At 36.8% G+C, this 72,089-nt stretch overlaps 2 protein-coding genes across 3 annotated transcripts; both read right to left on the bottom strand.

Moving 5' to 3' along the window:
* Positions 1–38,674: 38,674 nt before the first annotated feature.
* Positions 38,675–42,032, bottom strand: gpr85 (G protein-coupled receptor 85). Of its 2 annotated transcripts, none has more exons than XM_053508711.1 (2): positions 41,940–42,032; positions 38,675–40,642 (listed from the first exon to the last, which is right to left on the bottom strand). In XM_053508711.1, the coding sequence occupies exon 2, from the start codon at positions 40,496–40,498 to the stop codon at positions 39,365–39,367; it is 1,134 nt and encodes a 377-aa protein (XP_053364686.1). In that variant the 5' UTR covers positions 40,499–40,642; positions 41,940–42,032; the 3' UTR covers positions 38,675–39,364. The 2 variants fall into 2 exon arrangements, with proteins under 2 accessions (XP_053364686.1, XP_053364687.1); XM_053508712.1 differs by lacking the exon at positions 41,940–42,032 and adding an exon at positions 41,744–41,800.
* Positions 42,033–44,020: 1,988 nt separating this feature from the next.
* On the bottom strand, positions 44,021–44,800 carry LOC128534393 (small integral membrane protein 30-like). The gene has a single exon (XM_053508813.1). It carries the CDS (start codon positions 44,748–44,750, stop codon positions 44,562–44,564), a length of 189 nt encoding a protein of 62 aa, XP_053364788.1. The 5' UTR covers positions 44,751–44,800; the 3' UTR covers positions 44,021–44,561.
* Between the last annotated feature and the right edge of the window lie 27,289 nt (positions 44,801–72,089).

The raw sequence follows: 72,089 nt of genomic DNA, 5'->3' as shown, positions 1-72,089 counted from the left end.
CTTTCTCCATATGGTTTTTTATACCCATAGTGTTTGGAGAGGTTCACCTTCTGCCTGTTTTTTTCCATTTACGAAAATATTCTATAGTCTCGGTTGACCGGTCATGAGCATTGAGGATGCTTGACATATTTTCCCTATATTTGATGTTGCCTCTTGTCAGAGCTAATTTTCTCTCACTTTTACACTGTTGCTTACTAAATAAACCAACCATGGCCTTTTCAGTCTCTAACATTTGCAAAAGTATGACGGTAAAAATACACACAGCTTCTGTATTTGCTGTCACTAAGAAAATTAAATATGGTATTTTCTTATACTCTTCTGAAGCTGTTGGGTAATCGTGGATGGACAGGTTGCAGATCAGCATTCCCCCCACAAAGGACAGCCAAGTACGTTCATTATATATTTATCCATACCTTGGGATTCAGATAGGGATTGTAGGCAGTTTCACAGCGGCATCGTGCCAGGCTGTAAATCCATGCTGCAATCCCAGGGGGAGTGAAGGGTAGATAGAAGCCACTGGTTTTTATTAAACATGTTCGTAATATTTTGGTTTTCTGTGGCCTATAAATTGTGCTATGGAGACACAGAGTTTGTTATTAAACACCATCAAAAGCAACATACTTTCATAGGGAGACTAAAGTCATCATTTGATTTCACTGTAATTTTGTTTTGGATTTCATTTTTTTGAATAAATCTTTTAAATAAATGTAACAAATGCAATGTGGTATCGCTTTATTTATAATTTTTTTTAATAATACAGTGATTTTAAACAGGAGCTTTGAATACATTGGGCATTAATTAGTATCAATGTGACATAGTGCTTGGAGGGTTTTCTCCTGGTACTACAGTACAGTAAAACCTCGGATTGCAAGTAACTTTGTAGTAGTTTGCGAGTGTTCCGCAAGACGAGCAAAGATTTTTAATAAATTTTAAAGCAAGTCTTGGTATACAAGTACAGAGTATAAGGAATCACCAATGTGAATCAGCCAATGTTTTTTCTCTCTCTTGCGCTGCGGAATTGTGGGTAATCGTCTCCCTTGCTGGGTCTTAGTGCGCGTCTCTTACTGGTATAATCAACATCTGTGCACGTGTGTACTGTTTACTATAACACTGTGTGTATGTAAATCATATTTTATTTTGTGTTTGTAAGCGCATGTATACAGCGCGCGTGTACTGTTTCTTATAGGACACGTGTGTGCGTGCGTGTAAAGCAAAAGGAAGTCTCATTAGAAGGTTAAAAATCCATTTTCTCCCTCAGCCCACACACACACACACAGGGCTAATTTACTTATTTCGTTTATGCCTGCACGCATAAACGGAAACACTAATCTGTCGGGATTTATTTTTACTTTATATTTTGTATTAATTATTTTTAGGTATTTATTTTTTTGTGCTGTGGAACAAATAATTGAGTTTCCATTATTTCTTATAGGAAAATTCAATTTGGTTTACGAGTTTTTGGAATACGAGCCCACTTCCGGAATGAATTACTTCTCGTAATCCAAGGTTCGACTGTATATTACTGCTTATGTACTGTATATTTCTAACAAACAGCCTGCACCTTTCAGACAAAGGCAAAGATCTACACCTTTAGAAGGTATATCAATAGATCATAGCTTAGTGTGCCCCAATTGCATGGGTCTGCTATATAAGATTGAACTGTTTATGTTAAATATATTCACACAGCTCTTGAAGGGATTGAAATGAGCCACTTCAAGACCCTTTCCCTTTCATTTTTTTTAGATTATCAGAAAGATCATCAAACAAGCCTAAAACGTTCAGTTAATGCATCTATGAGATGTTCTCAGATTGCTGATGCCATATTTTTCAGGAGCATTTTTTTTCTAGGCAAATTTCCCAAAGACAAGGGGCAAATGCTTTTCATCAGATTCATGTTTGTCTGATCAGAAAGGATATTGATTTTTTTTGTGTGTTATTTTAAAATATAGTCAGATGGCTAACAAAATACTAGAAGCCTTGGAAAGAAATTCTTACCAGTTTTCAGGCAGTCCATCAAACATTCCTTTTGAGGCCATATTAATGATTTCTTTGCTTGCATTCACTTCCCCTTAGGTTGGCACTTGAGGAAAGGCTGGCAGGTTCAACAAAGCTAGGATGCAGGCACAAGGATAACGTTGTGTGAGAAGCACTTTGTCATGTGCATTATAATTCCCTATGATGTCAATCCTGTTTCTAGGTATGCCAACCCCAAATTCACACGACTCGCAAACACAAACACATCAGTAAAAGCATACTTTACATTTGTCAAGACACCCAAAATAGAGAGTGAACACAAAGTCTTTCAAACGTACTGTACATTACATAAAACCTATGCTAAATACAATTTTATTGAAAATTTAAAATGATAGGATTTGTTCTGTGACTCCATGAATACATGTTTCTGATTACCTATCATACTGTAAGTTTAAGATATAACAGGGTCAACTGTAGTCACAAGCCAGTTCAATAAAATGTGAAAGCAGACAGTGGGACAGTGAATAAACAGTTTATTAGTCTTTTTATCCATGATTATCACTACCATACTTCTGTGCACGGTGTCTTAGAAGATTGTAATTGAAGTGAATTTCTATGGAGTTAAGTGCAGGTAAAAAATAAATGCATAGTATCTGCGATCATAAGTTTTACATGCATGTAATATGCCTCAGATGTAGCTAGTGTAAATGAAAATCGAAACATAATAGCTCCCATTCAGACAATGATATCACAATAATGCAATCATAAGTCGTAATTCTCTTGGTATACATTGTAGGATGCATTAATGACATCCTCAACACTCCACAGTCAAAGTGGTAGCATCAGTGGGGGATTTATCCATTCGATCCCACTTATATTAGTGGTAGGAGGTGATTAACAAATTCTGCTCAGTTAGTTTGATATTATCAGAGGGATTCGATCCATAATAAAATAGGTGTTATTTGGTGTGTCATCATCAAAGTAGTGAATGCTGACTTACGTAGATGGAAGTCCATTTAATGGACCACTACGCTTTGAATAAATTAATCAATATAAATGCAATTCTTTAATACGTTAGCATTTCACATGATTTTGGTAAGCTTATGCAACTTCACAACATTTATTTTAGTCCAGAGTCACATTGATTTCTCCCCAAGATCTTCTATTGATGATGGGAGACTCGGACCACTGCCTAAAGTCTTCTTCAGCACATCCCAAAGATTTTCAATGGGATTAAGGTTTTAATTCTGTGGTGGCTAATCCATGTGTGAAAATGATGTCTCATGCGCCCTTAACCACTCATCCAAAATTTTAGCCTGATGAATCCATGCTATCAGGATGAACTGATGGAAAGAGCCTGGTCATTCAGTATATTAAGGTAATTAGCTGACATTATTGGGCACATAACATTGCTGAACCTAGACCTGATCAGAAAATCAACAGGGTTAATCTCTTCTAATCAGACTATTTTTCCAATGCTTCACAGTCTACACTTTATGCTCACTAGCTAATTTAACCTTTTTTGTTTTTACGCTTTAAGCTCCACAACTGTTTAGTTCCAATCCCTTGAGTTGTCTTCACACTGTGTGCTGCACAGCTCATTAAACGTTCCCATTGTACTGTATGTTGGTCAGTCCAATGTGTGCTATCCCATGAATTCTTATGTTGGCGTAAAGAAGCTATAGTCAATCATCACTAACAGGGAGTTGAAATTACTTGGGCTTAGTTAATTAAAAGACATTTTAGGACGTTCAGCGTCACTGAATTAATAATGTAAGTAAGTGAATGTATTCTTTGTGACCCTTGAGTTTTGTCAACCAGATAGAAAATTCCTCTGTAATGTACAGTAAAGCCTTATTAATAAAGCTATTTGAATAAACAGTATATTAAGTTAAGCCATGTTTATATTATATTTGATTTGGAGGTGTGTAGGTGAAACTTGTCTGAGCCACTGTTTTCAAATTGCTATGACCTTAAATGCTTTATTACACTGGCCCATCATTTACTCCCACCATTAAACATGGTTCATGTAGTTCTGGCTCATATACCAAATACTGTATTAATGCTTGTGTTAAAATACACATCAACATGTTTGCCTAAATTACACCTAATAGGGCTCTAAAGGTACCACACAATGCTTTTACTTTGCACGTATTTACTCTCCCATAGCTGAACACTTCATGCCATTTTTTTTAGCCTTTTTTCTTGCCAAAAGAAAGTTTTGGCCCCTTGGCATAATGTCCTAGAAGGGGAATGGAATCAGTCCTGGACCACAATGATATAAAATGCCTGTCCTGTGAAGCTGTCCGGAAGGAAAATAATGCTAATTTCGGAAAATCCTCATTGTAGAATACATCATTGGAGTTTCGATTATTTCTTTTGTGAAAATTCGCTTTGAAACAAAATGGCTTCCTGGGATTCCTCTAGTGATTTAAAGGTGCATAGTCAACATTTCAATGTAAGATAAATTTCCTTAGGCACGGTTATGGTTTTTGTTCACATGATGGCATTGTTGAAAAAGGGGACAGATTTACCTAAGTGGATTGGTATGCTTTATATTGTATATTTGTGTCACAGGTGTGTAAGACGTCGGTCCGGACTTATAAACAAATCTGTCTTACGACGTGCTCCTGGAATGAAACTCATTCATAAGTAGGGGACAACCTGTACTGCTGATGCTGAATGCTAAGTGATTGGAACAAATGAGAGGGGAAATGAGGTTGCTTCTGAGGTTGTTATGTAAACAACCAATTTTTTGCAGCCAGAAACAGTAAAAGATTTGTACCTATTATTCAATTTCATCCACATAATTGAATAAATTTTATATAAACAAACGCTGGGTGGATCAAAGGTTTTTGCAAAATACTGTTGGAGTTTTTAGGAAAAAACAAAGGCTGCTGGAAAAATGGTGAAATAGCATCAAATTACATTGAACACAAAGACATCTATAGTATCTTTTTTTTTTGCCTTAGGCTAATCCATAAGAGCCTTCCACCATAGCTGTTCATCAACAGTGAGTACCTGAGTAAGCCATGGCTTTGGGTTCCAGAGTGTTATTTCATCAGCCTGGCACGATCAGATTGACCACCCACTTCACACCCACTGCCTCTCATTCATATACACAATTACCTGCTTCCTGCTCAAGCAGATCCATGCATTCATAGAAGGCAAAAGAGGCAAGGTTTGCTGTTTAATACGTGCTTATACATCTTAATACAAATATAATAAGAAATTTGAACTGTTAGTGGCTCTGTTATTTTGGATACTTGTATGTTATTTCATTTATTTTATTTATCAGCAAAAAAAAAAAAAAACTCTTTCAGGAATATGCTGTAAGACTACGTTATGCATTTGTATGAAAACACTCTTTCAAGAATACATTATGTAACGCTGCTGAATATAGGATATGTGGATGCCAAGGTTTGAAGTGCACCCTTATTTCAAGTTACTAGCAGAAGAACATTTTGTAATTCAGTTTCTGCTTCACCAAACCGTATTCTATGAACTAAGGCCTTGATTCATTAAAAGGTTGTGTTTGGTTAAATGTAAAAAATGTAATGATGCTAGAAAAACAAATATATAAGAGATAATCTTATGCACGTTAGCCTTAATAAGTATGACATTTAAGGCAGTTTTATCATAAAGTGTGAAATACAGTGAAATGGAAATATATTACCCTTGCACCTTCAGTAAGATTTACCAGGACATGAAAAGCACTTCAGTCATAACATTCAGGTGTGTGAATTGGTATGGATTTATGAATTAGAGATATATATTTAAGTTTAGGTTTTAGTTCAGCACTACTCAAAAGCCTTTTTTAAAATATTGTTTCTTCCCCTATACTTTATACAGTATGTGGCATCATTTGCTCAATTCTTCATTGTCACACGTAATAACCCTACTAACCGCACCTGGAAAAATAGCCTCTTTATATTGGTTCTTTCTAAATCAAAGCCCAAATGCAAAGTAACCATCAAGTTGGTAAAATAACTACCAGTCACTTACTGAACCTACTGTAAGAGAATAAACCTGCAGCTGTGTTTTTCAGGTAGTTACAGACAATACTGTCAAATACTTGTTTTTTCTTTTTTTCGTAAATGCATAATAGCAGGCATGATGATGAGAAGCAATGCATAAAAAATAGTGCTGTAGTGAAGTCTAAAGAAATCTACTCTTGAGCAGAGGAGACTTTTAAATGCACTCCTCTCCACACATTAGCCCTGAGGCACTGGACAGAGGAGTGTCAAATTCTCTTTCCCTGCTGCTATCTTCTGTCTTTTTCTCCTGGCCATCTCCTCCACATGACTGCATCTTTCAGTTGCAATAAGTATAATGGCTGCTCCCGGCTATGTATATATATTTTTTTGCTCTGCATAAGAAAAAAAAAGATTTTCTTATCCATAACGAGGTTAGCGTGTCTGCAATGTGGTCTAGTCCAGTCTACGGACCCATTCAGTGCGTCGCTTCAGTCGTTCAGATTTTTAAACAGGGAAAATCTCCCATTTATAGTAAAACAGAATGAAATAATAAAATACACATTCCCTGGCAAAGGACAACCTGTGCTCCTGCTTGTTTATGTAATTATCCAATCTGCTAAATCACAGAGCAGCTGGATGTGCTAAGCATTCTGAGATGCTTTTCTGCTTACCACGTTTATAAAAAGTATACATTTGATTTGCTGAACCGGTCACTATCGCTCTCTAAGATCTCACTTATACAAAATATTGAAATAATGTAATGGGCAAATTAATTGAAATCCCTTTAAGAACTTCGTACGTCCAGATGAGCACAGTCCTTAAGGGTCTAAGCCATATATTCCAAGCAATTAGAGAGAGAATTAAAGAAACTGACAACACCCAGAACATGCAAAAGCCATTACCATTGCACAACAGCAAAAGCAAGCATTCAAACACAACACAATAGGAACATGACAGTTTTTTCTTCCCCAATAAGGGCTGTAATGTATCTAAGACATTTAATGCCAAACCCTGTAACTAATATGATGAAGCTAAATCACCATGTCCCGCTCAGCTCTAAAGAGCATCAATAATGTCACATGTGTGAAATGCAGTTTCAGCGGCTTGTTCTCAAACAGCATCATTTGCATTCACAATCTTTGACCAAACCTGCTCATGAGGCAGAGATTACCCTCAGCAGGGGGCAAACGGTTCCCATGAACATGGCAGTTTAGCTCTGATTTCACTGCATTCAGCATGCAGACTGATAGTGCTGTATAAACTATGCCTGTAATTATGTGCTTACATAAGACACTGCAATGTTTTTTTTAAGCTACAGTAGGAGCGGGTCAGAAGCAGAAATAAAGCGTGACTACATGCATGTAATCACAGTTATACAGTAAGCTTCTTTATCAGCAGTGCTCATGGGAGATGTCAGCACCCACATTTTTTCATAAAGAAAGAATGGTCACGATTTGTCAGAAACGGCCTCACCGCAAGAATGGTGAATGTCTGAATGATTGGAGCAGCGAAACTCTCTCTGGCTGGTGAGCACAACACACATATGGATCCTGTGCTATTTACAGTGTACTGGGACAAACCCAAGGAAGCTCTGTGCCACTGTATGTAGGTTAAACTGTGATTAAATATGCCTGTGCTTGAAAACACAGGCCTCTCACTTCGGACATATGTGTTTGTGTCATACAGAAATATATAACATATGTCTAAGTGAGACCAGCAGGGATTGTGTTGTTTTAATTTAGTCCTTGGAAAGCAGCATTTCAAATAGATTTAAGTAGAGCCTTTAGAAGGCATGATGTGCTGAGTGTAATTCTCTAATAGCTTTCATTTCTATTTAGTATGGTTCAACTGGCAGAAATATATTCTAGCAGTGTATAGAATATAATTCAGAGAGTCTGGAATCTGGGCTTATTTCATTTTCCTCCAAAAATGTGTTCAGTCTTTTTTCGTTCAGAAATTTAGTTTATTATTTTCATTCATTTTGTAGTCCTGGCTTCCATATCAGGCTTACTCGGTCATGTAGAAGAAAGCATGGATGATTTATTCATGCACTTTCTCGCCATGCATTTGCGTGTAAATGTCTGTAATGATTGTTAGAATGATTTAAACTGGCCTTGCTGCTGTGTAGTACTATATTTGGTAATGTTTGTGGATAAAAATCACTAGTGCATAAAAAGCCATTTGGATATGTTAATATGAGGTATTGCAAGAAGAAGAATTTTTTTTCCCCACCAAGTGTAAAATGGCCTTAAATCTATTATAAGAACAGCAAGCCATCGCCTGTTATTTAAATATTTTAGAAAGCAAGATATCTGGTAGACTCATGTCTTTTTTTTTTCGAATAATATCTGCTGAGATGATCAAAATGCATTCCCCTTGTATTGTGTATAGGCATTTTTTTGGACTGCCTTCCTGTAAGATTAAAATAGTCCAGTGATTGTGAACTGCATGGGAAATGAGGGCACATCGCTGACGCTGGGCATTTGCACAAAGATAACTTTACTTATAGAATGCTCATAAAAACAAACTAAAATAGCAAATAAAATGCAACAATTAGCAGAAAAACAATGAAATGCTAAAGAATATTTTTTTCTTTACATGAGGGTCATCCACTGTCCCCTCTGAAAGTATTAGAACAGCAAGGCCAATTCTTTTGTCTTTACGAAACACTAAAAATATTTCGGTTTTAGATTAGGTGATCAATATGAGCTGGTAGATCAGAATTTACACTTACATCTTCTGGATCTCATTAAGATGTGTTAAACAGCTTAGAACGTGTGACCTATGACTCTCATGATTTCTGCCTGTTGTCATCTCAGGGAGTTTTTCCTTGGCACGGTCACCCCGGATTACTCATCAAGGACAAACTGATAGTTCTAGCTCATACTTTTTTCTTTTGCTTACATTTTTCTAATTCATATCCATAATTTTCTACTTTCTGCAAAGCTGCTTTTTTGTCCATTGTTAAAATGCTAAACAAATAAAATTGAATTTAATTAAATGTAATCACCAAACTGTTGAATTGTCTTTTTTCTCTTGTACAGCTGCTTTTTTAAGTTATTGTTTCTGTCTCTTCTTCAGAAGGTAAAATGCATGTACGATTGGGTTAAGTACTGGTGATTTATTTGTTTGTCTGTTTATAACCTTTTATTCTTTTCCCTGATGAAGTCTTTTGTTGTGTTAGCAGTGTGTTTTGAGTCATTGTCTTGCTGCATGATTAAGTTCTTCCCAATTAAATTTGGTTATTTTTCTGTATGACGTCTGGATTCTTTCATCTGATACCATCTGATTAGTTACATCATCAGTAAAGATTAGTGAGCTCATTCCAAGCCAGGACATTTCCTCCACCATGCAAGACTGATAGAGTGGTGTGCATCTTGTGTTATGGCATCTGTATTTATCCCCTTAAAGTCTCCTTTTAATGATGGATTGTGAGCCACTTTCACCCCTAGCCTGTGGAAGTTGTTTGTAATGTACCTGGCTGTTGGTCTTGGGTTTTTCATTACAATTTCTACAATGTTTATCATCAACATGTTTTTTTCCTTAGTTGGCCTGTTTAGTGTTTGAACATTGGTTGGCCGTTTTTCTCAGAATCGACAGGGTTTAATTTTCTCCCATAGACAACTCTGCGGTCGTCTGTGGTGCTCGTGTTGCCTTTTCTTTTAAACACAAATCCAATCTTCACAGGTTGAACTTAAAACTCAAACAGAGTAGACGTTCATAGCTATTAATTGTTTGAACAATCAGTCTGGGCAACACGAAACACTTGTTCCAATATTATCGATTTATTTAGTCACAAATGGGAAAAAGATATTTGTTTAACATAAGTTATTTAACACATGGATATAATTCTGAAATTCTAGTGTCATTGATCGACAGAAACACCTACTTGCAGAACGAGCAAACATGAGTATTCGAAGTCAAACAATAAACAGGCGATCAAACCACATTAACTGGGATAAGACAGAATCAGAGAACAAGCACAGAAGCTAAACTGGCCTATCAATACACAAATGAAAAGCTTGGTATAATGAACTGGCAGAAAGTACACAGAGTGTTTACCTCACAAGAGGGTGCCTGGAAAGAAGGTCCTTAAAGACCTTTGTGTGTGTGTGTGTGTGTGTGTGTGGGTGTGTGTGTGTGTGTGTGTGTGTGTGTGTGTGTGTGTGATATTTTTGTATTAAGTTCAGGGAACTAGAGTGTATGCGCGTGCTAGGAATTGGAGTTTTTGGCAGCCATGTTTGTAGACCACACAGATTTTGACCTGTCTATATTTATCTTTTGACCTCAACCCAAATATGTCTTTAATGTATAACAAAATAAATAAATGAAATAAAAATGTTCTGTTCTAATTGGTAATTGTTATTTGTCTGTTATAATTGTATATATTGTACTTACCACCCCTTTTACGTATCAACATGTAATTATGTAGTACAGCGAGTGCACCATAAAATAGATGAAATATTGAAATAAAAAAAAGGACAAACACTTAAAGATTGAATGAAAGGGAAGCTGGTAAATGTACTAAATATTTATAATATTTATATATTTATAACAGTGTTTTAATATTTAACAGCTAGAGAGGTTTGATGTAAATAATAGTGTCTTTTTCAAATTTATTATTCTGGTTTTTTTTTATATCATTTTTGGTATAAATATAGGAAACCTGACTAATGCTGTTATGGTTTGTCAAATAACGGCATTTACTACTTTATCATTGTCGTGTAATATGTGGCCAATAACTGTTTCGTTTCTGTGTTTGTTTATTTTCACACACAATATTGTCATAATCACAGCCTAGGAATTCAAGCCAGAGCATATTTGCCATTAACAAATTAAAAAAAAAGTTTTCATAGAGCAACCTGGGTAATAACATAGAAGATAAATGGTTTGTTTTTTGTGCCCCTCTTTTATATCTTTCCTTTGTGTATACTATTTAGTTCAGATGTCTCGTAAATTATACAATAATGAGATACAGTAATAATGGCCTAATAAACTAATGTGATTTGGATGCTAATATCGGTGTGGAGTGAATTTAACAGTGACAATAACAGTAATTTGAACCAAAGAAATATTCATCTCTATCACACAGATTAAAGTAGTTGGGTAATAGCGGAAGGCCTGGAAGACCATAGAACAAAACCTAAGTGGATAATTGCATAATTTTTTTATTTAAAAAAAAAAAAAAAAACACCTTCACAACATCGAACCAAGGCAGAAACACTTTGGAGGAGGTAGATCATAGACGGCTTCGTAAATGTAAATGCAGAGGTTTTTATATTTTTAGATGCAAGAACATAGAGTAGATCTCAAGAACATAGAGGCCAGATTAGTCACTTTGGATTGATTAATTTGTATCAGAATTCTGGGAAGAGAAGAGAATGAGAAGAAAAGGAAGGAATCATGATCTACAGCATAGTACATCATCTGTCACATAAGATGGAGCCAGTGTTAAAGTATAAGAACGTACGGTACGGCTATTATTTAACTGGGTCATTAGAGCTTGATGAGAGACTCCTGATATAAGTAGTAAAGATTTAATCAAAAGCTACAAAAACTAATACATGGCTTAACGGGGTCAGGGGTAGCTCAGTGGTTAAGGCATTGGACTACGGTTCGGAAGATCCCAGGTTCAAACCCCACAACCACCAAGTTGCCACTGTTGGGCCCTTGAGCAAGGCCCTTAACCCTCAACTGCTCAGATGTTTAATGAGAGAAAAGGGTAAGTCATTCTGGATAAGAGCGTCTGCCAAATATGTAAATGTAAAACATACTCCTAAAGGGCTGAATCAGTCACCTGGCATTTCAAAAGAGGCAACTTCATATGTTTTGATGTCAATGGATCCTAGACTTACAGGCAGTCATTGACTGCAAATGACCTAAATCCAACTTTTAAAAAATAATTCTGTATTTATAATTATATTTATTTGTCCAATTACTTTTGAGCATGTGAAAGGGGCAGGGTTTGGTAAAACATATGACTGTTCTCTCTAAACTGTTTCAGAATTAGAATTAAAGCTAAAATTCTACAGTACAATTCAATTTCATTTGCTTTACTTCAGTGACACTGTGGACCTGATCTGAGAGAGGCATTTTTTAAGTTACTGTCCAAATGTTTATGGATCCAACTGTATTTCACATTTGGCACAAAGTCAACGGTGTACCTGAGAAAGTTCTTCTTAAAAATTAAGTGTTTTCTCCCTGGAGGAGATAATATAAATTTTATTTGATGTTGAAAAAAAAAGCATAATGGTTAGCATATAACATTTTGTTTACAGGGTTATTGTAAAATGCATGGTTTTGGTAATATACCTTGTTTCAGATACAGCAATACAGGACCATCGACTCATGCAGGAAGATGCTTAAGAACTGCTTTTTTATTAAAGTCTATGAGCTTAATCAATCAGACCGACCCACTGGAACTGCATCTGCTGTAAATAACTCGAAACTTTAATTACACCTATTCATTGAACTTAAACACCAGTAAATATAAGTAAAGCCATAAACATGCGGGTACATCAATAATCTCTCATAATAAGATACTTGTCATATGGTACTGACAACTGGTATTAATATTAGTAGTAGGAGTATAGAATTATTGCATTTTTAACAACATTTATTATTTTTTTCATAATACAGATTAATTCCATGATTCTGCCTTCTGTGATAGAACCACATACAAGATACTTAATTTGTGCACCCGTGTGTAACTACGAATTAACATACAGTATTCTCCTACTTTACATGGCAGCAGTGGCTTGCTATCTCTCACTGTCAGTTAAAATGCTTCTCTTCTGCTTTTCGATTGTACTATTAAACCCCTGACTGTAATGTCACTAAATAAATTATTCATAACATCACTAGAGTGTGTATTTGAAATGGCAGTACAATAGCTGTTCATCGTTACAAAATGTGTGACATCACTATAGTGTTTGTAAAGTCACAAATCTTTTGTAATATTATTTGTGATAAAAGACAATACTAACAATGTTTGTAACAGTTGTAACAAACTGCTGTATTTGTACATCCACTAAAGTACTTATACTGTAAGATAACTATAGTATTTGTAACTTCACTTCAGTAAGGGTATTTGTAAGGTCCTGACATTATTGGTATTTATATACCAATTATTACAGTACAATATTCCTTTTTTTTTTAATTATGAACAGTATTCTGCTGTCATATAGCATAAGTATTCTCTGTTCGTATGACATCAGGCGATGCAATCCTAATTTCATGATGCGCTCACAAATGACAAAGTTATTCTAGAATATTATATTCTCTTCTATTCTTATGGATTTGAGGATAGGCATAACCTGATTCATACACAGAAATATTTCCCCTAGATTTGACAATATGTAATGTACTTTGTACCTTTTATCCTATGCCAAAAAACAAGTTGAGTTCCATTTCTTTAAAAGCATATAGCATCATTACCAGGTAAGAGCATGTTCAGCAGCAGGGGGTCACAAGAGACTTGTGGAAAGAGAGCTGTGTACTGCTCTAAGCCTTAATGTTCAGTGTGCAGTGCGTTAAGCAGATGGATAAGAGCCCTGTGAGGTACAATTAAGACCCCTCTGCTGACTGCCGGGGTTTGTCTACATTATTGAATTCACTTAAAGACAAGTATATGGATTACGTCTGTGCACCAGCCTTTTCCCTTCATACAGCTTAAGTGAGCTAAGCTTGTGAAAACAGGTATGTGATCACTGATGTCACAAGAGACCTGTGTGTGCATGTGTGTAGTGGGGGTGGTAAAAGTGCCACTGTGGGCACACAGAAAACCACATAGGGGTGAGAATAACTATTGGTATGATCCTTGAGCCGCAGGGTCAATAAAAAAAAAAATCAATTTAAGCTCCAGAGGGTTTGAATAAAAGTACAATTTTTTTTTTATCCAAGCCATGGGTATCAGGGTCGCTGAAGCAGCAAAGCCTCTATGACGGCTGCAGCTTGACATTTATATATCCATTAGTGCTTGGTCTTTCCCTTCCCCCCCCCCCCCCCTGTGTCCTGCTAAAGCCAGGGACACATCGAGTCTATTTTTAGTTTTATCTTGAAGTGAAGCCCAACACAAACGAGGTCCTTGAGGGCTTGCTATTGCAGATAAGCGAAACACAGCTGCGGTAATCCATGTGTACGGATTGGGTGGGAGTGACATTGTGTTATTCTCCGTCCAATCTGTTCTTCATGTTCCAATCAGCTCATAGCTTTATGCTAACCAAGCCCTTTCGTTATTTTGCCAAGCCCTTTTTTGCTGGAGAAACATATTTATTCAAACATAAAGACAAAATACAGTATTGCAGAGGAGCTAGCTACAAGCAGTGGCACTACGAGCTTTTATTGGCTTTCTAAATAATGTGTATTGGTTTTAGTAACTGACATTTTTTACCAGGTGGGTACAGTATAACATGGCAAAATGCTTCTTTGTCTAAAAAAAGGTTTCGTCTGTACATTGGTCAGCACTTGTGCTTTCAATGATATCTTTTATATATTAAGGGATGAATGTATTTTACTTTGTGACAGCACGCAAAACTGGCCGGACAGAATTTAAGAAACTTTGGCAGTACATAGGTCCCCACTATTAAAATGTTGAGTAAAACACAAAGTTATGAGCAGTTATTTGCCTGGTTTTTACACTTTTTTCCCCCCACTAATTTAGCGCTTTTGCCCTCAAGGGGTGCATAGCTAGGCGTGTCACTCAATAGAGCCAATCAACGCACTAGTTTACTATGAAAACTCAACCTTCAAATAAGTATGGACAGATCAAATGTACTGTATGTTTATTCTTCCTGTAGGACACAAAAAACTGGCTGGACATAATTTAATATCACTTTTGCAGTACTGTTTAGGGTTTAACCATATGTGAAATCAAAATGTTGAGTAAAAGCAATGTTATTGAAAGTTTTGTGACAGATTTCATAATCTACTTTAAAATAAGCTACTAATAAGTGACTTGCCCAATATAAACAAACACCTGCATCAAAAGATATTATTCAGAAAAGCTAAACTGAATATTTTTACTGGGATTAGGACAAAACTTAATCTTTATCCATTCTTCTTTTTTAAATTTATCATCTGTGATTCATTCTCAGATCACCGAACAAGTAGTGTATTTGGCTGATGACAAAAGAAGTACAACTTAGCATAAACAAGGTGTAAGATTTTTACTCAACTTTTTATTTAAAATGTTATTTCTTTGAAATTATAAGTTCTGCCATACAAAATGACAGGCAGACATGTTCTTAAAGTGGAACCTGAAATAAAAAATATCAATAACTATATTATATTATATTATATTATATTATATTATATTATATTATATTATATTATATTATATTATATTATATTATATTATATCAGGTCACTTTTAGCATTCTCCTTTAAACCATTCCTACAAACTTTTTCCCGGTCAATATACTTCTTCTAGTTAGTTTTTAAAAAAACATTTGGCTCCTGTGTGTTCATTAAATGTTATGAGTGTGAAAGCTTCATATTGCAAAGGCCACAACTGTTTGTCGCCAATGCAAACCAGAGAGTACTGTCAACATCCAACACATTAAAGCACCAATTTAAGGACACACATAAAGGGGGAGCTCATTACTTTTTATTGATGTTGTTGTTAATTTAGATGGTTAAATATATGTTTAGCATGATGACTGAACTGTAACAAGAATAGTGCAGTGAGCCGTTATGTGCCTCCTCACTGCATAGATTCAAGGTCCCTAGTCATTAGTTTCATGTGTTCTGCATGGGTTTGCTCCACAGTGAGCACAGGTAGGAGTTTGACCTTAAAGCCTTTATGGAGTCTTGAGTTTAAAAGTCTGCATGCCCACACAGTCTGCGTTCTCTGGTTTCCTCTAAAAAACAATGTGCTAGGTGCATAGCCTACTCTAATTTGATCCTACCTATATTGTAAATGGATGCATGAATGAGTGTGCATGGTACCCTGAAATGGACTGGTGTCTGATCCAGGGTATTTTCCTGCCTCATATGACAACCTGATGAGGTTAAAGTGGTTTTTTTTGCTTCTTATTAAAAAGAACTATAAGCATGAGTATGCCTATCATAACAGGCTATCATAACAGCAAAAAATGTAAAACTTAAAAGCCACTTCATATTAAAAGCCAGTAAAAGGTTACACTGATGAACAAGTGAAGTTCTTACCTTTTTTTCATGTTAAGAATAAATTCCAGACAGCATAAAAAGCAGTCAGTTCCCATTTATGTGCAATAACTTCATGATCGAGTCATTTCCAATTTTCGAGGAAGCTGCAAAATTATGAAGTAGACTAACGCGGCGGGAAATATCACAACAACCTCCAAGGAAAAAACCTGGATGAGAAATTTTCTGGGCTAGAAAGAAGCATCAAGTGTTCATTTGTCACCTTTGTGTCTTTTATGTTATCCTCCCATGAAATGATATATTATACAGAAGTCTAATGCATCAACACAATCCAATGCCTTATTTGTCTCTCTCATATTTTCCTGCACTGACAGCACATTGTGCCTGCATCCGAATCTCTCCGTATTTCGCATAAACTCGGATAACGAGAGACGGGGTATTTCGCCTGAGATAGGAGGGTCCATGATTAAACTAGACGTTTCATTTATCTGTGATCATCGTCTGCATCTTCAAGTCGGGTATTTCGAATTTCAGTGGATCTCTGAATGGAGAAGAAACACTGTAAGTAGTGCATTGTAGTAGGTTGGGGTGTGCTGTAGTAAAGAGAGTGTGATTTTTCGAGTGATGGCTGTTATGGAGCGTGTGTATTTTACCTCAGATGCCCTATTTATGCTTTTTCTCTCTTTCTCTTTGTGTGTGGCCATGAGCTGAGCAAAGCAGAACCTGAGCAGCATAATCAGCAATCAAGCTGTAACGCTGCACCATTGTTTGTTTTACCTCTTACATTACTCTCTGTTGACAGTGCCAGGGGGCTTGAACACCTATAAATAAAGGCTCGTGTGCTCTTACCCTTGGTCTACTGTACTCTCTGAGCAGCATGCTATTAAAATTGGTACACGGCTGTATGCATGGTTTTTGAAATACCAACATCCAAAAACTGAGCTTACTAGAGATTTGCGAGCATGCGTACAGTAGGTGATTTTTAAGACATTTAATACTGTACATTTCTGTTGCTCATTTCCATAACCTGCTTCCTGTCATGTACTCTTGTCTGTTGATTCCTCTATACTTTGTTCTCACTTATCTGTCCATTTCCGAGTTAAAATTATATACACTTTCTTTATTTCTTCTTGTGTTTGCATCATTTTGGATTTGAATTATAGAAATATTTTTCAAACAGTACTTAAACATATGAAAAATATGTTTAATTCTACATTGTGACAATATATTTATATATCGTACATGTCTGCCTGAATATATATCTCTTTGGTAATTTGGTGTACAGTTTTTTTTTGCATTGAACAACAGAGGAACATAATCCTAATGCTAATCCTAACCTAGACTCTTCATAAAATATATTCTTTTTCTTTTTCTCTTTCTCTTTTTCCACTCATTTTGTGCAGCTTCTCTTCCCTAACCATAGCTGAGCTTTGATGCATACATTCTTTATTTTTATCTGTGTCATTGAAGAAAGTGGACACGAGGTCAACTGATATTTAGATGCAAATGTTACCGGCTCTTGCAAGAATTATTTTTTAAGGAAAATAAAATTATTGTAAATAGAGGGATTTGACCATTACAAAATAAACAGATTAAAAAAAAACATAAGCATTTCAACTTTGTTTACAGTTTATTAGTTACAAATCAGATTGATATGGCATGGTGGCATAGTGGTTAGCACTGTCACCATTTACCTCCAGAGTCCCGGAGTCCCAGAGCTCCCAGAGCTTCGGGTCTGTGTGCATAGCGTTTGTATGTTTTTCCTGTGCTTGGTGCGTTTCTTCCGGGAACTCCGGTTTCATCCCACAGTTTAAAGACATGCAGATTTTGTTAATTGCCGTTTTCAAATTGCCAGTAGTGTGTGAATGAGTGTGTGTGTGTGTGTGTGTGTGTGTGCGCGCCCTACAATGGATTAGCATCCCATCCAGAGTGTAGTGTACGCCGCCTCCTAGGATAGTCTCCAGGCCCTCCGTTACCCTCTATATGAAGCGGTATATGTGATGAGTGAGTGAGTTAGCTAGCTGGCTAGTGAAGTCACTTAATTGAAACTAACTAGCTGGCATAATAATAGACAGCCAATGTTTACTGTAGCGCAAATGCACAGGAGCTGTTTATCATGTGACACCTAGGGATGCCCGGCATTGAACTGTAAGCAGTTTGCTAGTAAATTCTTTAATTACCTGATGGATTCACCCACCTTTCTGGGTTACTGAAAAAAAAAATCAAAGAACTACTGTATTGACTAAAGATTTTGTAGCATCGAAAAGGTAAAGTTTTTCTCTCGCTGAAAAAGACGCAGTGACTGTATATTCTGTATATTCAGGCATGTGGTACTATTGAAGAATGCAGACCATGGTAGACCATTAGGGTATAATTCAGTATCTAATTTAAATAATTCAGGATTAGTCAGAGATGTATGAATCCAGTACTAATTTAAACTTCTGTGTTTATGTCAGGTCCAAATTGATGTTTAAAAAATCCATCCTATTGATATATTTCATTCCACAAGCATGAGATGGGCAGCATGTTGGTGTAGCAGGTAGCCTTCATACCTGTAGGATACTTGACTCGATCTTGATTATATGGAGTCTCGCATGTCCTATCTATTCCTCTGTAGGTTTCATCCATGTTTTCCAGTTTCTTAAGCAAGCTACATTTCCCCAAGCTGTGAGCTATTGAGTGTGTGAATTGAGTTCCTATCCAATCCTGTATAAGATTACTGAAGACAATATGTCTTAAAGCATTCTGCTATTATAACTAGCCTAGCAAGGCATGGGAAAATGCATTAAGTCACTGTATAAAGGTTTACATTGACACATGGAACCATAATTCAGTTTCATCCTGCAATATTTTGAACCCCGTGGCTTACTATGTTCATAAAAAAGCAATGAGTCTGAGAGTGAGAATGTCAGTAAAAAAATTGAAAACGGATCCAGTGTATCATATTAATAACAAATGACTTGGCCAGAGATGCTCTGAACCTTGTCAAAGCCCTTCACCTAAGGCATAGTGATGTGTGTAGGAGTGTAATGCACTTTATTACATTATTTACGTAAATTGATGAGGGAGGCTAAAACCACCCTCTAGACAGGTTTTACTGCAATAATTGTAGGAAAGGCCAGTTGTTATCTCTTCGACTGAGGGTAGCTGTGGAGCGGAACAATGTGATCTCAGGGCCTATTAAATTTAAGACCTGGCAGGGTTTGTGTGTAAGAGAATGCAACAGCAGTTTGAAGCAGCTTTTCTGTCTAGAAGCCTGCAACATGGTAATAAACACTGGCAGAATGACAGCTCAAAAACTACCAGCAGGTATGCAATGTACTGTATCTGCACATACCTGCTTTTGTTTTGCATGGCCAGCATGAGTTAAAACCCAAAGGCTTCACGAAGAAGGCAACACCAGAACAAAGATGGCTATTTAGTTAATTTCATTCTCTTACCCTCCTACTTCTTGGTAAGTGTCGCCACTGATTATGTAAACCACCTCCACTGCATGAGACAGAGTTTATTTAGGTATAGAACTTTAAGTGCATTCAAAAGAACCATTAAACAATGATAGTGTATGTAACTACAAAGGCACTATGAGAATTTTATTCTCTTATAGGAAAAGCATTGATAGCTTGAATAGATATGCTTGACCCATTTTTGCATGCAAGGCCTGATGGGTCATGGTGCTACATTTATCTAGACCAGGTCTGGTTGCTTCCTCTAGGTTTGTGCATTATAGGCTTGTTTTTTCTAGAAAATTCACAATGCTGAGAATTTAATTTTATTCAAAATTAGTGGGAAACCTGGCCAATGTTATATTATGTTAGCACTTATTATACTGTATTGTATGTTGTATGCCAAAATGGCATGTCCTCACTTATTTATTGACTTGTTTATTTGTATGTGTGCATGAAGATTTTTGCTCTTGTTTTCTTTAATGCAAATTATGTTATGTTATGTTTTCTTTTGTCTAGTTTACTTTTTTCCTAGCAACTCCTAACTGTTAGGCCAGACATGAAGAAGAACTTAACATTAAGAAGGGTTTTGTTCATTAAATTTTTGCCAGTTATGATTCTCACGAATCATAATTGGCAAAAATTTCAACATAGGCTATCCTATGTTTTCATTCACTAAAATTGGTTGTTTTTGATAGTAATAATAATAATAATAATAATAATAATAATAATAAAACATTATTAAAAAAGCCAGATTGAAATAACAAAACGTTATTGCTCATTAAAAAAATAATTATTAAAATAAATTAAATTAAAGATCAAAATATATAATAGAGATGTACATATTTTGGATATAAAATGTAATAAAAATTTAATCATGATGTGTGAAATGGAATCTGATCCTGAGTCCGTCATCTTCATTCATTTTTTGGTAATAGAAAATGTTTGGAATGAAACTGGAACTGTTTGACTAATATATATCCTTTTTGCCAATAGTTCTTGGTATAATTCTATAAGTATCACTTACTCCATCAAGCCAATAGTGTATTTTTCCTGCTTATTTGTAAGCATTGTATGGTCTAGCTATACATGAATAAAATAATTCATAGCCCCTCTGATGCGGAGATGTTTGCTGGTTATTACAGCCAAACTGATATAAAATGAAATAATGTGTGTTCCTGTGTCATACTGCTGTTTTTAATTTTTTATTTACTACTTTAGAGATCATTAACAGCATTAAATAGACCATTTTGTACATCCAAAAAAATACTTTGGCTCTGAATTTCAGACTCATTTTGTTCATATTCTGCACAAGCAAAATAGTAGTGGCCATGGCAAAATAATACAATCAAGCATGTATATAAAGTATTACAATGCATTATTATTCATTGATTTCAACAAGAGGAATGCAACAAAAAAGTTAAACACAATAGTTAAAAAATACAGCTTTTATTTGTATTTTCTCCATTCTAGAAAAATTAAAGAAAAAAATATTTAATAATAAAAGCAATTGAAAAAGGCATTAAAATATTTTTTATTACCAGACTGATTCTAGTGCAATTTAAAGCCAAAACAATAAGCAGTCCTGTCTACTTAAATTCCAACTCATATCAAAGAACTCAGACCACGGCGCTTCTGAAATCTCCAATTTGATTGATTTTTTACAAGCGCAGTACTGAGAGTATTCCCAGCTGTAATTCAAATCACAGGTTTATTTTATGTGCACATTCTAATAGTTTATTGTTTCTGTATGAACAGTTAGTTCACAGGGACTTGTATGATAAAAGCGCCAAAAGATCTACAGTATAATACATGGTCTTATTATAAACTTATTACATTATTTGATATTTATAAATAGATTTATAGTACTAGTCAAAGGTTTGGACAAAACTTCTTATTCAGTGTTTTTTTTTTATGGTTTTCAACATTGTATATTAACACTGAATACTTTTTAAAAAAATATTTAAAATATTTAAATTAGCCACCTTTTGCATTGGTGACAGCTTTGCACACTCTTGGCATTCTCTCCGTCAGTCCCATGAGGTAGTCAATTTCCAGTCTTACTCATCCCAAACCATCTCAACTGGATTTAGAACGGGTGATTGCGGTGGCCAGGTCATCTGATGCAACAATCCATCACTCTCTCTCTCTCTGGGATAAACAGCTCTTACATAACCCAGAGGGTTTTTTTAGGGTCATTGCCCTGCTGGATAACAAATGATGGTCTCACTAAGTGCAAACCAGATGGGATGAAGTATCACTGCAAAATGCTGTGGTGCCCTCAATTCAAAAACAGTGTCACCAGCAAAGCACCCCCACACCATCCCCACAGTGGGAACCACAGGAACCTTCTGTTAATCCTCTCTGTGTCTGACAAAGATATTGTGCTTAAAACCAAAAATCTTAAATTTGGACGTATTAGACCAAAAGACACCTTTTCACTGATTAAATGTCCATTTGTTGTGTTTTTTGGCCAAAGCCACTTCTGCTTGTTGTTTGTCCAAATTATTATTGTTTTTTTTTTTTTGTTGTTGCCACAATTCAACATGAAGACATGACTTACATAGTTCCCTGTGTACACTGGATGTTGAAATATATCTGCCATTTAAATTCTGAGCATCATTTATGTGGGTTCTAATATGAGTTGCTTTAAATTGGCAGTTTCAAGGCTTTATCCTCTAAAGCAGAGGTAGCTCTTGTCTCCCTATTCTGGATGCTCCTCATGAGAGGAAGTTTCATTATGGTGTTTAAAGGTTTGGGGGACTGCTCTTGGGGATACATTTAGAATTATTGATATTTTTAGGATTGAATGATCTTAATTTCCTAAAGTAATGATAGAATGTCTTTTCTTTTTACCTAACTCAGCGTTTCTTGTTATAATATGGATTTGTCCAGTAGTTGTAATAGCTCTGATAGGGCTATTGACTCCGTACCCATGCTACCTTGGCATAACAACTGATGATCCAAAACACATTGAGAAGGCAAGAAATGTCACAGATTAATTATTGACAAGGCACATCTGTGAATAGAAAGCCATTCCAGGTGACTACATTGTGAATATGATAAGAGAATGCCATGAGTGTGCCAAGCTGGCATCATAGCTAAATGTAGGTCCTTTGAACAATTTCAATTATAAAACATCTTCTGGGTAAACTTTTTTGTTTACCACATAATTTCATTCATGTTCTTTCATTATTTAAATGTCTTTAATGTTACAGATGTTGTAATAAATGTTGTACAATGTTGAAAATAATTATAATAAAGAAAAACCACTGAAGGACAAAGTTTGTCCAAATATTGGACAAACAACTAGTATAGTGTACAAATAGTACAGACTAGTACAATTGACCAGTACTGTACATTGTGAAAATGTCTGTAAAGAGATATCTATTTATGCACATTTATAAAATGAGTGTCCGGTGTCAGTTTTTGTCCTCCAGCAGAGTTTGTCAGTTTGTCTGTGACATGGCAAGGAGGGTTTAATTTCTGTATTATATATTTTAAGAGAGAAAAAAAGAATCAAGTTGTCTAGGGATTGTCTCATAGATATTGCACAACATTAAATCTAATTATAAACAATTAAAAGAACACAAATTGTTTAGTTATTGAAATATATTGTCAAATGAGTGGTACAAAGATCAGTTTCTGAATCACATTACCGCAGCAGTGATTATTTTCTTATATCAGAATTTCATGAAATTTTAATTTCCTTACAAATTCACCATGACAGAAACTAATTCAGTGTTTCTGATGTCATCAGAGTAAGAATAGAAATCAATATTAACCAAATCCAAAGGTACCACCACTGCTACTGTTGTACACAATTAAATAAAATTTTATTTGTAAGGCATTTTTAACAAAGAAAACTAAATATAGTATTGTGCAAAAGTTTTAGGCAGTTGTGAAGAAATGCTGTAAAGTATGAATGCTTTCAAAAATATTATTTTTTATTTTATTATTAAAATGCAAAGTGAACAAAACAAAAAAAATCTAAATTAAATCAATATTTGGTGTGACTACGCTTTGGTTTCAAACCAGCCATTCTTATACTTTTACAAAGTCAAATGTTTTTAGAATAAAAACAAATTATTTCAAACAGGTGGTAATAATCATCAATTACATATGTGAGTTAAAATATAGTAATTATATTAGGCCTAAAGTGGGCGACGAACAGTCAAACTCTGCTACTAAGGTGAGGGTGTGGATGACAGTTTCATGTCACAGGTCATATACCATGGACTGAACAAGATACCAGGTAGTTATACAACATCAACAAGGTGTTTTCCAGGCAATGATTTCAAAGCAAACTGTTTAAGCTATTTTAAAGAAGCACAAAGAAACAGGCAATGTTGAGGACTGTAGATGCTGTGGTCAGCCTAGGAAACTTAATGCAGCTTATAAAAGACACATCATAATTACTTCCCCTTGACACCAGAAGGTGTCCAGCAGTGCTATCAGCAAAGAACTGGTGAAAACTAGTGGGAACCAGGTGCATCCTGGACAGAAATGATCTTTATGGAAGAATTGCAGCCCAAAAGTCATACCTCTGACATAGAAACATAGGAACTAGGGTGCAGAAAAATGGCAGCAGGTGCTCTGGACTGACAAAATATTTGGCTGTAGCAGGAGGCAGGTTGTATGCCGAAGGGCTGGAGAGCCGTACAGTAATGAGTATCTGCAGGCAACAGTAAAGCATGGTGGAGAAAGTTTGGGGCAACATTATTGGTCAGGATTAATGATCTGCTCAGTGCTGCGAAATACAAGCAGAAACATATCCATCATGCAATACCTTCAGGGAGGTGTCTGATTACTGCCAAATTTATTCTGTAGCAAGACAACAACCCCAAACTTACAGCCAATGCCATTAAGAACTGTCTTTAGTGTAGTGAAGAACAAGAAGTCCTGGAAATGATGGTTCGGCCCCTACAGAGCAACTTTCTTCAACTGTCGTCTGCTCCTGTCAAGGGGTCGCCACAGCGAACCATCTGATCTGCAACCGACTTTGGCACAGTTTTACACCGAATGCCCTTCCTAATGCAACACTCCCATTTTATCCGCACTTGGGACCAGCACTGTCTTACACCTGAGCCACCACTCCCCTATGTTTAGCCCCCACAGTGCCCTAGTCTCAATATCATATAGTCTGTCTGAGGTTACGTGAGGAGAGGATTGAAGGGAGACTACATTCACACAAGATCTATGGTTATTTCCCAAGAAAAATTAATTCATTACTACTAATTTCCTCTACTAAGCATTATTACTATTACTACTACTAACAATAATAATAATAATAATACTAACAATAATAATTGGTGTTGTAATATGTAAAATGTAGTGTTACAGTTAGTTCAAATATGTTCTGTGGCTCCAACACTTTGTCTTATCAAATTACAAACATCCTCATTAAGCAGGTTAGTATTGTACAGGAGCTGCTTAATTTGTTATGGCACACACTGAGGACATTTATGCAAAATAGAAACAATCAGGAATTTAAACATTATGACTTTATGACAATACCTCACTTATAATAATAAAATGATAATTGTGAAAGACAAGATTGTCAAATTTATTTATTGTTTTAGCAAAAACACAAAAGCAGATCATGGGTTGTTGGTTCATCATCTGTACAAGATGCCAGGGTTTAGTGCTAAAATGGTGCACATATAAACTGCTCTGTGGTAGCCTAGGAAACTGGTGACAAATCAAGCACAGGCAGCATGGCTCAGTCCCAAATGGCTCACTTTTCCCTATAGGCTATAAATGCTGTACATTAGAGTGTAAAATAATGTCTTCTGCACCCTGTGCAGTGCACCATACCTCTAGCATGGACCGATTTGGGATTCAGTGAATGGTGCAGGATGAGTCTAGCCAGGCTGATGTTAAATAGGCAGTAATGACTAAGCAAATTCCCAAACACAGGGGAATGGAAAAAGGGTAGTGCTCTAATTACAATAGGTTTATTACGGGATAAAGTGATAATGGCTTAATCTGCATAAGCTAAGCTATGCTGCTGCCACTGATCTATGATGGTGTGGAAAACATTGGCATTGTCATGCTCAGCTGATCATTTTTTGTTGTTGTTATTTAAATATTTAGTTCTTGACTTTTTAGTAACTATAAATCAATTTAACATTATGGTATAATATACTGGTATTATAACTGACTGAGACCTGACTGGTTAAAATATTCACACATACTTTAAACATTCAGAATCATGTATTTACTTTGAAAGGAATGCTATATACCTTGTTTTCTAATGCTGGGTCGGTGCTGTTAGTCCAAGTAAGCTGTTTGAGATTTATTAGAATATTTAATTTGGTTATGTGTCGTATAAATGACCATAAATGTCAAGATAAATGTAAACATACTTATACCGAATATGCTTAAAATGCAATAAAGGCTACTATGTATTTAAAATTAGTGGAATGAATTTAGATGAATTCAGACCATGGAACATTTTTAGGCTGGCCAGTTATTTCAGCCTGGTGTTTAAATAAAAATAAATAATCCAACCCATTCTGTTTTACAAAGTATGAAGAGCATTGGTAACAAATTGTTTCTTTTTGTATAATGGATTTTTTAAATAATGGAGCAATCTGGTGAGCTTTGGGATCTAAGAAAAAACTTTTTTTTTTTTTTTTCACAATCACAGATTTAACAAAATACAATAAGATCCCCAAAATTAAGTGTAAGTGCTTCACAAAGTTAAATAAGATCAATAATCTAACAAGTGGCCTAAAAATATTTTGAAGTAAAATCATAAAATTACGCTGGATATTTTCAATAATACTTGCATGAATATCATCATGTTAAATAAAACAGATTTTTTTTGTCTTTGATTTTGTTCTTTGATGAAAAATAAACTATTAACACTTTTTATTAACACTATAAACATTTTTACTTTGCAGAATTTTTTCACACCTGCCTTAATGTTTTTTTTTTAATATAAAATATATATAGTTTAAATTGTTTGAATTAAACTTTGTTTTAGAGACGAAGGGGGTTTGCCTCTTTAATTGTGGGAATTGAGGTGGAACAGATGCAAGTGCAGACTTTTTATTACAAAGTGCCAAGCAAACAAAAACAAGACTCGAAACAGGAACATGATGTGTGAAGATGAACTTGGAACACAAAGTAAGTGCTACCACTTGACAATAACAACGGATTTTACACAAGGACACGCTGCAAAATAAAACTTAGATAATAGTGCTTAACAAGATATAAGGACATACAGGTGAATGTGATCAGGAGCATGTGACGGGATGATAGGAGATGCAGTCCAGCGTCTCTCTGATGCTGCCATGACAAAGAATGGAGAGACATATAGTACAGTACATGAAAAGGCTTTCTTCAATCGCTGACTATTGCTGAGTGGCAGTGATAAAAGTGGAGGTAGACTTTACAAAAGATGGTAATCACAGAGGAAAGAGCGGGTTGTCAAAAAGCCTCCCACGTGAACAGGTATGCACAGAGGAAATTCTGCTGAAGGCATAAGAATCACAGGATGACTGCAACGTGAGCCAGCCTTGATCTGTAGCAGGCGCTCTTTGCATATGCACACTGAATAGGGCAGTGCTACTGTAAGCCTCCAACCAAATGTTTATAAACATTCACACAATATAAATTAAAAATGCACTTTGAATGTCTCCTGTTGTAACAATCCTCAAACGAGAGAGATCCCCTTTTAAGAAATGTTAACAGAACCACTTTCAAGAAAGTCAACCAATGAACCCTTTGATTTATTAAAACATTTTTAAAGTGCATTCCCATTTATTTCATATACTTTTTTAAAATTGAAAATCCTTAAGGGGTTTTTCAGTTGTCTCTACATAACGGTAATCTGTAGTACCCTACAACAACCTTTTCCTACCTGAAATAACAAGGAAGGAGGAGAAAGGACAACTGAAGAAATTATATATTTGTATTAAGAACATTTCAAGGGTTTTTTGGTTCTCCCTCTTTAAAGGATCTAGAACTTCACAACAGACACACTGACAGAAAGGGTTTTAAGTAGAACCTTCAATCCCCAAAATCTTTTTATTTTATTATTTTTTTTAATAAAATGATAAGATCAAATTTTCTCTTCCCGGTTGTGTTCCATGTAGACATAGACAATATAGTGGTTAAATACCTAAGCAGGTTCCAAACATATTTCAAATTAAGAAAATTTAAGAAAATTTTATAAAGTGTATAAAAAACATTTTACATTTTTGTTTATATGTGCTTTTCAAATTTTGGACTCTGAAGGATCTTCAATTGTCCTTCCTCAAAGCCTCTATATAGAACCCTAAAGCAGCCATGAATTGAAACAGTATTTCCCTACCAGAAAGGGTTTTAAATAGTAAGTAGAACTTTGAAGGAAGGATGCCTAAAGAATATCTTACATTTTTGGGTGTATTAAGTATTCACATTTATCAAAAAATGGTCCAACTCGAAACTTTTAGAAAGGACAACCAGAGAACCATTAGTAATTATCCAATGAACCATTAAAGATCACTTGTAGAGTCTTGCAACTTATTACATTTGTTGCTTTGTTCCTCTGTGGGACAACTTCAGGGTAATATGTAGAACAGTGAAACAAAGTACAGAGTCTCAAATAGCAAGGACGTTAAGGCTAAGAACTCAGAACTATACAAGGAAACAAAAAAAAATATTTTTATAAAATAGCTCATAGCATCACCTCCTTTAGCTAGCACCATGTCATATTAGTAAACACAAAAGTTCCATTATTAGTATTTGTGTCTTAGGTCCATAGCTCGCTCTGTTAGTGGAACTTTTTGACTATTATATACAATACTGTAAAACCAATTTTGACTTTAAGGCACAGATCCCTAACCCGTGTCCTGGAGTACTGTCCAACAAATATTAGTATTGTGCTGGTTCCCAACACACCTGATCAAATTAACCATCTAACTAACAGCCTTTCTTGAGTTGAAGTGTGTGTATGTGTGTTAGGGCAAGGAAAACACAAAGGCCTTGTTCAGACTGCCAGCCCAAATCAGATATTTTGATTTCAAACTGTCACCCACAATGCAACACAGAAGTTCAAGTCCACACAATCACATGGATCCACAGTTGAAAGATGAGCAGAGAGATGATGGGAGAAATGTAGATGGAAATAAATAAATAATTAGAATTTTGTAGAAAGTTAACTTTCTATGCTTTAGGAAGTCACACAGAGTCTTCTTCCCCCTTTACCACTAAGTATGTAGAATGTATTACTGCTAAGTCTTTTATTGATGTGTGGTTAAATGTGGCTAAATTAATCGTGTTTTCAGAAAGAGTGGCTACTTTAACTGCAGTATCAAAACGGAGAAAAAACATCCCTGAACAGAGGATTAAGTGAAAAGTCTGATAGCACTTTGGGGGAAGCATCAGTACAACCAAGACTAGAGAATGTACAGAAATATATGAGGAAGACATACTCCACTAGTGCAAGTAGGTTGACAACGTGTCAGATTTGAGCTAGAAGTCTGAACAGAGCCAAAATACGATCTGATCCCTTTCAAATAACAGCGTGGACACAGTCAGTCCTAAAAATCAGATTTGTGAAACAAATTGCATTTGCCTGAAGTCTGAACAAGGCCTAAAATATTCAGGACAGGGAGTTCTCCAGGACCAGGAATGTCTCATCTTAATCCCAAAGTTTCTTACACACAGCTCAGATCTTTTGCCAAAGAAGGAACAACCCAAATGTGTGCTCTGCCTAGCTAAATATTTCAGGCAGAGAAATGTTTGCAGTGCGTCCCATGGGCTAGTCTTCTCATGCCAGCTCCTCTAGCACTTTAGAACATTAGCTGCAAAATGAGGGCTGCCGCTATGAGTTAAAGCGCAGCTTGCAATTTGCAGCAACCTACAATCCCTGCTTCTCCATTCAATTTTCATGTGACCTGAATATTCCTTTTCATTTCTGATAACTGCCTGACTTCCACTTGTCTCCATTGCTTTTGCAGTTCATAGACAGGGTTTCACAGCACAATCTGCATACTCTCTCTCTCTCTCTCTCTCTCTCTATATATATATATATATATACACACAGAGGATTATATACTCTGAGGATCCTTAAAGCAGGGAAAGATTGCGCTGGTCTATGGGGAGGGATGGCTTGTGTTAATGGTGTGTGAAGAGATGCTCTCAAGTACAGTGTGAATTATTTTTCCCGCAGCATTAAAGAGGTACAGTATCACCATATCACAAGACTTCCATTCAGTAAACATGAAATGAATAATCCATGATGATAATTAAGTCGTCATCATCACTACATCCTGATATATGTTCAGGCACAATGCATGGTAAAGTTCTACAATGGCATTCAGAATAAACAGCTGAAAATCTTAGTGTGACTTACAAAAGCAAACACAATTATATGATGCATTAGAAGAGAACAAAAGCTGTGATGCGTCCTCACAGAATTATATGACAAATCCAACGTCTTATCAAGGGCTAGAGATCTATTAAAAAATAGATAGATAGATAGATAGATAGATAGATAGATAGATAGATAGATAGATAGATAGATAGATAGATAGATAGATAATTGATCTATCTATCTATCTATTTACTTTTTCCGTATTGGCTTCCTTTATATTCTGCTAGGGTGGTACATAAAATGACAGAATGACATATTAGCAATTAAAACACTATGACTATTATAATTTGCTACATTTTGCAGTTTGAAAAATTAACTCTTAAAAAAAACATGCAAGAATTTAATTCAACTAATATGAATAAAAACACCAAAGTCCAAAATATTTGTTCATACTAAAAAAAACACAGGATTCACAATAATTACCTGCCCTTTCTGTTATCTTTTAATAGTGATGTGTTACTGAATTTTACGTTTTTTTCCCAGTATTTTTGGTTTATTCATTTGTTTTGCACTTATTTGGTCATAATTGTGGCTTTGTGGTTGGTTTGAATGTAAAACCTGCTACAGATTAGATTGGACAGCCCTGTTATGGTGGCTGTCTCTGAGCTAGTGCTGACATTTAGGACAGTTCATGCAAATTATGCAGACACCCAGTAGCAGAGAAAGAACATGATGTGTATTCATGTGATGACTAGTCTCCCTAAGGAGGGAAAAAGCGGACAGAGTTCAAAGGACAGTTGGTAAGCCAGTCTGTCTAACCACGGGGCTGTACGTCTTAGTCATTGTGAAGGAGAACACTGGAAATCAGAGCTTTTTTTTTTTTTTTTTTAGCAAAGGTGCACTATTACCCCCAGATTGCTCAAGAGGTACAACATGTGCCATTTGATTCTCTTTTCTTTATAGTGATATACTCAATAAAGTCAAGCAAAAACTACAGGACTCGGGCATTCTACAGCATGTCCAGGACTTATCTTGTTAAGAATCATCAGCATTCAGCATGGATACTATCTTGAATATGTCTGTATTATTGTGTTTTTGTTCGTTTTTTACAGTCTCTAAAAGTTAGTTTCAGTAAAACTGAAAACCCTTTAAGCCAACATACAAAACATTATTAAATATGGAAGAGTTAAAAGAAAAGTCGACCTTATAAAATATTAAATGTGTTTACACTGAAATATTTGTGATATGCTTAGTCCTGCTGCTAATACCTCAGTTGGTGCGGTATTTTTGGTTTATCCATGAGAAGCCTGCAGCCGTGCGTCACACTGACATTACAGGGGGTATGTTACTGTAGTGCAGTTACAGTGGTGTTTAAAAGAAAACAAAAAAAAACAAACATTTTTTTTAAATAAATTAATAATTAAATAAATAAACTTAAATACATTTGATTGAATTGAAAAGGATTGAATTTAAAATCTCACTTTTTTATTATTAGCCAATGAATTTATGGGAAATACTGTACTGTAGAAGAGATTGTTGAGAAAACAATATACAGTATGTTGGTCTTAAAGATCCAAAAATTACATCATGACACAGTAGAGACTTGGCTCATAGTTAGCGGTCTAGGGGATAACAAGTATGATGCCATTTGTACCATTATTGGTTTGTATTAAAGTGGAAGCTCTGAAAGCGAGTCTGTTTAAGAAGAGTGTAAGACAAAGGGGATGAGAGAGATGGCCTAAAACACTTCTGCACTTGTCTCTTTAGGTAGTTTAAGCGTTAAATCTAGTATGGTCACCTCAATATTACATAATAATAATAATTTAAAAGCTTATAGCCCATTAGAGTGCAATTTATTAAAAATGTAGACTTTATTGTCAGTGACAATAAAACAAAATCGCACATTAATTACAAAGATTATATGCATGTGTCATTCAGGTTTTTTGCTTTACCCCTGTTTCCCCACTATTTAACCAATAGCTATTTCAGCATAACATAAACAGATAAAGAACAACAGTAATCTGTTGTAGCGAAAAATTCTTCAGCTCAAATAAAGTTTTAAAACCATCAGACTGATCATTTGTATTCTGTGATCAGATAAGTTTTTTTTTTTTTTTTTTTTTTTTTTTGCGGCAGACCTCAAGGGACCGCTGATCATCATCTTGTTTTTTTATTGGGCTTTAACTCAAGCATCCTTTTCTTCCTTCCTCTACACTCAGGCATGCATATCATACAGATAAAGCATATTCCAGCATAACCATACTGTCTCATACTGAGGAACAGAGAACGACAGATTGTCAACAAACATATTGGAAATCTGTTTATGAACTGCAGGCACAGCAACACAGCTGGACACGTGTTTTACCATCCCCTTATTCCTCATCCCATCACAACATTAGCTCGGATATTTCATCACCATTAAAGCATCCGACTGTAGATTGATTACAACTGTAGCACATACTGGACCCCGTTGGTGTAGTTAGCATTGATTCTGGTTTTATATCAACTGTTTTACTGTGCATATTTAAACAATGGTTGAAAAGATTTTTGCATTACTGTTCACTTTAGGTATCGATCTCCAGCTGTGCTTCAGCAATGGCAAGGTGCCCCCTGGCTACCCACAATAACCCCCTGCTGTTTCATTCCTGCCTCAACAACACCGTCCTGTTCCAGGAACATCGATAACTGTTAGCTGCCTTTGTGATATTTCACCTAGGAATGCTGAGGGAAGCATGGACATTGTGACCCCAATCCTGCTTTACTGCCCAGGCTAACAGTGTAGTAATGAATACCCCCACCACCACCACATACACACACACACACACACACATACTGTACCATCACCATCACCGCCTGAGTGAAACATGCTCTAATGCACAGACAAAGCAAAGACCTGCAAGATGCTGCTATATTGCATTTGCATACCAGACAGCACAATACAAAAGAGCACCTGGCCAAAAGAAGAAAAAAGAGAAAAGCCTGACTGTTCAAGCATGTTATGGACTTTTTTCTTTAGCTCGGATGTGTATTAGTGCCTAAGAAACCTGTCATTGTCAAATGAAAAAACGAGGAGGAACTTTCAATTCAAATAATAATAAAAAAAATAATAATAAAAGGAAACAAGAATGGTCCATAGACATGAATATATATGACTAAGTAACATTTGATTAACATTTTATTGAATTAAATTCTATTCAATTAAAACATGAAACGTGAAAAATGTTTTTTTATATATTTATATATATGTATATAAATACTGTATATATTTTCATCCACATTTATATAATTTTGAGGTGAAAGGAACCTGGTAAACTGCATTTATAAAAAAAAAAATTTAATGCAGTATCTCTACACATGGAATCTATACAGTGCACTGGTTTGTACAGTATTTTTTTATGTATTAGGCTTTTATACTGGATTATATGTCTATGCTTTTAAGCTATACTGTACACTGTATCACTGTGCTTATATCTTCCATTTTTTCTTATCTTGATATGCATATCTTGATTTTTCATAGCATCATGCACTGATATGATGCCGTCAGCCATAACATTATAACCAGATTCCAATAAAAAAACACTGACATGTGTTGGACACCATAAGGAGTTCACAAGATCTCTGAAGCTGTCCTGCACTTGTTTGTCCAACACACCCCACAGATGCTCAGATTGACTGAAATATGGGGAATCTTGTGGTTAAGATGCCTTTTTGTCTTTTTTCCCATAGTGCATTTTGTTGCCATCTCTTCCCCAGGTGGGTGTGTTTTGCGAGATGGCACCAATATGTCAAAAAAAAAAATTTGATTTATCAAATCAGGCCAACCTCTTGAATTACTTAATGGTCCAATTCTGATACCCATTTGCTAGGGCTCAGCATGGGCACTCTGCGAGGTGTTCAGCTATGTGCCCCCATACAGGGGCGGACAGGCCATCGGGAGCACCGGGACATTTCCCGGTGGCCTGACGGTCGTTCTGGCCTGCCGGCGGCCGCTGTGCAGACGATCAGCCTGGCATGTGATAGGCTGGTGTATAACTACGAATTAATTGACGGATCTCTCAATCTACGAATCAGGCAATGGAAAGGGAGGGGAAGATTAGAAGATCAGGAGGGAAAATTACACTCCCACATCACATGACCCAACGTCAGCGACGCACTGCCTAATATCTGGCTATATCCAGAGACAGGGTATATCTGACTAAATCGTTCAAAAAAATGGAGCGTAAACGCAAAGGAGGAGCAGAGAGTGAGCGTATAAAAAAAAAAAAAAAAGCCCTGGCCGCAGACGCAGCAAGCTGCTGCAAAATCCCAGCCATGTTCGCCAGTAAGGGAACAGGTCGGTCAAGATTACATCTACATTATATTTATAATAATTTGGCAGACGAACACTTTCATCCAAATCACTTAGATCATCACAATCGATAAAACTAAACCAACAAACGAGCAACAATATGTAAGTGCTGCTGTGCTGTGTCAAGTCTCGTTTCGTCTGAAAAGGTGACGAAGGAAGCAGCAGCAGTAGCACTAGTGCTGTAAATGCTCCTGCTGTTGAGCTAGAGGTGGTGGACAGTTCAGCGTTTGAGTCAGAGCAGGGACCTTCAGGTAAAGTTAAAGATAAGCAAAACTAAACATGCAGGCAGCAGGCTATACTTTTTAAACAACATGTGCTTTTTTATGATTTATAAGATCAGTAGAAGGACTGTGATTTTGGGGACATACAACTGATGGCTGCACAATTATAAGTACATATTGAACACGCTTATTTCATATTGCAGAGCAACTAGATGTGCAGAGTGAGAGAGAGAAGGATTCAGGGAAAGATTAAGGAGACAGTGAAAGCCTTGATATCTCTTTTGATTATGTCCACAGTCTAAGGATTTAGATTTTTTTTTAAGTATCACCCAATTCAAACGTCTACTGGTGTAGTGCTAATTACTTACTGTTTACTCTTACTGGTCTGTTCCACATAATGCCATAATTGAGTAAACATTGTTATCTGTTACTTACACTGTCATAGGTTTTGTTAAGTTTATTTGTGTTTGTGTTTCTGATGCATTTGATATACTAGAGTTGAGCACTGAAAATACATAAAATGTAAATATTTCTACATGTGAATGTGTCTCTTATTATCTCTTTTAAAAAGCCAATTTTCTATTTGTCATTGGTTTGGTAGTATAAATGGTGTATTCCTAGTGAGTTGTTTAGGGCTATTTTTTTATTCATTTATATTGCATCTGGTAGTCTACCTGTTACAATAATAGGGTTAGCCTACAAGTTTATCAGTCCAGTAGATTACATGAATAGGGTGGTGGTGACTGCAGCAGCAGAGGTGGCCTGGGAGTGGAGTCAAATTCCCGGCCTGAATTATTGTCCCAGTCCGCCACTGCCCCCATACACAGTGAGCAGTGATGCACTGTGTGTTCTGACACCTTTCTGTCAACACTTTTTAGCAAATTGTGTTACAGTAGCTTTTTTATGGGTCCGGACCAGATGAGTTAGCCTTCACTCTTGATCCACACCATTGAGCCTTGAGCCACCCGTGACTCTGCAGCTTGGTTAACTGCTTGTCTTTCCTTAGACCACTTTTGTCAGGTACTAACCACTGCTTACTGGCAACATCACACAGCATCTGCATGTTTTTGAAGCTTAATCCAGTCGTCTAGCAATCACTTTGTCACTTTGACAGACAAAAAGGGATTACTTAATTAGTCTAATATGTCACATTCATTTACAAGAGTCATTATAATGAAAGAATCAAATGTTATTCACCTGTCAGTAGTTTAAATGATTGGTGTCTATTACACATCTGTGGATAATCATCTTTGTCAATAACACGAACAAAGTATGTACCACATCTTTAGCAGAATATGAAGGAAGGATCTGTGTATCATGTTTCCATTTTAGGGACACTGGGCCAACTTGTGTCTCACTTCAGAGCCTGCCATGTTATATAAAAATGGACACAAAAATCAATACGCTCAATTCCATTGAGAGAAAGCACATGCTGCTAAAACCAGATGTGAAAGCACATAGCAAATACCCTAACCTTGAAACAAGTAGAACACGACAACTATGACTAACTTTTTTATATCTATTTCCGCTTTCAAAGAATTTAATTGAGAAATGTTTTGTACAGGTTGACATAAATGAGTGAAAAAATGGAGTAATATAATCATCAGCAAAATAAATGCATGCTTGTCATCAATCAACATTTTAAAATGGTGCATTATTAAAAGAAACAAAGCTGGAAATCTGACATCAGGAAGGTGAGGTTTTTGTGTACGGCAGGTCTTAACTGGCGTAGTGCCATAGACAAAGCATGTCTTAGGAATAAACTGATAAAGCTGTGAAGTTCTTAATCTATACATTTCTTTTAATTTTCTCAATTTTTATTTCTGTTGAGCTGCCTTGTGACAATCTCCATTGTTAAAAGCGCTATATAGATTGATCTTTATTCTGCTACTACTGTACTGTAAACTGCTACACTGTGCTACCTTCAAAAAAGTATTCTTTGTATGGGTAATATTTTAAATGTTTCTGAAAAAAGAATTTTTCCTTTGTAAAAGCTTAAACCTTCAAAATCAAAAGAGATAGTTCAGGTATTTATCTCGAAGAATACAGTACCATCCAGTGACTACAGCTGAACGAATAGAAAAGCAGTGGAGATATAAGAGAGTCAACAACCTTCTAATTAAATATGATATACAGTGTATATATGGTACTGTGTGAATGTCTTAATCACGAAAAAAATATATATTTTGTAAATCAACAAAGCAATTACAAATAATTAGAGGCGATTTTTCTACACTTTAAAATAGACAAATAAGAGCACTAAACTAAACCAAGTCAGTATTTGGCATTAGTTCTCCTTGGTACACTGTTTACTAAGAAATTTGGCTGGCAACTTTTTCAGGCTTCTGGAGAATTTGGCTGTTGTTTTAGCTTGTGTTTCTGCACATAATCTCAAAAAGCCTATGCTTTCGATCTAAAAAAAAATCTGGCCTATTGCTTATTATCATAGTTTATTTAATCTAATTTCTCTATAACAGTCTCTGTTTGAACAGTAGCAGTTTGAAAAGCAAAAACTGGCTAGTATCTATTGACATATTCATGCAGAAAGGTATAAAAAAAAATGCATTCAAAACCAAAAAAAAAAAAATAATAATAATTGAGGCCAAATACAGAACTCTTCTCTTATCTAGTTGGCTCTGTGGCGCAATGGAGAGTGCATTAGACTTCTAGACCCAGCTGTGGAGCTATTCAAAGGTTGTGGGCTTGAGTCCCACCAGAGTTGAATGCTTGTTTTCTTTTAAGTATTTCACTGCATATCAGACTATGTATGACTGTGTATGTGACAAATAAAATTTGAATTTAGATTCTTTATGGCTTTCCCTTTTCCCTAAAGAGTATTAGGCCTACTGATACGAGGTGCACAGCAGAATGGGCCACACTTCAATCAGATGGGAGTCTTTTAGGAAATGATGAATTTGTTGCATACAAAAATAAATAAAAAAATAAAAAAATAAACAATCCTCTGGTTAACCTAAAATGACCTTATAACTCAGCTGACACTGGCATTGCACGACATTTGTATATTTGGTGGAAAAAGGAAACGCATACAGGATGCACAGGAACATGAACCAGAACGTAGGCATCATGTAGAATAATTGGACCAACATAAAAAAGCAAAGAGAAAATAAAAGATGGCATGTGTTCAGAGAGCTGTAAACATTTTTCATTTCATATCCATGGAGACTTGGCAACGTTTCACTGAAAAGAAATTCAGTACATTAAAAAAAAAAAATCTGCATGTATAAAAAATAAAGATCATCAATTAAATTTTCCTTAAAAAAAAAAGAAATACAAAAAGGGAACTCAGTTGAACTAGATGATGTTCAATCAGAAGAAGGTTCGCATTTTGCAAAATGTAAAATTTTATTTTCAAAAATGTAAGCAACAGATTACACAGTTAACTTTCAGCAAATGCAATCCTAACTTAAACAGTACTCACATCCGGGACTCTAAAATGAAAGACTCACAAACTTACACACTATTTATCTATAATATACAAAAAAAAAAATACATAATAAATATTAAAATGGCCACAAGAGAAAAAAGTTAATCAAAACAATCAGTAAAGAGCAAATGTTGGGTATAAACAAGACGCTGTGCCTTAAATACAGGTTTTTTTCCATTACATTTTTTTTTTTTTTTTTTTTTTTACAAATTGTGCAAGATTTCATACTAAGGCTCTGGTCTTGACGTGACAGCAGTCCAGCTTACACACAAACACACACGCAAGCGCTTCTCTGCTTCCTGAACTCGCGCACTCAGTGGAGTGTAGGTGTACAGCAAAACTGCTTCAGGAGAAGAAATGGGGCGTCTGGTGCATTTCCAGTGTCGATGCTTATGAAAGTGGATATGCTTTTAAAATGAACATGCACTTTACTTCAATGCAACAATGCTCCTTGTGAGCCTAGAGGCATTTCAGAGGAGCACATTTGAAAAATCGGACCCAAAATAACAAATATTAGAACCATTAAGGCAAGAACATCTGGAGTGGTGTCAGCAATACTGTAACAATGTCAGTGACTGGGTAACATGGATATGAAACACTGAACTGGTTCTCCACGTTCATTTTAGCACAAGGTTCTCAAAAGCAACTTTTAAAACCCAAAAATTGGTTTAAGACTGTTAGAAACTGAGATAAGAAATGAAAAGAATACTGCCAGACAAGGACATACTGCAAGGATCATAAAACTACAGGAAATAAGTTAAAGTTGCAATTGGAAAACCACACATCGGTACCCCTTCAGTCCCGGAACCCCTTCCCACCCAACCCCGAAAAAACTGAAAAAGATATCACTTACATTTAAACAAATTTTATCCTCCTGTGAAGGTGTATTCCAACAGAGTTTGTCACCTCACGTTTTGTTTACTTACAGTAAATGAGTAGTCTGTTGCAAAAGAAAGCATTCATATGTCAGTTTTGGGGAAAAAAAGAGACATCCTTGCAATGCGGATCTGGAAAAAAAAAGCATTTTTTTTTTTTAGCTTAGTGCAACTTTAAAACGTAAAACCATTCCAGTGATTCTGTCATGTACAACGTGAGTCTTCAACTTATCCAAAGCAAAAGCGTAAGTCCTTTATGAAAATCACATTTTGATTCCATCGTTCCTTTTTTCATCCTTTTTTTATTTCTCTCTGTTGATTATTCTTTTTTCTTTTCCTTTTTTTTTTTTGCTTATCTGCTTTATAACGGCATTCCCGCAGCAGTTGTTTACTAGAACATAAACACAGGAGGGGCTCCTCCACTCCCTGATTATTTTATTCCCTTCAAGCTTCATATCCGACGCTGATTCACATCGAGAGGTCTGTTTGATTGACAGTTTGACACCAGGCCTACAGGGTGACGCCAGGGCTGTGTACAGGGGTTATACTGAAGAAGATGGAGAAAAGGAGATCTATACAACAAGGATGTACCCCTGACCACCAAGGGGAAGCCAAAAAAATTGCCCAAGACCCCAAAAATGTAGCCATCATATAACACAGTAGGGTTCCCTGGGTAACCTGGACTTTCTGCAGTAGAGGAGCGTGGTGCTGAAGCAACGTCTGAGCTCACGGTTGGAGAAGATGCAAATGAAGGGATTGACAGCAGCCTGAGCGAAGCTCATCCATACAGCTGCTGTGAGATAGCCTCCTGGCACGGCAGGGCCACGGGCAAACACTCTCCAGTAGCATGCCACTAGGTAGGGCCCCCACAGACTTAGGAAGAAGAAAGTCATGACATAAAACATTCTGCTTATCCTCTTCTCAGTTTTAAACTCGTCCAACACCAGAAGGCGTCGCCGACCTGCCGCGTTGCCGTTCTGACGGATGCCCAGCAAGGTTGGAGGCGTCGGGCCTCGGCCGAAACCAGCCAGCCAGTTAGCCGCTGCTTGCCCGCTGGCCCCTGGCCCGTGGAAGGTCCAGTTTTGACTGACAGCAGGCACGAACTGGACTGGTTTCATCTTGCGCCGGTCATGAACAAAGAATATGAGCTTGAGGTAGACAAGCTGGGTGGCCAGGAGGATCAGGGCAAGCAGCAGCATGAAGCCCAGTGAGTCGTTGGCACGGAATGAACGGTGCTGAAATGTGCACTGGTCCTCCTCGCGAATGAACGAGTATGTGCCCACATCCAGCACAGGCGGAAACGCCATGGCCACTGACAATGTCCATACCATGCACACCACAGCCAAGCACGTCCACAGGGTCAGCCGCTTGGTATAGAAGCGGTGGTGTGCAATAGCTAGGTATCGTGTCACACTGACACAAAACAGCATAAAGGCTGTGTGGAAGCAGGAAAGCACACCCAGGAAGGCAATCACTTTGCACGTGAGGGTGCCGTACGTCCACGCTGAGCCGTTCTTCACCGAGGTAAATACAAAGGGGAAGCAGATGGCTGAGCGCAGGATGTCTGAGGCGCACAGGTCCAACAAAAAGTAGTAGGGCGCACGGTGCAGGCTTTTGTCTTTCACCAGCAGGATGGAGATCAGAAGGTTTCCCACCACACCGACGCCAATGATGAAGCCCAGGGAGGTTAGTTTGAGGAATGTGGCGAGGGGAGAGACATTCTGCAAGATGTTGTGGTCCCCTGCATGGCTATAGTTCGCCATAGATGGAGGAGGGATCATAAAGATGATTAAAGCTTTAAGCCAAGTATCATGACCGAGATGCGAGGAGAAGCGATAGATCCATTTGGTGTGCTTTGAAGCAGATTGCAGCCTTGCTCTCTGCCTCTCTTCTAAGGCATCCTTTGTTCCTTTGTTTCATCACACCTAGAAAAATCCCAGAGAATCCACCCATCAGGATTTGCTAACATTAAACAAACATGCTGCTTTTTTAAAGGCTTTGATCAATTTATGTCAGATTTGGATAAGTACTTAATGTCTTTTCCTTATATATTTCTTTCCATTAGCTATTCGAACGTCACAATACAGCTGTAATGGTATGCATCTAGTGCAGAGCCACAGTTGGGTTGTTCAACCCGACATGATACAGTCTTTATTACTGCTAACCATCAGATTCCTTTTAAAAGGAGATGTCAGGTTAACAGAAAACCGTAATTACCATAGGATCCCTAGTCAGGCTGAAGAATATGAACATGAAATATTGTTAAGGGCTTGAGAAGAGACAAAAGGCATTAAGTGCAGGTTTGGTCGCCGTTCTGGCGCAGATGGAGTGAAACATTTATAGAAATGCAGCAGAAAGCTGTTGCTCCCACCCAGGGATCCTGCAGAATCGGTGTCTAGTCTCAATTTAACAGAAATAATCCGTGTCAACCTTCGAGTGTCGGGTTAAAAATTAGAGAAGGGCTAAGGGAGCTATGCCAGTGCTAACATCACTATCGGTCACCTGGCACTGAGAATAAAGAATAATAAGAATATTAATAAGTATAATAGGGATAGTAATAATAAAAACAGCAGTAACGCATCTCAGGAAAGCATTCGATGGTGCACTACAGCCTCCTGTCACACAGCCTACATATGGGACTGTGGAAAAATATCCAGAACGTTCTGTCTCTTTGGTGGAATATTATATGGTGTATTATATCTTTTGATCTTGTATTTGGGTTATTAATCTGGGATCTATTTCATGCAGTCACATTTCCATAAATATAAGCGGATGATCGAAGAAAGAAAACACCCCTGGACCAAATGATGATGTGTTTTCATTATGGATGAAGCAGCAAGACCTATTCATCATCATCATCATCATCATCATCTCCCCGTTTTTTGTGCGTTTATTTATTTATTTAGGCTATTCGAGTTTTTTTTTTATAATAGGCATTCGTTTTCTCTTCATATTTACAAAATCACGACGAAATCCTGTGCAAACTAGTTATTCTGTACATCAGACGGGTTAAAATGTGCTTTTACCTCCCCAGTGCCAGTCATCTATCCTGTTTCTATTATTTTCCGTCGAGCGAGTGTCGGTCAGAAGCGCATCGTCCATTAGGTGAAGCAGTTTGTAACTAGAGCCGCCTGTGAATCGATGCCGTTCTCCGCCGCATGTGATCCGCGAGTGACACACAAAATATATATATATATATATATATATTAATTAAAAACATACCTGTTGATATTTCCCCTCGCCTCCTGGATTATGTTTACACATTATATTCCACTTCGCCGTTTCAAAAAAAAAGGGCTTGGTTTTGTCGTCTGCCCCTATTCCCCCCACTGTGAATATACAGTAAACGGTGCAGACGGCGCATGCGCACTGGAGCTCTTCGTGATCCGGAGCCGCGTCTGGTCTCCGGTTGCAGCAGCAGAAGCGCCGTCTCCATTGGCAACATCTGCACAACGGGGGGCAGCATCACTGGTCCATTTCTCCCATTCTCACATACACACAGGCAGACCGCAGACGGACAAAGGATGTGCTTAGAGGCCAGTTTGAGATAATAAGTGAGCTGTAATTTCGATTTGATTTTAAGTTATATAAGGACAGACATAATTACTGATTCACTTATAGTATTTATCTATTTATTTCGTGTTTCTTCAAAAATAAATAAATAAATAAATAAACAAACAGACTGCCATGCATAATTCTTTATACGGGCCACATTCTGAATCCTAAATCCAGGGGGTGTTTTTTTTTTTTTTTTAATTTGATTGATTTTTACTAGAGTGAATAATAATAATAATAATAATAATAATAATGTGTCTGAAAAGGGGTTGGATGGGGAAGTGGGGTTGGATAGTAAATGCACTATATGCCAGGCCATTTAGAATCATACATATATCTTCTATACTGCTTATTCTGTACAGGGTTGCAGAGGAGGGATGATTTGCTTTGGGCCTAAGGCAGAGTGTGCCAATCCATTGCAGGGCACACACACATACACTATATGGGTAATTTGGGAATAGGAATTAGGCTAATCTGCATATCTTTGTATTATGGAAGGAAACCAGAGTACCTGGAGAAAACCCACCAAGCACACGGTGACCATGTAAACTCCACATACACAGATCCAAAGCACGACTCAAACCCTCAACTCTGGAGTTGCGAGGTCACAGTGCTAACCACTCTGCCACCCATTTAGAATCATATGTATTTTAAATATACAGGGTGGCCCATGTAAAAAAGTCTGGATCCATAGACATTTTCCTCATATGAAAGTTTTAGACGAAACTATTCCTATCCAAGATTGCTTCCAATCCAGAAACACAAGATTAAATAGAACCAGCCCAAATACTATTCAACTGTATCCTTCAAGGTCATCTGAAGTCAGTAGCTTATCGGAATTGGCCAGAACAATTGCTGCATTAAAAGGAGAAATTAATCTCTTAATGTAACATCAGTTGATTGTTAAATATTTTTTAGCATTTCTTGTATTCAGCAAATACACAAGTCCTGAGAAATCAGAGGTACTCTGTTTAGGGTTCTTGCTGCAGTATATATTTTTAAATACATTTATAGATTACTATGATTACTGCTTTTGATGCCACCCTGTGTATAATATATACATAACTCCATATACAACATATTTAAAATAGTAAAATATATTTTTTTAAATGTTTCTGAAACAGTAAGCTTCACCTCACTGTGAGTGAACAAATGTTAATAAATCGGTAAATTTACTCATGCATGCTTTTCTAGTTAACCTATAAGGGCACCCAAAATTTCACTTTTTTGAAGTGTGATTGGTTACACAAAGAAAGAAAAAAACCAAGACACAGTTCTGGATGATTACCTTCTCAAAATGAGGTTATTTTACATTTAGAATAAAATTTAACAGTGTCATGGTGAAGCAGGGATAGCATGGGCAGGGTCAGGAATTCAATCCTGAGCTAAGGTTTTTTGTCTGTAAGGAATTCTGTATGTTCTCCCCATGCCTGAGTGTTTCCTCCCACCTCCCAAAATAGTAGGTGGATTCGTGACTCTAAACTGCCTCTAGGTGGGAATGAATCTGTGACTACATCTGATCTGTGCATGTACTCTGACAAGTACAGGATGTATTCCTACCCCACAACAGATCCAGTGACCGGGATAAAGCAGTTGCTACATATGAATGAATGCAAATCATCCCTTTACTACAGATGTAAGCTGTATTCCTCTGTAAGAATCAAAACAACTCTGAAGATTTATTTATGGCACATTGTTACTGGTTCCATAAAATCTTCTATGAATCTAATGCAAATGACAGACCACTCTGGGGCATTCATAGAGTTTAATACAGAAAATAAGCATATGCAAGAAGCAATGATCTTTCAGGTATAGTTCACGATATTAAAACTATATATTTGAAGTGCAAAACAGCAGGGGCAACAAGACTTTCAGTGCTTAAAATCTGAAGAATTAATTCAGGGCACATGTTTCAGGGAATAAAAGTGGAATGACAGAGTTATGTGTAACGTTATAGCAGGAGGAAGAAAAGGAAGTCCAGTCGTGTACATCAAAGTAAAGGAGAGTCCTAATGTCGTACAGATGTGCTTGAACGCCATGATTCCGGTGTGTCCACTAAAAGTCCATGTTGACTTTTACACAGCGTACTGTCTCTCCGGCTTGGTGTTATAATAAAACTTCAGTCTTTTCGATCTCGGACCCTCGAGTCGAGTCGCCTTTTTCTTCCACTCCAGTGTGTCAAGAGTCCTTTATATCCGCCACACGTTCAGGAAAAAGCGACCAGCTTGGCGCGGGGTTTCAGGAGGCAAGAAGAGACATTTCCGGACCGTAGGCCTACATCATGTCGTATCAAAACTGTCCGCTGCGTCTCCGTGAGTACCAGCCGAGACACGCGCAGAAGCCGACCACCGTGATGGCCATCCCCAAGAGCAGAGCCACAGCGTCCCCGCCGTCATAAGCCTCCACGGGCTGCACGGTGCTCACAAAGCAGAGAAACAGCACCGCGAACACGCCTGGTACAGTCAATGCAGACGCCATGTTCCTCGCTGTTGCTGGCGATTCCTGCAGGTCATATGATCCTACTCCGTTTCCTTCTTCCGCTTCCGCCCCTCCATTCACCCATTTTTCCGACAAACCCCGCCCTCTCGTGTCAGGATTGGCTGCATATCCCCGATCTGTGTTCCTATTGGTCTGATTAAATACCGCGTCTTAGTAGCAGCCCTGAATGACTGAATACTGGTAGTAAAAAAAAAAAAAAAAAAAACTTAGTTACCGCCTCGTTTTTGAAGGAAATGTTGGTTTATTGAGAAGGTTTTATGCGAGATTTAATCGCAATTCTTTGTGGAAATCACTTTTATCACCATAAAAAGCCCCTCAGAAAAGATTTATAAAGCATTTACTGCAAGATAAGCATTAATTTTCCACTGAAAAACACTTTTTCTACACAGACACATACATAAACAAGTAATATATGTTGAAATTCCACTTAGATAAGAAGACAACAGCGTGAATAAAATGACAGACGTCACAAGAAGGGCAAAGCAATTTTTGGCCTTGTAACAAGGTGCCCAATCCAAGAGACTTGGGGCACAAGGCTAGGTACACCCTGGACAGGGTGCCAATCCATCGCAGGACACGTACACAGACTCACCCGCTCATTCACACACTACGGGCAATTTGGCAACTACGATTAGCCGAATATAATTATTTGTTCATTTATTTTCTGCTTTTTCTGATAAAGGTCACAGAAGGCAACAAACTGAGAGCCCAGACTTCTCTATTCCCAGCTACAGTTTTCCAGCTCATCCTAGGGAATCTTTAGACTTCCCCAAGCAAACTGTCAGATATTATCTCTTCAGCAGGTCCTGGGTGTCCCGGGTTCTTGGTCCAGTGGGATGTGCCTAATAAGAGCTGGCCGGTGTATCCTAAAAGACTTCAACTGACTCTTCTAAATTTATATATGCTGTTTAAATCACGGAGTGTAAAGGCCTTTAAGCAATACAGCACAATGAGCATTATAATTACCATACAAAATAAGAGACCATACATGTACCATGCGTGTACCATAAAGAAAACGTCTTATTTTTCACCAACTTTCAACAAGTTGTGTAGTAACTATATTGTGTAGACTATAACATCATAAGATATTTAGTTTGGATTATAGGGAGAGTGGTGGCTCAGGCTACTAAGGCACTAGGTTGTTGATTTCAGGATCTGGAGTTGAACCATGCTGTCCATGGGTTACCACACCCCACACTGTAAAAAAAAAAAAAAAAGTCAAATGACTGGCACCAACGGCTGCCAAAAACATAAAATTAAGGTAAAATACTCCAGTTCATGTTATAAAACATAAAATTTACAGAAATTGTTATTTAATCTTTTACAGAGAAACACCATTATTTTACCGATTTTTTTTTATAGATTTATACGAAACTAAAAATCTTTATTAGAGCAACAGCACTAGCAGTGAAACCCTAACACGTTATTTTACAGATTTTTCCTGTATTCGATTTAACACATTTATTAAAACAGCACTAGACCTGTAGCAGCAAAATATTTTTATTTCACAGTTTTGTCCAAAATTATTACAATTTTATTGTTTATTTTATTCTATTGCAATCAAACACCTTCAGAAAATGAAAAGCATTAGATATTTAGCAGGAAACACTTATCTTACAGATTTTTCCTAATTTTAAGATTAAACACCTTCAAATAAAGCAATAACACAAAAACCCTAATATTTTTTTTTTTTTAAATATATAAATTCCTATGAACACACATGTTTAATAAAGTGTTAACACAAACTCAAGATTATATTTGTAAAATAGCCTGTAAAACTGTGACACAGTATTGTACCAGCATGGTGCAAAATACAAAAAAAGCTAGGCTTTATACTGTAGCATTACAGTAAAATCCTAAAATGAAAAACAAAATAAAATATTTAAACAATTGTGCTATAATAGTGGAACATTCTTTCTCACAAACCTACTGTGAAAATATGCTTCTGTAATATGTACATTAACATTTTCCAGCTCTGATTACTGCCAGTGATAATGAAACTTGGTGTTATATTTACAAACTTAAACTTTAAAAACTAATGTTTTTGGTACAAAAATAACACCATAGTTCCCCTCATACAAGCAAATTATTAAAATGTAACTTAAAGCGCTGCTTTAAAACAGCTACACAGCAAATCCATTATCCCTGTGTCAGAATATTCAAGCCTGCATTAAGAAAGCTGATGGTTAGATTGCCAGGGGGATATTTCAGAACAAATATTTTTTGTAGTATCAGTTTCCTAATTCTCTTCACATTCTTTAAAGGCATGAAGCAGATACTATAGCCTATTTGTAAGTGTGGGACTTTTGGTGCCTTTCCTGTGCCACTTCCTGTGTATAATCTTTTTTTAAAAATCATGAAAAAATGGTACACTTGCATCTAGAACTTGAATGTCAAAGTATTATAAAACTAATATGATTGACCTCAAAATTACAAAGATTTTTTTTTTTGTATGGACATTAACCTTTATCTAATGAGTTTCATATTTAATTACAATTTATTATTGTAATTTTACATAAAGGTGTACATAATTTACAAAAACAAAAAAAACACAGTAAAAATAATATGGTATAAAAAAAATTAAAAAGTACTTTTTCAGTATTTACTGTAAATAATAGAAAAAATAGTCGACTTAATAGTTTAAAGATAAGGTCTGTAATTTTACAGGGATTTGTACAGTATGTAGTTTTTTTTTTTTTTTTTTTTTTTTAAAAGGAATATTTAAAAAAGTCATACTGCCCAGTCACTACTGTACATGCAATTGTGGTCCAGACCCTGGATAAAATGTGAGCATTGCATCAGGAAGGGCATCTGGTGTAAAACCACTGCCAAGTTGTGTGTGGATCGGATGGTCTGCTGTGGCGACCCCTTGATGGGAGCAAGTGAATAAAAGTTTTTATATTATATTATATTGTTGCTCCTTCAGCTGTGAAAGTTTTTATATTATATTATACTGTTGGTCTTTTAGCTGCTCCCATCAAGGGGTTGCCACAGTGGACCATACTACAGTATCTGCACACAAATTGACACAGGGTAGAAGAAGTTAAGTTATGTCAACTGGACTTCTTTCTTATTAGGCAGATAGGTTTTACTGCTCATCCAAGTAGCTTCTTCAGTCTAGACTAAAGAAAACATAACATATTGAAACATATATCTATCCAATAAAATAAAACACCTTTTATTATATTAGATTAGATTAAATTAGATTAGATTAGATAGAATACAATATTTAGTTCTGTCCAAGCAATTTGATTGAACAAGAGGCATTCTCTGAATATGTATCACTCAGCTTCATAGATGTTCTACTCACAGGATTCATGTCCATTAAATTTTTTTTAGGATAAATGACTTAATAAACTTTTAAATTCTATTTTTCACAGTTGGTTGTTTAATTAGCTTTCTTAATACAATATTAAAGTCAAAATGTGCCTTTCTTTATTTTTATATTCTTATTTGAAGTATGAACGGTGCAGACAGACACCCCTTTATTTGTAGGATATTTGGTTCATTCCAACTGGAGAGCACTGCATAGTATTGGATAGTAGACTGCTCACCAACGTGCTTGTAGGAGTCAGGCAGAGATATCACGAGCTGATGCACAACTGTGAATTATGGAAAAACAATCTCAGCTCATGACATGGCAACAGTGTGACTAATAAATGTGTATATTACTAATAGCCTCAGAATTTCCATTTGTAAACTGTGATTAACTCATAAGTGATTAACATTAGTGGTAACATTAGCTTGTTGTCCTTTGCCATTATTACATTATTTTACTTGACAACTTTGTGAAAATTTGAATGACAATCCTGTGGTATAGCATGATGCCTTTGGTTCTAATAACCGTTAATTATGCTTCAGCATTGGCTTAATTTTTTAGAACTGGAGGTTGTCCCCTGCACTACTGTAGTTCCTCCATTTGTGGAAGGATTTGTGTTGGAAGAGCCAAATGACTAATTAAATAAGCAAACAAATCATAATCCTTTAGTTTAAAAAAATGTTGTTTGTAGAACTGTTTTATAAAAGCAAAATCACACCCGACAGTTGTGCTGTTGTACTGAGTATCAGCATAATTGTGATATCTACTGCACTCAGGTTGCAGTCTCATGCCTTTGACTGTGGTCACAGCCGTGCTGATATTCAGCATAACAGCACTCCCTCACCTGTGACATTGCTTAATTATATTACTGTATGTTGCAAAACCACAGTGATATACACTGACCTGAATATGCCTTTTTTATGGCAACACTGATGTTATATAAATATTTAAAGGACACATCTCTCATGTTGGTTAGTTATAGCAGGACATAGTAGTTAGATCTTAAATTAAATAATATTGAATTCACTTTCTGGATGATAGACCTATACTGTTATTGTGAGACTTTCCATGGTTTATTTCTAAGCAGAATGAATGGGAATGAGATACAGACAGGATCTTATTTAGATTATTTACTTCTCCAGGCAACTCTATCTTCTGTTTGGTGAAGTTATATAGAGCTTTCTGAACCTGAGCCAGACGGGACATGTTTCACTGGCTGACGTGCCGAGTTACATTTCACCTTGTGCCACAAATTTAATTGGCTTATGGCAGAGTAGGGGTCTCTCTGTTGGTGTTCGATGCAGGATTCTGTGATTTAATTAGAGTATACCAGCTAAAGTAAAACACTGACCTTGGTATCTGCCCTGTCCGCTGCTGTCCTGCTCATTTATAGCCCTCTTTGCACAGCATGCTGGTGCAGGGATTATCAGTGTGTCTAAAATGTGAGCCCACTGCTAAAGAGCTGATTCAAATGCACAACACACACCAGAGGAGATTAATGCCACTGTCCTGACCTGCTGGACAGAGGTTCTCATTTCTTTATATTCTTTGTTTAGATCAATGACCTGAACCTTTACAGGTAATCAAGAAATGAGTGGTACATGATGGATATAGTAATACTCTTTTAATTTATTTACTTTACTCTTTTATATTTATATTTGTAATTAATGTTGCATACTATCATAATAATCATACAGTATAATCAAGTATCTTTGTATATCAACTAACAGTGCACACATACATAGAGATTTGCATAATTATCCAGCCCCTTGAACTTTTACATATTCCCCACAGACAGGGGATTCTTTTGTGTGCAGCAAGATCTGGGGTGGGGGTGGGGGGTTAAAAAATCCTGATATTTACATAATCACACTACAAATCGAATCATCAGCTAGGTATAGTGATCAGGTTTTACCTGGCGATTCCTCTCCCTAGTAGCAACCTGGAAGTGAAATTGATTTATTTGGAACTAGAGAGTACCCACGGTGATGCCCATGTGCTGCCATTACCTGCGAGTGGATCGTGTGGTCAACTCGCTGACACTCCTCGCAGTATTTTGGCACATATATTATTACCTCACAGTATGACACAAAAGTTGATAATGGTGCCGTCCAGTCGATGATACTGCCTACTGTTGCCTAGGGCCTTGTGGTCTTGAACAGGAGAGGGACAGGGTTGTATATTAATTATTGGATTAATTATTGTACATTTCCTAGGCAAATGTGAGAATCACCTCACCTCACTCCTCTCAGTTCAGAGGAGCAGTAGCTCTCCTCCTAAGATGTGTACAGTACTGTTTGTGCAGCATAGCCCCGCATTATAGATTTTGTATTTCAAATGATAACTTCCCTTACTGTTAATTGGTGTCTTTAGTGTGTTTAAAAAGGACAAATACACCCTTTTTCTGAGAATGATTATGCATTGAAACATTTTTTTTTAGATAAGAGCAGTTAAAATGAACTTCAGACACTGTTGCTGCCTTTGTACCAAATCTTCAGAACGTTTGTGAGAATTCATATGAAAAGTGGATTGTTTTGTAGCTTTTGTACTTTTTTCTGAACGTTATAAACCTAACAGAATTGACATATTGAAGAAGGATGCCCACACTGTCATAAATGCTGTTTTAAGTCATGAGGACACTCAGTGTGTTTAGAAATGGCTTCAAGGTAGATGTGCAAAGAGGTTTTTCTCTTTTTTTTTCATCTTTGTTGGCCTGCTGCTACACATAATAATTATCTGCTCAGGTTTTGAGATGCCACTTGTAGCAAACAGATATTGTTTGCTATCATGGCATAACAGTTTCATGCCAGTGAAATAGAAATCTGTTTACTGTAAAATATTGTGATTGCATCATTATGAAATTAATTTCTTCTTCTTCTTCTTCTTCTTCTTCTTCTTTTTCTTTCTCTCTCTCTTACTGTCCCTGTTGTATGTCTCCACCTGGTAAAAGACACACCACTGTCCCACTACCAATCTGGTGCAGTGTCAAATCTTAATGGAATTTATGATCAATGGTCGTAAGCCGAAACCACTTTATTTTCTTGTTTTTGTTTGTGTTCGGTCTTGTGCTCTTTTTTTTTCTAACAAAGATAAATTGCACAGTAACGGCTGTGCTACTTTTTTTGACTGCTCCCCCCCCTGAGAGAGGAAGAGAGAGCAAGATGGGAAGAAAGAGAGAGAGAGAGAGAGAAGGAGAGAAACCCTTTGAGCAATATCTGTGTAGTAAAGAACAAAACTATTTCACGGGCCAGTGCCTGCATGGTTATTGCTGGACTTTTTCTCCACCTTGAAATAAAGTAATAAAAACGAGTGTCCGTTATTGACAACAGTATCACAGTGCATCAGCGAAGTGGATGTAGATTGAGAGAAGAGCTTCAGGCACTGAGAGTATGAGATGTACTAAGTGAAAGCGTAATGGTGCATTGGAAAAAAAATCATGCAGATTGAATGCAGCACTTAACACACAGATGCCTGAGAAGAACAGATTCTAGTGCTGACACTGCATCATATGTACATTCCTTTACTATTTTAAAATGTCATCATGGTGTGTGAATAGCACAATCATACACTTCATCATTATGTCTCCTGGCTGGCATGTTCGCAAATTTAGCCACACTCCATGCTGCCCTCTTTATCTTGACATTTTGCCTTTTCCCTTATAGAATAGCAAAAGTAGTCAGCAGGAGATGCAAGAACACATCCTTGGCTCGCACTGCAGAAAAGCCAAACTAAATATATATATATATATATATATATATATATATATATATATATATATCCTAAACACAAATCTATTATAATTAAAAGCACAAAATATAGCATTATTATTGTCTATAGATATATTGGCAAGTAAACCCGATTTTTCTTTTCTTTTTTTTTTTTTTTAAATGTGCCAACAGAACAAACCTGGGCAGCATGGTGGTCCAGCGGATGCTTACTAGGTCCACAGTAAAGGCCCTAGTAATTTTTCTCCTACCTCACAAACTTGCAGAATCCCAAAGAATGGTAAATTGGCAATGCAACAAACTTGCATTAGCTAAGTAAAAACATTTACTGGATATTTATATATCAGGAAACATTAAAAATATATTGGTTGCACCACAATCTCATAAAAATGACGATTAATTAATATAACCTATATTTGAGATATTTTTATCATTTGAGTTGCAGCAGGGTCTCTTTTTAGATTAATTTGATAAGATGAGTTTGGTTCTTGGTTAGTATAGCCATGGTTGTCTAGATGAAGGAGGTCACTCAGGCAGAAGGCCATTTTGAGACAGATGCTGAAAACGGTGTCATCGATGCTTGCTGTGTCTTGCCATATTTACTGTTTCGAACCTTTTCATGTAAAAGCATGGCACTCTTATCATTACTCAATTCTCATCCCAAGCGGTCTGTAGAAGGAAACAAAAACCCTACATGAAATCCCCAGTGACCAGCTGCACAGATGTTTGTGTCATGCAATCATGTATAAAAGAGTGGTCATGTAGGGCATATTTGCCCTAAACCACTGAAAAATAGCCATAATGTTTTACATAGTTCTCCATTTAAGGTACAGTAATTCTTGTGTTAGATTAAGTCAAGAAATAATGTGCCATCATAGTGTGACAGAGATAATGTATGTATCATGGTTCCTGCCTGAACACTTATAACCAGAATATTATTTGTGCTTAGAGAAATGGTACGGGTTAGAGTGAGGGTAACATTTCAGTGGTTTCACTGTTTCCATGGCGACTCTGACTTCAGCCTCACTTCCTATGCTTGCCCTCACTTTGAGTTCACAGCCAAGATAAAAACATGAAGGGAAGTGTCTCTTTAAGACCTATGTGGCATAACCAATAATCAACCTAGATCACTGTTGCTTTACTCCAAAGCCCCTATTTATGTTATTCAGACATTGCTGGCACACTTTAGTGGCTTTCAAAATTCATATTCTACATACTTTTTTGGCATGCAAATTCATCACAATTCAAGTAAATAAATATAATTTCTAACTAAATAGAAATCACTGCCTTTGGCAGCTCGTAGCAACTAAAAGTTGATGGATTTTTGGTCATTTAAATGAGCTTAGTCCTACAAATAGCACAGAGTACAAATGCATTTTCTGCAATATATTATCACTCTCTATTAATATTTCTTTGGAGTTCAGATGCTTCCACAGTATGTTCCCGGCATTGCATTTTGCTCCAGTCGGCCAGACTTTCTCTGGTCTCTCCTGCTCTCATGTATCATGTCCGACTGTGCAGTAAACAGCCTATTAAGTGACCTATTTATCCACGGCCAATTCTGCTGGCTTACTTGCAGCAATTACTTTGGCTTGATGTCTTGACGTGGAGTGGCTCAGAATGCTTTGCTCTCAAAATGATGATTCTGCACCTTTGCCAAGCCTCAGCGCACCTCTCCTCCAGATGAGAATGGACACTCCATTGTGATAATAAGGTTGCTAAGAGTTTTGAGAGAAGGAACAGTGATTGCTGTTTAGAAAATCCTGAAATAGAAGCTGTTCAAACATGACAGACTTTTGACCTGAAGCTGATTGTGCAAAGCTTTGGCTGATGGATTTCTACAAGAGGTCATTTGAAGACAGTAGACCTTAAATGTCCAGTTTTGGTGAACCTCTGGCTCGTGTACCTTTGTATTCTCCACAAAGAATACACTTTGAATTCTGTATCCTTGTAGTTTGGATTCAGATGCTGGATTTAATACACACTTTTAAAATTATTTTATTAATTAAAAAGTGTTGTCATATATTTAAATATTTATGTCATTATTTTTATCACTTAGTGCTGGCTTCATGTTTTTTGTGACTTCAGTGCAAACTTAAAAAGTATTATTACTGCATTCAATGAAAAAGTATAACGTTGCTATTGAGGTATTGTGGTGTAGTGGTTAGCACTGTCGCTCTGCACCTTCAGGGTCCGGGTTCAATTCCTGTCTCTGTGTGCATGGAGTTTGCATGTTCTCCCTGTGCTTGGTGGGTTTCCTCCGGGTACTCTGGTTTTCTCCCAAAGACCTGCAGATTAGGCTAATTGGCATTCCCAATTTGCCCATAATGTGTAAGTAAGTGTATGTGTGTGTGCTCTGCGATGGATTGGCACCCTATCCAGGGTATACCCTGCCCCATGCCCTAAGCCTCCTGGGATAGGCTCCAGGCCACCTTTGACCCTAAAAACAGGATAAAGTGGTATATAAGATTTATTTATTTATATTGTACATTTGGTGTAAATTATGGGTTTTCTGCAGGTTTTACTATAGTGTTGTATTTTGAATATTCAATTTTAAGACCTTGACCAGTTTTATTTATTTATTTATTTATTTATTTATTTTTATTACAGTTAGTTGCTGGCGAAGAAGGCTGCAGTTATTCATTTCAAGGATCTTGTCTAATTGCTTGTTATATAGTGGCACAAATTTTGATGTGTGTAGTTGCATTTGTGTAACTGCTGAAGTTTTTTATTTCAATTCAATTCAATTTTATTTGTACAGCGCTTTTAACAATGGTCATTGTCACATGTCAGCTTTACAGAATCAAAAGAAAATTATGAAAATATGTGTGAAATGTGAAAAAATGTGTATGAATCAAAATTATTAGATTGTCCCTGATGAGCTGAGGACAACAATGGTAAGGAAAAAAAATCATTGAGATGGCAATAGGAAAAAACTTTAAGAGTAACCAGACTCAACAGGAAACCCATCCTCGTTTGGGTGAAACAGATAACAGGAATCGTTTTGGAGTCATACTGTGGGTTAGGCTGCAGAAAGTTCAATATAACTGATGATGTCTAAGTTAATATGGAGTCAAGTTTGTTGTTGGAGGCAAATAGGAAATTCCAGTCCGGAACTATTGAGAGACTGGAGTCACACATGGGGGAGTGGAACTGTCCCCAGTCACCAAAAGCATTCTATAAAGATCACACGGGGCATCCATGCAATGAGATGAGCACCAGGATAAGTCAGACAGGTCCAGAGGCCATCACTGACAGCTCAGGAGCGGCATATGTAGCTCAACAGAGAGAGAGAAAGAGAGAGGGAGAAAAAGAAAAGAACAGAAGGGAAGATGGACAAGTGCCACATAATCTATCAAGTGAGTGCAGAATCCAGCAGGAATAACTATGACAGCATAACTAAAAGGGAGAGTCAGGAGGAAACAAAGACATGAAGGCTCCCTGGGATGTTGCTTCACCATCAACAAACCTGAGTGATCAATGAGAGTGGGGAGGACAGCATCTAAACATACTAGTTCACTGTAATACTCTATGTCCATGAGTCCCCCAGATCTGCTCCTTTACCTAAGGCAAATTTATTTATAAAAATGCTTGGCTATTCCATAACTTTGGGGCTTTATAAGAAAATGTTCTGCCCTCTGCTGTGGTTTTTGTAATACGTGGTACTGACAAGCAGCCTGCATGCTTTAATTGAAGTAGGCGTGGTGGATTTTAAGACACTAGCAGTTCACTCAGATACTGCAGCGTGAGACCATTTAATGCTTTAAATGTTAAAAGTAATATTTAAAAGTCCATGTGAAATTTCACTAGGAGCCAATGCAGTGTGGATAAGATAGGGGTGATCATATCTTCTGGTTCTAGTGAGCACCCTCGCTGCTACATTCTGAACTAACTAGTGCTTGTTCATGCAGTTAGTTGAACATGCAGACAGTAAGGTGTTGCAAAGCATGAGTTCATTTTTCTGCATTTTTTAGTGACAATACTGTATATTCCTTATGTTGACAATATTTCTTAGATAAAAGAATGCTATCCTGGAAATATTATCCATTTTACTCAATGAATACAAAAACAGTATTGCAAAAGTACTACATTTTAGTAATATGAAAATTCAATTAAATTTTATTTATATAGCGCTTTTAACAATGGTTATTGTCTCAAAGCAGCTTCACAAAAATGAATAAATTTTTTAGAAAAGAAAATATTTGATAGTGTGTATGTGTGAGAAAAATGTGTCTAGATAATAATGAGATGAATGAATGATGAATGAAATGTCTCTGATGAGCAAGCCAAGAGTGACGGCGACGGTGGCAAGGAAAAACTCCCTGAGATGGCAATAGGAAGAAACCTTGAGAGGAACCAGACTCAACAGGGAACCCATCCTTATTTGAGTGATAACAGTTTGAAATAACATCATGTGTGTTGTGCAGGTGAAAGTTTAATATAACCGAAGTTATTTAAATGAACATGAAGTCCAGTACAGCACAGGGAGTCAGTAGGTGCAGAGGGCAGATGGGATCTGGATCACTGGAAGCACAGGAGCAGGATGTGTAGCTCCAGCCATCATAAAGCAGAATCCAGCTGGAGCTGGTCCTTCTCTGGATGCCTCAGAAACCTCGCAGGGTTGGCCTTTGTCTACTGAAGCTGGCACAATCTTCAGATGCCTCGGGATGGGTAGAAAAATAAAGAACAGATGGAGAGAATTAGTGTAGTTGCCATTCAGGATAAATGTACTGGAGTATGAGGTTATGGGATGAGTTACGCGTATGCCAAATTAAAGAGATGCGTCTTGAGTTTACTTTTGAATTGGGAAACCGTGTCTGCTCCCCAAACACTGTCTGGAAGGCTATTCCAAAGTTTTGGAGCTAAACATGAAAATGCCCTACCCCCTTTTGTAGATAAAAAAATTCTGGGAACTGCCAGAAGTCCGGAGTTTTGTGATCTTAAGGAACGTGGTGGATTATAGCGTATCAGAAGACTGCTTAGGTATGTGGGAGCTAAACCATTTAAAGCCTTGTATGTAAGTAGTACTATTTTGTAATTAATTCTAAACTGAACAGGTAGCCAGTGCAGGGATGATAATATTGGGGTTATATGATCATATTTTCTGGATCTAGTGAGAACCCTGGCGGCTGCATCTTGGACTAACTGAAGCTTGTTTATTGAGGATGCAGGACAACCACCCAGTAATGCATTACAATAGTCCAGTCTGGAGGTCATGAATGCATGAACTAGCTTTTCTGCATCAGATACGGATAGGATGCTCCTAAGTTTGACAATTTTTCGAAGATGGAAAAAGGCTGTTTTTGTAATATTGGAAATATGATTTTCAAAGGACAAGTTACTGTCTAATATCACGCCCAGGTCTTTTACTGTTGAGCTAGTAGTAACAGTACACCCTTCTAAACGCAGGCTGAATTGTGAAAGCTGTTGTGTGCTGGTTTTTGGGCCGATAAGTAATATCTCTGTCTTATCTGAATTTAGTAAAAAAAAAAAAAGTAAAAAATTAATAACAAAAAAATTAATAACAACGAAATTTTGTTTTAAATCATATCATAAAAAAATTCTAACTGCATTAAAGTTAAAAATGGCTTCAGTTAGGCAGTATTTAATGTAAATCATTACCTCAATTGTTTTAAATTGAAGGCTGCCAATTTCAGTTTTTTGGGTTTGGCATTAGTGTATAAATGTTTTACTATTTTATTTTGCACAGTAAACGAACAAAAAAAAAAAACAACACAAGGATTTTTGGTTATGTGATTTATTTAATTATGTGCAGTCAAAAAGCAGAACAAATGTAAAAGCAAGTCAACTAAAAGTAACAGTTTTGCCTTGATGTGGATTAATTGTATAGATGTACCTTAGATCAGCTATAGTATAGAAACATCATAGCTAGCTAAGTAGGTGTTTTTCCTTATTACTATTATCATTTCTTTAATTTTAGCTCATTTATTTTGAGGTTTCCGTGTCTTAGTAACATATACAGATTTTTAGACGAATAATAATTATCTCTGTGGCATAATATCTTGTGTCAGCCATATTCAAAATGCCAAATGAAATATGCACAGGCAGATAGTAAGATAACTATTGCCTCATGGGTTGCTCGTTAAGATATGGCGGGAGAAGTGCAGAAAAATTACTTTTAAGTGAAATTAATGAGATTGTGTAAAAATCTTACCAAGTCAAAGTGAACGTGTCTTGAATAGTGAAGCATTCATCTTAGCCTCTGACACTTTGCCCACAGCAAACAGAATTTCAGATATTCTTTGCACACATTCCTGGCTGCAGCCATCAAACTGGTGAGGGTTGCAAATTAACTTGAATATAGTCGAAAGAAAAAGTTGCATCTACAGTATCAGTATTGCGTGTTGCATCTATTGAGATTTTTAAACTAGTAATTGAAATTCTAAATGAGATGAAAACAGTATTTGTCTTAATATGGAAGTGTGCTTATGTAAGAAATATCTGCCAAGGATTTCATTAGAACCTGTGTAAAAGAACAAATTATCCCTTATTATAATAGCAACTGGATAGTTATGTTCTGGCTGAGTGAAGCTAATTTCAGAGTTTTAATATAAAACACACACACACACACACACACACACAAGCCCAAAAACGTGACATCCAACATAAGGTATATACTGTATCAGTTGTTCTCTAATTTTTTCATTAATAAAATAGAATGACTTTAACAGGCCTAAAAGCAGGATTAAAACTATAAACATGTTTCCATGCATTTTCTGCAGACAAGCTATCTTTACTTGCCAGTCTGGGGAATTAATGGTGCTGTTGATCACACAGCTGGTAATTGCAGAGTTTAGTTAAATCAATGCTATGTTCAAGACAAGAGATTTTTTTAGGTCTTCTGCCTTCCACCAGCGGTCCTGCCAGCTAATGCATTATAAAAGGTGGCTAGGACTCAAGGTGGTAATTATTGTCCTGTGGAACACCCATGATGTCTGTGACCAGTTTTATCTATATAAATGAAATAATAAAAAGTTAATAAACTGTGCTTGTAGCCTTCCCAATCTGACCTTGTAAAGCAAGGATCTTTTTGTGCTTCTGTTTGCTTTGTTGTCATGCAAACTGCTTTTACAATCTGAAGATTTACTCGGTGTGCAAATGTGTATGCGAGCCCCATGCTCCAGCTGTCAGCCTGGTGAAGCATGCTAGGGACATTTAGATTCTCTCAGTGACGAGGCTAGAGCTATGAAGATACGTCTTTATCTGAGACATATATAATAATAATAATAATAATAATAATAATAATAATAATAATAATAATATTTCTGCTGTACGAAAAAGTAGTGAATGTCTCCAATTAAAACAGTTACTAAAAATTTATATTGTGCTGAGTCATGTGTTTAGCATCAAGGGTTTTGAGTTCTCTGATGAGTCAGGCTTCTAAATGCCTCTTTCTTTCCACTGAAATTATTCACTTAATTGTTGTGCTTTGTTTTATATGACAGCTCTGACTTTATCCCTGTCATTTCAGCACCCTTTTTGCATACGTTGTGCTTTTAATAAAACATTAACGATTTAGGTAAAAGCGAGAGAATTTGTTTTTGTTACCAGTGTAGCATAAACCATAAGTGATGAGAGATTGGGTCTGTTGAGATGTAAAATTTCCTTCATTTTTATGTCAGTGTGGCTTTGCTTAAATATTCAGCTGACATTTGTCAATGTGTCAAAACATCAGATTATCTCAGCTTGTTACTGCCAAGAGCTGATGATATCTATGAATTTCCGAGTTCAAAACAAGAAATAAGAGGTTAGAGATACGATTTAACTCTTTTTTATGACTGATTTTCTTCGCAAGAGAAAAAGCTGTACTTCATAGCTGCATTTATATTGATTGATTGATTGATTGATTGATTGATTGATTGATTCATTGATTGAATCATTTATTCATCCAGCTTCAGGTTAACATTGTATACAAAGCTTATCTTAGAAGCAGGGACACAATTTAGAAGAATTCACCCTGATAGGACCACACTCCGTTGGAGGCTACCATGTTCCATACAGGACCTATATACGAACAATTTAGCATATAGCAAATTCTTAAACCAACGTGTTTAGAAGGAATCTGAGAAAGCTCCATGTTCACGGTGAGACCATTGTGAAATTCTGCACAGCTCAGAATTGAACAAAAAACCTGGACCTGTGTGGTGTGTACCTTGATCTGTTGAGACTAACATTATGTTGTGGCATACACTGTTTACAACAATCAGTCCAAAGATCTTTAATCTCATGCTTCTATTAACTTATCTGTGTGTGGCTTCTTACAAGTCTTTTTAAATATAGCAAACACTGAGGAAGTTCATTTAAATATAATATATATGAGTTAAGTCTAGAGATGCACTTACAGACCAGCATCACAATTTCTAAATTTTCCATGTTGAAGCAGCACAGTGCAAAGAAGTCAGGAAAACACTGGTTAAAAGCTTCAGTTAGTACATTTATACTTTTTTTTTTGCACCACTCTGTGCAAAGATGTTGTCATTGAAAATCCCTAGAGATCAGCAGTTTATGAAATATAGAAAAACAGCCTGACAAATAACAGTGCCAGTTTCCTTATTCAGATTTTTATTTTTGTTGCTGCTTGGATATACAGTAGTTGCATGAAGATAAACGTATACCTAATAAAAAGGTTTCTAAATTCATAAGGAAAAATACATTTAAATGTTTTTTAGCAATGCACATAAACAAATGGAGCTGAACATACACATTCTGATACACTTTTTGTGCTTATAGACATGTGTACAAGTAGCATATTCTCTTTGTATATCTGATTATGATTGTTTCACATGTTATATCAAATATAAAGGCATTCATGCTCAGCCTTGTCTTTAATCTTTATGGTCCACTGCACACAAGCACTCTTAATTGAGTAAAAAACCTTTTGGCGTATTTCCCATATATATATATATATATATATATATATATATATATTTTTTTTTTTTTTTTTTTAATGCAATTATCTCGCAATTGTCACACTATAGCCTAAGGGGCAACCGACAAGGCAGTAGTAATTCTAATGCTTCTGCTCATTTTATTTCGTGATGTGATTATGATTGACAGAGTAGGTTATGCTACCAGGACTGAAGATATTCCAGTGTTTACATAAAAATTTGTCGGATTCAGCAAGATACAGAAGTAGAGTCAACAACGCTACAAAATTTGGGTCATGGCGGGAGAGCTTTGAAAATAATCTTTAATTTTTAAAAATCCTGAAAATGACATGGATATCAGTCTAGGCCAAAGAAAAAGAAACAATAGCCAAGTTCTCACTATGGTTTTTGGTTCTTAAAATCTGTCAGAAATCAATTGCATTGTAAGTTGAACTAAAAACACCCCAATGTAAGATTCTTATGATTTGTTTGCAGTCAGGAACATCTTAAAGAGAAAAAAAATATTCAAGGAGCAATATAATTTAAAGAACAGCTAGGATAGGATTTACATATAATTTTTCTTCACGTCATATTATCATATCAAGTTACTAAACCTTTCATTTTCCATAATCCTCATCATATCCTTTGATACAGTTAGAATCATTATCATAAAAACATTTCCTAACTTTACTTATAATATTAATTTATAGTTATCCGCACCACCATCACATAAATAAAACAAAATCTGATAAAGCAACACTTAGGAACCCCCGGGGGCCCCCAGGGGTTCCTTACTTTGTTAAGTGCTGTACATTATATGCATCAACATGCTTTTTAAGAAACCTTGCAATTAAGTTGAAATAATGAGACAATTTGCATGTTCTATGGAATGTTCTGGGGAAACCAATGAGAGGGGAATAAACTGTAGGAAGTATTTCCAACATCAGAAAGACAAAGGATTTGATAGAGGACCAGTGAACAAAGCATGAGAGGAACTGCCAGACCACCATCCTTAACGAGAGCCCAGGGGAGAGAGAGAGGACAACTTCCGGTTTTTCGGTGTTTACATCATACAGTATCCATCACGGTCCTGTCACATCAACACCGTGTTGAAAAAGGCCGAGCAGCAGCTCTACTACCTCAGACACTTGAGAGAACAGCACTGTGCAGGACAGACGAGATATAAGACTAAACAATCTGATCTGTTTCTTTTGTCCGCTCACGCAATAAACACTGTACATTCTTGCTAACAGTAAGTCAGGATGCAACACTACTCATCACGTTGCATAATTACGCAGGTTTGCACTTTGCTTACATGTTGCACACCATTGCGACTTTGCACATTGTTCTGCTCGTGTTTGTACATTGCTCATTTTTCACACAAACTAGAACTAACAGAACTCAGCTGTAATTTATCTTGTATGACTTAAACACTTAACACCTCGTACACTTCTATTTCAACATATTGTAAATTTTTTAGCTTACAGTTTTCTATTTTTGTTTACCTTTCTTTTATTTCTTATTCTTACTTCTCTATTTAAATATTCTTTTCTATTTAATTTAACTAGTGCAATTCGTTCTTACATACAGTAGGAACCCTTATTTTTAGGTTACAGGCAGTTGTATAAGCATTTCACTGCATATCATACTGTGTATGTGATAAATAAAAATTGAATTTAATTCTATAAATTAAGTGAGAAGAAAAAAGGAGGAACAAAGAAAGAGTTGTCTGGAAAATTTAACACCATCAAGGGAAAATGTAAGACAAAGACAAAATCCTACCGCTAACCATTAAGTAACGGCCTTCTAAAGCATGCAACGAATGACCAGCTGTCCAGACTTTAATGGGGTTTTGTCATACTGGGCCACACTTACAGAAAAAGTAATCCCCTGGATTTAATAACGTAATCCTGGCCGCCTCATGAGGACAGTCGAGAAGTCTTCAGACATTAATTTAAAGTCACACAGTTGAGTGAATATGATGCACTGTTTCCTGTCTTTTTCTCTTCTTGACTCGCTCATTGTGTAATTGATTTCACTTACTGCAGGCTCTGTTTTTAATGGACAGAGAGTTGCTAGCTGCCAGACAGGCTCAGGATGAAAAGAATTATGCAAACAGTGCTGGTGAATTATAGGTGTGACTTTGCTTCATTTGTTTGTCAGCTCGGAACTTAATCTATACAACATGATTTTGTACACCGGGCTAACATAGATTTTTCCAACATGGCTATTGATTCTGCATCTACTGAACAGCTTGTTGGCTACATTGTATGGTAAATCCTGTGACATCCATTAAAGGATGTTATAACAAAAAGGCCTGAGAACAGCAAATTTTAAATGGCTGTCCTCCCAGGCTCAGTTGCTGCAGTGCCTTCAGACTGTGCTGGAAAATTACGAGCAACGTTAGGTGATACGAATGGTTCGTGATTACGCGTTGAGGAGAAACTACAGTACTTGTGCCTTTCTTAGACATTATCATTATAGCGTTAACCATTAAAATACAGTTTAAAAACATGGATAGATACATAGATGAACATTAACAAGTGAATTTCTCTCCCTGCAACAATTAAGCAATATCACACAAACAAGAGTGTTTAACTGAGTAGTCATTACAACAGCATAATTGCATATGTTATACTGATATATACAACTCACTTACTTATCGTCTATACTGCTTAATCCTGTATTTAGGGTCTCAGAAGGCCTGAAGCTTGCTCATCAGGGACAATCTTATTATTTTTATACACACACACAATCACATTCCATACAAACTTCCATAATTTCCTTTTGTGTAAAGCCGCTTTGTGACAATAACAATTGTTAAAAGTGCTATACAAATAAAATTGAATCGAATTGAATATATCGAGTATCTGAAACTGAGACACAATACTTCCCAAGAAGCCACAATTGCATAGAGTAGTGCAGGTTGCGATGCAATGTACAGAATAAGTGATATCCCATAGAAATTAATGTTCTTGTAAGACTCCTTTTATAAGAGCAGATATTGCGCATGGGATTCTGTGTTGCAAATTACACAAATGTTCATGGGTCGTGATCGTCACATATAATAATCTTTGGCAAAGATGTGTAATACAGTAAAGTCTTTCAATTATTATTATTATTATTATTATTATTATTATATTATCATTTAATATGCAGTTCATCTGGCACCACCATTAAACATTATTTATTCTTCCGATTTGAACAGTATTCAGTCTAGGGTGGTACAGTGAGTAGCATTGGACCCTCACAGCACCTGGGTTTGACCCTTAGATTGTGATACTGATTGTGTGAAGTTTTACATGTTCTATTTACGTATATCTGGAATCTAGTAGGTGGCTTGGCATAAAAAAAGGAGGTTTTCTAAATGGAATTATCTTTCACTTTTCCATGTTTCTCAGTCATATTTTAATGTTTGCTTATACATAAAGGTGAAATGGTAGAAAATTGCATAAATACACTGTCCAACTCAAACTGCAATATTAACTTAATTTCCATTTAATAGGTAGTAAATTAATTAATAAATACATTTTTTTTTACAATAAGACTAATTGTATGAGTTTGCATTAGAAATATTGTAAGTAATTACTTTGAAACAGTCATGTGCACACAGTTAGTATCGTCTTTTATAATTCTATGGGTTTTTGTGTCAAATACAGTATAATAAAATACATCTGATCTGAGCAAATAGAACCTTAAATGAACAATAACATATTTAACATGATTTCTTTCCCTGCCATTGTTTATTTAACCAAAAATGAAGACAAAAAGAAAAAGATGGCAATAGCAAGTTCAATAGCTTGTAAATCCACCATTAGCAGCAATAACTTGAATCGAAATATTGTTTCCTCACATCAAGAGTGCACATTTCTTTCACATTATTTTGGTCCATTTTTCTTTACAAAACAGTTATTTTTGGGTATTTGTTTAAATGCACAGACTTTTGAGGTCTTGCCACAGAATTTCAATTGGGTTGAGATCTGGACTTGATCTAAGCCATTTTAAAACCTTAAGTCTTTTATTTTTTAGCCATTCTGATGTCGATTTGCTGGTGTGCTTCAGATCATTGTTCTGTTTTACAGTAGCTTCACATTTGACTCTTCTTCTTCTTTGTCTTTCGGCTGTTCCCTTTCAGGGGTCGCCACAGCGAATCATCTGCCTCCATCTAACCCTATCCTCTGCATCCTCTTCTCTCACACCAACTAACTTCATGTCCTCTCTCACTGCATCCATAAATCTCCTCTTTGGTCTTCCTCTAGACCTCCTGCCTGGCAGTTCCAACCTCAGCATCCTTCTACCGATATATTCACAATCTCTCCTCTGAACGTGTCCAAACCACCTCAATCTGGCCTCTCTGACTTTATCTCCAAAACATCTAACGTGGGTTGTCCCTCTGATAAACTCATTCTTAATCCTATCCATCCTTGTCACTCCCAAAGAGAACCTCAACATCTTTAGCTCTGCTACCTCCAACTCTGCCTCCTGTCTTTTCTTCAGCGCCACTGTCTCTAAGCCGTAGAGCATCGCTGGTCTCACCACTGTCCTGTACACCTTTCCTTTCATTCTCGCTGATACTCTTTTATCGCACAACACACCTGACACTTTTCTCCACCCATTCCAACCTGCCTGTACCCGCCTCTTCACCTCCTTTCCACACTCCCCGTTGCTCTGGACCGTTGACCCCAAGTACTTAAAATCCTGCACCTTCTTTACCTCTGCTCCCTGTAGCCTCACCGATCCTCCTGGGTCACTCTCATTTACACACATGTTTTCCGTCTTGCTGCGGCTAACCTTCATTCCTCTGCTTTCCAGAGCATACCTCCACCTCTCCAAATTTTCCTCCACCTGTTCCCTGCTCTCGCTACAGAGCACAATGTCATCTGCAAACATCATAGTCCATGGGGACTCCTGTCTTACCTCATCTGTCATCCTGTCCATCACCAGAGCAAACAAAAAGGGGCTTAGAGCTGATCCTTGATGCAGACCCACCTCCACCTTAAACTCTTCTGTCACACCTACAGCACATCTTACCACTGTCTTACAGCTCTCATACATGTCCTGCACCACTCTAACATACTTCTCTGCCACTCCAGACTTCCTCATACAATACCACAGCTCCTCTCTTGGCACCCTGTCATACGCTTTCTCTAAATCTAAAAAGACACAATGCAACTCCCTGTTACCTTCTCTGTACTTCTCCGCCAGCATCCTCAAAGCAAATACTGCATCTGATGTACTCTTTCTAGGCATAAAACCATATTGCTGCTCACAAATGCTCACCTCTGCCCTTAACCTAGCTTCCACTACTCTTTCCCACAGCTTCATTGTCTGGCTCATTAGCTTTATACCTCTATAATTGCCACAGCTTTGCACATCTCCCTTGTTCTTAAAAATTGGCACCAATACACTTCTCCTCCATTCCTCTGGAATCCTCTCACTCTCCAAGATCTTGTTAAACAAACTTGTCAAAAACTCTACTGCCACCTCTCCTAAGCACTTCCATACCTCCACAGGTATGTCATCAGGACCAACAGCCTTTCCACTCTTCATCCTCTTCAACGCCATTCTCACCTCACTTCTACCAATATTTGCTACTTCCTGTTCCACAACAGTCACCTCTTCTACTCTTTGTTCTCTTTCATTTTCCTCATTCATCAACTCCTTAAAGTACTCCTTCCATCTTCCCATCACCCTCCTGGCATCTGTCAGTACATTTCCATCTCTATCTTTAATCACTCTAACCTGCTGCACATCCTTCCCATCTCTATCCCCCTGCCTTGCCAACCTGTACAGATCCCCCTCTCCCTCCTTACTGTCTAGCCTAGCATACAAGTCCTCATATGCTCTTTGTTTGGCCTTTGCCACCTCTACCTTCACCTTACTCTGCATCTCCCTGTACTCCTGTCTACTCTCTTCAGTCCTCTCAGTGTCCCACTTCTTCTTAGCTAGCCTCTTTCCCTGTATACACTCCTGGACTTCCTCATTCCACCACCAAGTCTCCTTGTCCACTTTCCCCTTACCTGATGATACACCAAGTACCCTCCTACCTGTCTCCCTGATCACATTGGCTGTAGTTGTCCAGTCAACTGAAAGCACCTCCTGACCACCCATAGCCTGTCTCAACTCCTCCCTAAATACTGCACAACATTCTTCCTTTCTCAGCTTCCACCACTTTGTCCTCTGCTCTGCCTTTGTCCTCTTCGCCTTCCTCACCACCAGGGTTATTTTGCACACCACCATTCTGTGTTGTCTGGCTACACTCTCCCCTATCAACACTTTGCAGTCACTGATCTCTTTCAGGTTACAACGTCGACACAAGATGTAGTCCACCTGAGTGCTTCTGCCTCCACTCTTATATGTCACCCTATGTTCCTGCCTCTTCTGGAAGAAAGTATTTACTACTGCCATTTCCATCCTCTTTGCAAAGTCCACCACCATCTGTCCTTCTACATTCCTGTCCTGAAGACCAAACCTGCCCATCACATTTTCATCACCTCTGTTCCCTTCCCCAACATGTCCATTGAAGTCTGCACCAATCACCACTCTCTCCCCTCTGGGGATGCTCTGCATCACTTCATCTAACTCACTCCAGAATTTCTCCTTCTCTTTTAACTTACATCCTACCTGTGGGGCATAACCACTAACAACATTGAACATCATCCCTTCAATTTCCAGCTTCAGACTCATCACCCTATCTGATACTCTCTTCACCTCTAGAACATTCCTTACAAACTCCTCTTTTAGTATAACTCCTACTCCATTTCTTTTCCTATCCACACCATGGTAAAACAATTTGAACCCTGATCCTAAGCTTCTAGCCTTGCTACCTTTCCACCTGGTCTCCTGTACACACAGTATATCCACCTTTCTTCTTTGCATCATATCAACTAACTCTCTTCCCTTCCCTGTCATGGTCCCAACATTCAAAGTCCCCACTATCACTCCTAAACTCTTGCCTTTCCTCTTCTCTCTCTGCTTAAGAACACGCCTTCCTCCTCTCCTTCTTCGACCAACAGTAGCCCAATTTCCACCAGCACCCTGTAGGTCAACAGCACCAGTGGCGGTCGTTGGTAACCCGGGCCACGACCGATCCGGTATGGGAATTATATTCTTGATTCGCATCATTGATTTGGCAAATGTTTTACGTCGGATGCCCTTCCTGACACAACCCTCTGCATTTATCCAGACTTGGGACTGGCACAAGAAGACACTGGATTGCGCCCCCCCCGTGGTTGCATTTCACATTTGACTCTAAAATACTCTGGTATACAGAGGATTTGATGGTTAATTCAGTGACTACAAAGTGCCTGGTCATGTGGCTGCAAAAACCAGCACAAATCACGCCCCTCCTCCACCGTGCTTGACAGTGTGTATAAGGCGTTTCCGCTGAAATTCTGTTTGGTTTTCATTGCGCAAACATTGCGCTGAGCATTAAATCCAGACAACTCCACTTTGGTCTCCTCTGGCCATAGGACATTATTCCAGAATCCTTCTTTGGATTTCTCTGAGCATTGCACAATCTGATCTTGGGATGAATGTGCTTGGACATCCACACCTGCAAAGATTGGCAACTGCCTTAAATGCTTTTCACTTGTAAATAATCTTTCTCACTGTTAAATGTTGAACTCCAAATTGTTTAGAAATTGTTTTATAACAATTGCAAAGTTTTTTTTTTTTTTTAATTGCTTCTCTAAGACCATGCATTATGCCTTTCTCTGTTGGCAGTGTGTTAACACACACCTGAATGTTTTAGACCAACTGCCAACACCACTGTTTTTATAGATATCTCCACACCTGCTGATGATCAATTAATTAGCGGCTGATGATTAGCAGCACCTGGCTACAACTTACAAACCTCTTAAAACCTGTGGAAGCAGTAAGGAGTACTTAGTATCACCCATATAGTTAAATAAAAAATGGCACAGTGAAAAAGATTCAATGTTGTTGTTCATCTGAGGATGCATGCTACCGAGACCTGCTATGATTAGGTGATTTTAATTGCATTTTTATACAAGGAAAAAGGAATAAAAAAGGGGGCACTATCTTTTACACATGTAATAATTATACACATTTATTTATGATCATTATTCTTTCATAAATGCTGAGTTTATAATTTAGCAATTCATTCAGTGTTGATTTGTTGACTTAATTTCTCAATTTAGCTCTTAAAATTTTTTATCATTGTTAACTTGTTAATTTGCATCACTGATAATAAAACAGCTAGTATTTATACCATATACCATAACTGAATTCGGTAAACTTACAATACTGTATGTCTATTTTTATGGATGACCAAAGCATAATGTTCCTTGAATAAGGAAAGCTCACTATTCTAGACCACCTCACATTTACATTTTCATCACCAATCCCAGCTCCACTTTCCATTCCTCACTCGCTTACTCACTCACTCATTGTCTATACTACTTTATCCTGTATGCAGGGTCGCTGAAGGCTTGGGGCCAGGAAACTTAGGGCAAGAGGCGAGAGTATACCCTGGGCAGGGTGCCAATCCATCACCAGGCACACACACACACACTTATTCACACACTACAGGCAATTTGGTAATGCCAATTAGCCTACATCTGTATGTCTTTTAACTTTGGAGGAAACTGGAGTACCTGGAAGAAACCCACCAAGCTCGGGCACTTTCCATTCCTTCAACCCAGAAAAGCAGGAGCTCTGGCTTAGTATGTGTACCTGTGTGTTAAACAATAAAAACTCTTTTACAAAAAAATCTACTTAAAAAAAAACCCCATTCCATATCAAAGCATTAAGTTGTCAAAGTTTTCTACAGCAAAATTTAACTTTATATGGCTTAATTTTCAGTTTTTGACACGTCTGGCACATATTTTGATCCACGATTGTCAAAGACTGTCCTTTAGTCTCTATTTAGGTGACATTAAAAGTGGCAATTAGAGGGCACACAAAGATCTTTATCCTAATTAGAAAATAATTAGATATGTTAATGGAGAAACAAGTTTGTTATGGAACAAAAAAAAAACACAAAATGCACAGGAATTGCTGAGAGTTTCTTCTTTGCATTGTGTTAAACCCCTTCTTCATCTCTCTCTTTCCTTCTCTCCATGGTACAGCAAAGTGTTGCTTTTATTTACTGTTTAAAGATGGTTGTTACATATATGTCTCTACACAAGTGGGAAAAGTACCTATTTAAAAAGAAACCAATTGAGAACAGCCATTTTTTTTTCAACTCAAATTTTATCTCAGCCTTATCCTAACCTTTCTTTTCCTTTCTTTCCATTTCAGTCCCAGTCACAGCAATATGCTCAAGGACCAATTACAGTTTTAAATCAGCTGAAATCAATTCTCACATTGAATAAATAAGAAGATAGCTGAGGCGGTATTTGGCGTCTCGTCATGTAGAGAAGACGAACATTTGCATGCATTATTGCTCCTCCAGACTGGCACCATGCTGGGCTGAATAGTGTGATTAATGAAGAGAACTTGAAGCAATCCACAGCTATGGCACTCTCACATGGAGCAGTGTGTATCACATATTACTACACAGTTCTGAACAGGTCCTGCTTAAAATCAAGAACAAAGTTTTTATTATCTCTAGAGACTTTGATGTGTTAATTACAGATTATTTACATCAAGACTTTTTCTATTAATCCATATTAGATGATTAATTTAATAGTTTAATTTAGAGCAATTTGGAGACCAATAGAAATATTTAAACAATTGTGATTTATTGTTTTGCATTATATCATGACAAATATATGCTAAAATATTCTTGATCTTACACCTTAGTGGCACATAAAATATGTTTTGGTATTTATATGTATACTATAAAAAATGTATGGAAAATGTATAACCTATGCTGTTGCAGTGAGATCTCAATATATTGTGGGAAAGAACTTGTGAATTGACAATAAGATGAACCTTTCCTTTTAAATGATAAATACATTGCAGTTTTTGTATTAAAACATTATTCAGCTTAAACCTGAGATAAGTAAGACATATCATTTGGGAAAAAGTGTACATCTAACATACTTTGGGAAAGAGGGAGTTGTTTCTTAAAAGAGGCATGTCAGAAAGATGAATAGATTGATAAAATCTCATTGACACATAAAGCATAATAAAATGTGAAATGTAAGTTTAAATTTAAATATTTATTAAAATTTGAAATTCTCTTTGGGGTTTTTTTTCCATCAAATGTAATATGTAAAACAAGATTTATATATATATATATATATATATATATATATATATATATATATATATATATATATATATTAGTATTAAAGATAACACAAGTAAACACATCATGGACACATCAAACACATCATGGAGTTTTAAATGAAGGTTTTTATTATTAGGGGAAAACAAAATTTAAAACTACATATATAACTACAATATAGTCTAGTCAACATATTGCCTATTTTTTTTTGCTATAAACAAGATGGTACTTTTACTGCAAAAACAGAAAAACAAATATGTCTAAAAAGTTCTGAGCTTTAAGGGTCTACTAAGAAATTGGAATTGTGATAATTAACTGTCGTCTCAAAATGTTTTTCTAGGTGTTTTATACAGTAAGTTTTATTTTAATTTTTATTTATTTATTTATTTGTTTATTATTGTTTTGCCAAAAGACAAACAGATACCTTTGCTTGTCTCTCAATACACAGATTGTATATACCATGTATATGTACAGTTTATACAGTGGGGTTAAAAAGTATTTAGTCAGCCACCAGTTGTGCAAGTTCTCCCACTTAAAAAGGTGAGAGAGGCCTGTAATTTTCATCATAGGTATACCACAACTATGAGAGACATGATAAGAAAAAAAAATCTTCTAGAATTTATTTCTTTCTAATTTCTAAATTATGGTGAAAAATAAGTATTTGGTCAATAACAAAATTTTATCTCAATACTTTGTTATAAACCCTTTGTAGGCAATGACAGAGGTCAAATGTTTTCTGTAAGTCTTCACACACTGTTGCTGGTATTGGGGCCCATTCCTCCATGCAGATCTCCTCTAGAGCAGTGATGTTTTGGGGCTGTCGCTGGACAACACAGACTTTTAAATCTCTCCAAAGATTTTCTATGGGGGTGAGATCTGGAGACTGGCTAGGACACTCCAGGACCTTAAAATGCTTCTTACGAAGCCACTCCCTCGTTGCCCTGATGGTGTGTTTGAGATCAAATGCCCTTGCTGATGGAAGGAGGTTTTCACTCAAAATCTCATGATACATGGCCTTATTCATTTTCCCTTTACACAAATCAGTCGTCCTGGTCCCTGTGCAGAAAAACAGCCCCAAAGCATGATGTTTCCACCCCCATGCTTCACAGTAGTTGGATGCAACTCAACATTCTTTCTCCTCCAAACACGAAGTTCTATTTTGCTTACATCTGACCATATGACATTCTC

Source organism: Clarias gariepinus, chromosome 12 (assembly GCF_024256425.1).
Source record: "Clarias gariepinus isolate MV-2021 ecotype Netherlands chromosome 12, CGAR_prim_01v2, whole genome shotgun sequence".
In the NCBI taxonomy this organism is placed as follows: Eukaryota; Metazoa; Chordata; class Actinopteri; order Siluriformes; family Clariidae; genus Clarias; species Clarias gariepinus.
Note: the sequence above shows the minus strand (reverse complement) of the source record. Positions and strands in the feature narration are given on the sequence as shown.

Bases quoted from the DNA above. Each gene is read 5' to 3' on its own strand.
- gpr85 (XM_053508711.1), bottom strand. From the start codon at position 40,498: ATGATCCCTCCTCCATCTATGGCGAACTATAGCCATGCAGGGGACCAC.
- LOC128534393 (XM_053508813.1), bottom strand. From the start codon at position 44,750: ATGGCGTCTGCATTGACTGTACCAGGCGTGTTCGCGGTGCTGTTTCTC.